We start from the raw sequence: 72,089 nt of genomic DNA, 5'->3' as shown, positions 1-72,089 counted from the left end.
CCTGGTTCGGGGTAAGATTCAAGAAAACCCTGGGAACAGACAGACAACCATCACGGGTTTGGAGCCAGTATATGGCAACCACAAATGTGGGACTTGTCATATCTGCCCACAGGCCATCACTGGCGGGACTGTCAGCACAAACACCCGCACAGTGTCCGTAACACGAAACAAAAACATGACTAATTGTCGGACCAGCAACATCATCTACCTGATACTATGCCCTTGCAATCTCCCTTATGTTGGAGAAACTGGTAGAGAATGTAGGATACGAATTGGTGAGCACAAATCTAATATAAGGAACCAAAAGTTGACCGCCCCATTGGTAACCCATTGGATTGAAAAAAATCACACAGAGTTAGAACTCCGGTGGTTTATCCTGGAAAAAATAAGAACCTGCCCAGGAACCAACACCACAAACCTCCGAAAAAAACGGGAGGTATTCTGGATTTTTTATCTCAATGCGGTGGAAAACGGGTTAAATGAAGAATGTCCGTGGCACCAGGCAATTTTGTAAGGAAACATTGATAAACTGAAGGTGTGCATACTGAAAAGCTGACGGTATTCTGAGATGGGAAATGTGGAAAATCAACTGGACGGAAGATGTAACTCTTACACCTAGAATGATCTTATAGGAATGAACTTGATTTAACCTGTGCTATTATTTTATGTACAGAATAGAAGGGAATGGGTCTCAATGCGAGTATCCTTCCTATTTGAATATAACATCCATAAAAAGTGGCACTATCAGGCCTTGCCATTTAGTCTTTTGAAATTGTAACATCTATCGTTATTAATAATAAAAAAGTTTAGTGAAGAATAGCTAAATAGCTATAATAATTTTGCTCTTCATTGCACCTAGCTAAGTAAGCTTACATAATATGGCGGACTTTGTTTGTTTATTGGCTGTGTAACCACAAACAGCTAATCGATCGCCTGTTGTAGGTTTAACCAAGATGGCGGAGACGTTAAATGTAGAGTGAGAAGTCCTTTTTCAGTGTTTACCAAATACGGGACACAGCTGAGGAGAGTTAAGGATAGCGCGAAATAATCTCTATTTAAACGCAAACACAAAGAGCACAGGCGAGTGTCCTGTATCATGCAGTTGGCCGACCGAGGCAGCCGGCGGAACCCCATTGAACGATAACGACCGACTCTCAAACGGTAAGTACGGAAGAGCGAGCAAATGCGGGTCTTAGCCTGTAAAACTATTTTGTTAAGCCGCTACATAACGGGCGGTATGCATTTTTCTCGCCCCTGTCCAGGGACTCGCGGAAGCGGTGCTCCGCCTTGGTTCCGAACATTGTCGGTGGAATCCCTAACTAAAAGCCCGGCTTGATTTAACCTTAAGGTAAATACTGCTTCTGCGGCCACTACGCGGTAAACTTAAGAGCTATCCCAGTTGTATAGCCCTTGTCTATGCATCCTTGAGCCTGTAAAACTATTTTGTTAAGCCGCTACATAACGGGCGGTATACATTTTTCTCGCCCCTGTCCAGGGACTCGCGGAAGCGGTGCTCCGCCTTGGTTCCGAACATTGTCGGTGGAATCCCTAACTAAAAGCCCGGCTTGATTTAACCTTAAGGTAAATACTGCTTTTGCGGCCACTACACGGTAAACTTAAGAGCTATCCCAGTTGCATAGCCCTTGTTTATGCATCCTTGAACCATTGTTCGATATCTCGAACGGGTTGAACCAAAATTGCAACACAATGGGCCCGTCCCAGTCTGGCTATCTGCCCCCCACTAATTAATCACCGGGGGAAAGTCACACCATGTGAGTTACAAAACGAGTCATTTAAAACTAACTCTGGCAGTAAAGGGGATCACCGATATCTTAAAACGGCAAAAACATACGAGCATGAAAAGTGATGTTTAATTATATCCTTGGCTTCCATCTGTTTCTCTGTGTGTATTAGTTAAAGAAAACCGAAGCGTTATTTTGAACTCGATCTGTGACATCGAAAGCAAAGGATTAGAAAGTGCAGGTAATGAAGCATAGATGAATCTCTGGCTTTAAATTACGGTAATGTAGGCACACCTCGAAAGTAACAAGTACGCGTTATTTTGCTGTGTTATTAATAGGATTACGTACCAATTAACTTCCTTCCTGATGCCCGGCAGCCTTTAATGAAGAAGTTATAAAATAACTAACAGAGCAACAGAACGGAAGGTATAATTTCATGCTAATTTGTTTTTTGACAGTGGGGCATGATTGTCCGGTTAAAGATAAAAGGATGGCAAATTTAATCTCCTTGTCTCCTCTATATTTAGAATATATGACAAAGCTACCGAGGATCTGATATCTCTGTTTGTCCGAATGACAGGACCTATTCGATTGAATAAACTGACCTGTTAACCCTACAGGAGGGATCACGGGTGGATTCCTTTAACCTTGGTAAATGAATATTTCCTTAATGAGTATGTGATAAAGATCAATTAATCTCTGATTGCAAATAGTAACCCAATGTACCTTTTCATTAGGGTAATAAATGGAACTTACTCCCTCCTAAAATGTTGAAGGTGGACCTTACTCCGTAGGCGTCCCCAATAAACTAAACAGGTAACGTCCATGAAAGTAAACTATCTGGCATAATATCATGTTCTAAATAGCTATATTCTGTTCTAGGTAGATAATACGACCTGGTTAACCTTCTGTTGAAAGAAAAAAATTCTCGTCTTTTCCGATTAGCAACCTTCTTTGACTAAAAATATAAATGGAAAACTGTCTTGCTGAAATAAGAGGTCTTAGGTGGATGAAATTGAGTATATGAGATTATAGAAAAAAGGTGTATGATGTTGTATGATGTTGTAATATAAATTCTACTACTCATTTGGCTAAGGCTATCTGTATGCCTTCTTTGGATTCCACGAAATAGGGAATTCTAGCTTGGGGAGTGTCTTCAGGTGGTCTGTTACTGCACAGTGTCAAAAATGTCATCCTGGCATGTATTGAATCAACTCGCCTCATAAGTGTTCAGCAGAGTGATAAAAATTCAAGTAAAATGAAATGATGGAATATGTCTCTTTTTTGTGTGAGTTTATCAAAAATGCAGAACTAAGACATGACTTTTTTACTTCTAGATTTTTACTCCTTACCCCTGCCCAGCATACTACCTTGGCCCTGACGAAGGTGCGGCCATATTGGCTTTCCACCGAAACGCGCGTCGGCACGTTGTCCCAGGAATACGGCAACCCGCTCCAAATACATCAGGACCCGTATTAATACCATCTTCCTGATTGAACCCCCCGTTTTAGGCAACTTATTTAAGATCTACTGTTGTCTACGCCAGGACTATAAGAATGGATGAATGAGAGTTGAATGTTTCTATCGTAGTTAGGAAAATCCCTGTGTGAATGAGTGTGGTAGTTTGTTTGAAGTGTGGGCAGATCTTATTCCTGAAAAGAATTTTGTCTATGTGTTTTGTGAAATATCACTGAATATTTAAATTTATACATGTATGTCTTTTGAATATATTTAAGAAGAGAAAAATAAAAAAATATGTATTTTTTCAAAACATGTTGTTGATTTTGTTTGGAATGACTTAATATTTTGTCCTGTGCAGCCTCAGCCCCTGGGCTAACCACCCCTTCACTTTATCACAGTAGGATCCTCTAGCTGGGACCTCTATAAATAATTGGCAGGGTACCTTCTAATTTTCTCTATACGGTCATCATGGTTGCGCCTAACGGCTTTGAAACCAGAAGCCCAAGTGTGCATATTGAACTTGCCTTTTCAGGTACTTCGTTGTTCGGCAAAAGTGCAGACGAAGAGATGCAGCGCATTAAGCCAGAGCTGGAAACTCTGAAGGCAGTGGGTCTTGATAAGAAGAAGGAGTTCAAGAAGAAATTTCGCTTCTTTAACAAGGGCTCTACAAAGCAGCGGGTTCAAACCCCGAACTGGCAGAAGAGCCACGATCAGCAGGGGCAGCAAAAGTCCCAGTACAAAGGAAGGCGTAATTACAAGGGAGGAGGTAATCAACGCCAAGGCAACAACACCAGCAAGACTCAATCCAAGCAATGAGTCGTTTCTTCCCCCAGCGCCGTGGACTACTCCAGTGGGAGGAAGTCTGGCAAATCATTTAAAAGAGTGGCAAAGCATCACAAAAGACAAATGGGTGTTGTCTACGCTTCAGAATGGGTACTGTCTTCGTTTCAATCATCTGCCTCCACCGGTTCCCCCGATGTCAACATCAAATCATCAGCTGCACCTACTGCAAAGAGAAGTCGCCACTCTACTTGAAAAGTCAGCTATCGAGGGAGTGCCGGTCTCTCAGAGGGGAAAAGGGGTGTACTCCCGTTATTTTCTGGTCAAGAAAAAAGGACATATGGCAGAATACAGACCCATTCTGGACTTGCGAACACTAAATCTGCACGTCAAAAAGGAAAGATTTCGCATGTTGACGCTTCACCAAATATATCCACATCTCATGAAGGGATATTATTGGATGTGTTCGCTGGACCTTCAAGATGCTTATTTTCATGTTCCAATACACCCCAGTCACAGAAGATTTCTTCGGTTCAGGGTGGGGACCTCCCACTATCAGTTCAAAGTCCTACCTTTTGGGTTGAAGTCGGCCCCTCGGGTGTTCACGAAGTGTGTTGCAGTGGTGGCAGCTGCTCTACGCCGCAGAGGGGTCTTCGTGTACCCATACTTGGACGATTGGCTGGTGAAAGGTCCTTCCCCAGTCAGCGTAAGAAATCAGTTCCAGACTTGTATACAGCTCTGCCAGAGACTAGGGCTACATGTCGACTTCGGAAAGTCAGTCATTCAGCCCACCCAGAGGATCCACTTCCTTGGAGCTCTGCTAGACTCCGAAGCAGGAAAAGTGTTTCCTTCGGAGGAGAGACAATCATCAATCACCCAGAAATGTCAACTGATTCTTCGCGGCAAGACTCAGAAAGTGCGCAGGATTGCCTCCCTGCTAGGGTCGATGGCGTCTTGCATCTCCTGGTCCCGAATGCCAGACTTCGAATGCGTCCTCTTCAGCAGGATCTGGAGGACAAGTGGGATCAACAATCAGCTAGCCGGGACGATCACATTACCATCTCAGACGCAGCTCGAGCTTCTATTCCGTGGTGGACAAAAGTTTAGAATATGCAGGTGGGAGTCCTGTTCCACCACCCTCCCCCGTGCAGACACTGATCACGGACGCTTCCCTTCTGGGCTGGGGAGCGCACATGGGCCCACTGCAGGTGCAAGGTCAGTGGTCACACAGAGAAAGCACTTACCATATCAACATGCTGGAGCTGAGAGCAGTCCACCTAGCTCTCAAAGCGTTCCTCCCCTCAATCCAAGAGGTGTAGGAGAGTAGGGTCTGCAATCCTATGATCACCCCAGATTTTTGCTTTTTGCTTCACTGGTTTACGACTTCTCTGGCTGTGGGCCTGCTAATCAGACCCACAGCCTTGCTGTTCTCTCACTAAATTGACACGTGTACCTTAGGTGCATTTACCAATTGGTACTGGGCGACCTTATCAGACCCTGTGACTCAGGGCATAGGTGTACCCAGGGCCTACCAGGGGCTGCAGCATGTATTATGCCACCCCTGGCTGGCCATCTAAATCTGACACAACTGGCTGCACGACAGCTGGGGCAAGGTGGTGTAATCACCCTTTGCTTTGGATATAGTATACCTATATCTAACCCTAAAATGGACACCCGTATTCCTATCAGTCACTCCTATGGCAGGCCTTGACAATCCTGAAGGCAGAGTGCTTGGAATCGTGTGAGATGGTGCTCTGGCATGAGCTGAGCCCGTTTGCAGCTTGCGGAACCAAGTCCTAATAGCTGTTCCATGATAACGCATACCATATACTCTTAAGTGCCTTATAATCCTCGCGGTTATATGCCAACTCTGGTATCGCTTTATCAAAACATGTCGAGTAAGGTGTCATACGAATTGGAATACTAACCCCTTACCAATTCTGGTGACGGGGTTAGCATTCCACCCTTCTAGAGGGACACAACATGTATGTAACTGTGAACCCCGGTTAAAGTTAACTCAAGCCTCAGCATCACAAAATGGATGCTACCACCACAGACACAAGTCTGACCTCCTGCTGCTGGGAGTCCTTCCAGCGAGGGAGGCTTGGACAAAGGGTTTCCTGTCAGGGGCGGTGCTAGCACCATCCCAGACAGGGTTTTGTGTATCCTGGGTAGGCAGGGCTTTAGAGGAAGGTGACTGCAAGTGGCACCCCGGTGCTCACTATGCATAGGCCGGCTAGAACCAGTTCCAGGGGCACACCAGCCCCTGAGCTGGGGAAAGTCCGGCATGGAAGAGGGGTGTAACCACCCCCCTTCCTGGTCCCACCCATGGGCAGGACCTAGTCGCGTGCCAGACCCTTTTCCTAGTATAAAGATAGGAGCGGGCCCCCTTCCAAATTAGATCATCTTTGAATCCTGAAACTACTTTCTACGAAAGGAACTCTCGACTTCTTCTCAAGATTTCTCCCTTGTGGCTAAGGAGTAGTCACCCTGCATCCGCAGGCACCATCCAAGCATCGCGGTCTGCTGTAAGTCTCTCCTCCGGATCAAGACTGCCCAGCTTGACGAGAACCGGCTTCCCTGGCACCTCTGACCTCAACCTCATCATCAGCCCAGCTGAGATTCGTGGGTGTGACGAGACCTCGAGGGACCAGCCATCTTCAGGACTGCACGACGCTTGCCCAGCACGACCGCCGAGGGATCCTCGAGTGAGTGCTTTGGGGTCCGAGAAGCCCCAACCCTGAGCAGCTCCAGCACCGAAGTTCAGCCTCCCAGCCTCCACGAGATCTGTGTGGGGCCCTTCTGCCTGTTTGCTGCTCACCGCGTTGTCTGGCTACTAGCCCGCTGGCTTGTGGCCTTCCCGACGACGAACGATGACATCAACACCACTGGTCTGGTTGCTCCAGACTGGCCCTTGCTCCCCTCCAACAGAGGAGCACCCCGGACCCTCCTGGTCCACTCCAGACGCCATTTTGAGTCCACCGCGTGGGCTTGCATTTGCCAAGACTTGTTGCCCCAATCCTGGGTCCAGCGACGTCGACAGCAGATACCATCGTGGGACAGCTCGCACCTCCATCCTGGTTGCCGACAACGCCTCCTGGTCCGTGAGACTGCAGAGCCCAGCGTCGCCCACTCACCTGGTTGAGGTGACTCCATCCGGTGCCATCCTGGTGCCCATCTAATCACTGGCTAGTGATTCAGAACTTGGTCCCCTCTGCTTACAGGTGTCTTCCATCTTCGATCCAGGCTTGGATCCATCCGAATCTCTTCACTGGTCGCCTGCCAGCAACTTCTTCTTTCAGGCTCCATAGACTGCAACGAGGATTCCTGACGTCTTTCCAGACCTATGCAGCCGCAGCCCCTGGGCTAGGTAACTTCGGCATTTCGGTGCCCCAGCATAGCCTCACTATCTAAGGGTCCAGATCCTTTTTCGTTTTCAGCCTAACTAGTCGGATTCGTCCGATAACACTAATTTTGTAATACCATAGACTTTGTCCCGCATCCCGCGTGAGAGTGCACACTCTGCACCCGATCTCCCTAGGCCTCCTGCTAGTAATCTGAAGGTTCAGTAGTCAAGTCCTAGCGATCCCAAAGCCTATCAGCGTAGTACTTACCTGCTAGTAATTTCGCATTCCACTTTTAGAGTATATGGTTTTTCGTGCCCCTCGGGCATTTGTGTGAATTGTGCAACTCAAAGTATTTTCGTAAGAGTTTTGTTTTGTGCTTAGTACCCTGTCCTCATAAAGAGTACATGGCTGTTGTGATCTAAATAAATACACTGTTTATTTTCATAACACTTGTGTGGTGTCCTTTCACTTGGTGTTCAAGGGGTATATGTGATGGTATAACAGCTGGCTTAACACGCCCTCTAGAGTTTAGCCCGAAGACTGCTCGTATCCATGCTACTAGGATAGCTGGTCTATAAGGTTGACTTACAACCAATCATCAATAAGGGTTGTTTGGACTGATACAAAGTGCTCACTAGAATAGTGAACATTATATATCAGGCCAACTTCTCACATTGGTGAGCAGCGGTTGGGATTTGAGCTTGCTGTTGTTTTACCACACGTATCCTAAGAATATCATTGTGAAAGATCACATGAGTATTAAGGTACATATAACTTAGCTTAGAATACTCTGAGTTCTACTGAACCAGCTGTTGTAGTTCAACAGGGCCTAGCACACCCTGACTACAACTCTTAGCAAGGGATCAGTAGGCAAACATATAGTGTAGGTAGGTGCATCACTTACACCACACTAGAAAAGCATGTCAGACAAAGGAGGAAATTCTGAGTCTCCCCTTGTGTCAGTTGACCCTCCACAGGTCATGTCCAGATATGCAGCTCTTAGCTTCCAGGAGATGAGACAAGTGTGTACCTCCAGGAAGCTAAAACAGGATTCTAACCCTACCATTCCCTTTCTGATTGGTCTCTTAGAGACTTATGATGCCAGGAGAACTGCTAACCCAGATTCTTCTAATCCAGATGGGAATATGCCCCCCTTAGAGGGAACCACTGGTGACCCTGACCGCCACCTCCAGGCAGCAGATGATGCAGAGGAGGAGGAGGAAGAGGAGTTATCAGGGGATGAGGCAGACAAAGGTCAGGTAGAAGTCAGTAGACTCACTAGGACCAACTTAAGTAGGCATGAGAATGGATTTGGGGGACCCCCAGGGCCACTCTCAGGCAGACTTAACATTGGGAATGGACGAGTTAGGTCTCTATCCAGAGGCTCTAACAGATCCATTCGAACCAATGGCTCTCAGACCTCTTCTCATAGAGGGATGTCATCCCCTAAGAGAAGGGAGCATGAAGCTAAGATGAGGGAAGCCAATCTGAGGATTGAAAGGGAAGAACTTGCCCTGGCCAAGAGAGCAAAAGTTAAGTGGGTTAGATCTCACTGGTGGCAGCATTTTACCTAGAGAAAAGGACAGGAGTTTAGACACTAGACACCTGAGTAAGATAGTGCCCCCCTTTAAACAAGGGGATGATATCCACAAATGGATAACTGCTTTGGAGAGGGCCTGCACTGTCCAGTGTGTCCCCCAGAGTCAGTGGGCAGCTGTCTTGTGGCTCTCCTTTGAAGGCAAAGGTAGAGATAAGCTCCTCACTACTAGAGCTGAGGATGCTAACAATGACCAAGTCCTGAAAAGTACACTGATAGATGGGTTTGGCCTAACCACTGAGCAGTACAGGTTGCTGTTCAGGGATACCCAGAAAACTCAGTCTCAGGATTGGTCTGATTTTGTGGATTGTGCCACTAAGGCTTTGGAGGGCTGGTTGCTGGGCAGTAAGGTTACTGATTATACAGGATTGTACAATCTGATCATGAGGGAACAGATTTTAAACAATTGTCAGAACCAGTTGTTGCATCAGCACCTTGTTGACTCAGATCTGACCTCTCCCCAAGAATTGGGAAAGAAGGCAGACAGATGGGTCAGAACAAGGGTTAAGCAGAACCAGGGCCAGAACCAGGGTGGTCAGAAGAAAGCAGACCAGAAGGGTAATAATACCAAAGGTGAACAAAATGACCAGAAGTCTTCAACAGGTCCCCAACAAACCAAAGAGGGTGGGGGTCAGGCTTCCCAGAAGAAGAAGACTCAAGAACGCCAGTCTAAAAGGTGGTGCCAGTACTGTAAATGTAAAACTCACTGGTTTAGTGAGTGCACCAAGAAAGGAGGGCAAACTCCTGCCACTGCAGCCCCTAAGGCACCTGCACCCCCTAGTACAGTCAGCAGTGGTAGTGCTCCTCCCAAGGGATTAGTTGGGTTAACCTTGGGTTCTGAGGGGTATGACAACTTAGTTGGCACACTCACTCAGGCTGTCCTTGCCTGTACAGGGGATGTGGATATATCCCCTGATGCCAGTCCCAATACTTTGGGCAAATACAGACAGACACCTTTTATCAATGGCAAGATGGCTCAGGCCTACAGGGACACTTGTGCCAGTGTCACAATGGTGACACCTAACTTTGTGGACCCTGGACAGATCATGCTAGGTCCAGAGTACCTAGTGACCAATGCCAGCAATGTCACTACCCACCATAGTTTGGCAATTGTTGATTTCTCCTGGGGAGGGGTAAGTGGCCAAAAGAAGGTTGTTGTTAGTTCAGACCTCCCAGTTGAATGTTTGTTGGGCAATGATTTGGAGTCATCCCTATGGTCAGAAGTGGAGCAGAGGACTGACATGGAAATGTTAGGCTTGCCAGCACATGTGCTTGCTGTGACTAGGTCACAGGCCAGAAGATGCCCCACTGAACAGATGCTGGATCCTAGAACAATGGACCAGACACCTTCCAAGAAGAAGAGCAGGAGGGTTAAGGCATTGCCTTCCCCCTTGCCCCAGGTTGAGGATCAAGTCTCAGAGGAGGCTGACCTCAAAGAGCTGAGGGAAACTGAGCCTAAAGAACTTGAACCTGATCAGGTTGAGTTTCTGGGTTCAGGGGGCCCCTCCAGAGAAGACCTGGGGAAGGAACAGTTAGCCTGCCCTTCTCTTGAACCCCTCAGACAGCAGGCTGCTGCTGAGGCTGCAGGGAACGCCACAGGTGCCCACAAGGTATACTGGGAAGATGGACTCCTGTACTCTGAGTCAAGAGACCCCAAACCTGGTGCAACCAGGAGGCTGGTCATCCCCTTGTCTCTGAGAGGTTTCCTTCTCACATTGGCCCATGAGATTCCCCTTGCAGGACACTTAGGCCAGAATAAGACTTGGGACAGAATTGTCTCACACTTTCACTGGCCTCACATGAATGAAGATACCAAGGAGTTTTGTCGCTCCTGTGTCACTTGCCAAGCCAGTGGTAAGTCAGGTGGCACAACAAAGGCCCCCCTTATACCAATGCCTGTGGTGGGGGTGCCCTTTGAAAGAGTGGGGATTGACATTGTTGGTCCAATGGAACCCCAGACAGCATCAGGGCACAAGTTTATACTGGTGGTGGTGGACCATGCCACCAGGTATCCTGAAGCTATTCCCCTTAGGACCACTACAGCACCTGTTGTGGCAAGAGCCCTAGTTGGAGTGTTCTCCAGAGTGGGCTTCCCTAAGGAGGTTGTCTCTGACAGAGGTGCAAACTTCATGTCAGGATATTTGACTGCTATGTGGAAGGAATGTGGTGTCACCTACAAGTTCACTACACCCTATCATCCACAATGCAATGGGCTTGTTGAAAGGTTCAACAGGACCCTAAAAGGGATGATTCATGGACTACCTGAAAAGCTCAGGCGAAGATGGGATGTCCTGATACCCTGCCTTTTGTTTGCTTACAGAGAGGTCCCCTTTTGAACTTCTGTATGGGCATCCTGTGAGAGGACCCCTATGTTTGGTGAAGGAAGGATGGGAGAGACCTCTCAAAAAGCCTGCAACCAACATAGTGGACTATGTACTTGGTCTCCGCTCCAGGATGGCTGAGTATATGGAAAAGGCTTCTAAAAACCTTGAGGCAAGCCAAGAACTCCAAAAAGCTTGGCATGACCAAAAGGCTGTCCTGACTGTGTACAAGCCTGGACAGAAGGTGTGGGTGTTGGAGCCAGTGGCCCCAGCAGCACTCAAAGACAAATGGTCTGGGCCCCACACAATCCTTGAGCAAAAGGGAGAGGTCACCTACCTGGTGGACCTTGGAACTCATAGGAGCCCCCACAGGGTGCTCCATGTGAACAGGCTCAAAGCATATGTTGACAGGAAGGACATGAGCTTGCTCATGGCCACAGGTGAGGGACAGGAGGAAGAGAGTGACCCTCTCCCAGACCTGCTCACTCAGAATCCTGATAATGGATCAGTAGATGGTGTTGTCTTTTGTGGCAGCCTCTCCGACCATCAACAGAAGGATTGCAAACAAGTTCTTCATTCCTTCAGACATATGTTCTCTCTGACACCCAGTCAAACCAATTGGTGTACCCATGAGGTTGACACTGGTGACAGCCTGCCAGTCAAGAGTAAAATCTACAGGCAGCCTGATCATGTTAGAGACTGCATCAAGACAGAAGTGCAGAAAATGTTGGAGCTGGGAGTCATTGAGCCCTCAGATAGCCCTTGGGCTAGTCCAGTAGTTCTAGTGCCAAAGCCTCACACCCAGGGTGGTAAGAAAGAGATGAGGTTTTGCGTAGACTACAGAGGCCTCAATGCAGTCACTAAGACTGATGCCCACCCAATACCAAGGGCAGATGAACTTATAGATAGATTGGCTTCTGCCAACTACTTAAGCACATTTGACCTGACAGCTGGGTATTGGCAAATCAGGTTAGCTGAGGATGCCAAGCCCAAGACAGCATTTTCAACCCCTGGTGGACATTATCAATTCGTGGTAATGCCCTTTGGTCTGAAAAATGCACCTGCCACCTTCCAAAGGCTGGTGAATCAAGTTCTCACTGGGCTGGATGACTTCTGTGCAGCATATCTTGATGATATAGCTGTCTTTAGTTCCACCTGGGAGGATCACCTGGTCCACCTGAGGAAAGTGTTAGAGGCACTGCAAGCAGAAGGTCTCACTATCAAGGCCACAAAGTGCCAGATAGGGCAGACACAGGTTGTATACCTGGGCCACCTTGTAGGTGGAGGCCAGGTTCAGCCACTGGAGAGCAAGATACAGTCCATCCGGGACTGGGCTCCTCCAACCACCTAGACTCAGGTTTGAGCTTTCTTGGGCCTGACTGGTTATTACAGGAAATTTGTCAGGAATTATGGATCAATTGTGACTCCACTTAATGAACTGACAAGTAAAAAGATGCCAAAGAAAGTTCAGTGGACAGCAAGCTGTCAAAAAGCATTTGATGACCTAAAGCAGGCCATGTGCACAGCACCTATCCTAAAGAGTCCAGACTACTCCAAACCATTCATTGTCCAAACAGATGCTTCTGAGTTGGGTGTGGGAGCTGTTCTATCTCAACTGAATTTTGATGGTCATGACCAGGCCATTGCTTTTATAAGCAGAAGGCTGACCCCCAGAGAGAAAAATTGGTCAGCTATTGAGAGGGAGGCCTTTGCTGTGGTTTGGGCCCTGAAGAAACTGAGGCCATACTTGTTTGGCACTCATTTCAAGATTCAGACCGACCATAAGCCCCTCTTGTGGCTAAATCAGATGAAGGGTGAAAACCCCAAACTGCTTAGGTGGTCCATTTCCCTACAGGGGATGGATTTTACAGTGGAGCATAGACCTGGCACTGATCATGGCAATGCAGATGGGCTCTCCAGGTATTTCCACTTAGAGCAAGAAGACTCACCTGGTCAAGGTTAGTTTATTGTCCCAAAGTTGGGGGGGGGGGTCATGTAGGAGAGTAGGGTCTGCAATCCTATGATCACCCCAGATTTTTGCTTTTTGCTTCACTGGTTTACGACTTCTCTGGCTGTGGGCCTGCTAATCAGACCCACAGCCTTGCTGTTCTCTCACTAAATTGACATGTGTACCTTAGGTGCATTTACCAATTGGTACTGGGCCACCTTATCAGACCCTGTAACTCAGGGCATAGGTGTACCCAGGGCCTACCAGGGGCTGCAGCATGTATTATGCCACCCCTGGCTGGCCATCTAAATCTGACACAACTGGCTGCACGACAGCTGGGGCAAGGTGGTGTAATCACCCTTTGCTTTGGATATAGTATACCTATATCTAACCCTAAAATGGACACCCGTATTCCTATCAGTCACTCCTATGGCTGGCCTTGACAATCCTGAAGGCAGAGTGCTTGGAATCGTGTGAGATGGTGCTCTGGCATGAGCTGAGCCCGTTTGCAGCTTGCGGAACCAAGTCCTAATAGCTGTTCCATGATAACGCATACCATATACTCTTAAGTGCCTTATAATCCTCGCGGTTATATGCCAACTCTGGTATCGCTTTATCAAAACATGTCGAGTAAGGTGTCATACGAATTGGAATACTAACCCCTCGCCAATTCTGGCGACGGGGTTAGCATTCCACCCTTCTAGAGGGACACGACATGTATGTAACTGTGAACCCCGGTTAAAGTTAACTCAAGCCTCAGCATCACAAAATGGATGCTGCCACCACATACACAAGTCTGACCTCCTGCTGCTGGGAGTCCTTCCAGCGAGGGAGGCTCGGACAAAGGGTTTCCTGTCAGGGGCGGTGCTAGCACCATCCCAGACAGGGTTTTGTGTATCCTGGGTAGGCAGGACTTTAGAGGAAGGTGACTGCAAGTGGCACCCCGGTGCTCACTATGCATAGGCCGGCTAGAACCAGTTGTAGGGGCACACCAGCCCCTGAGCTGGGGAAAGTCCGGCATGGGAGAGGGGTGTAACCACCCCCCTTCCTGGTCCCACCCATGGGCAGGACCTAGTCGCGTGCCAGCCCCTTTTCCTAGTATAAAGATAGGAGCGGGCCCCCTTCCAAATTAGATCATCTTTGAATCCTGAAACTACTTTCTACGAAAGGAACTCTCGACTTCTTCTCAAGATTTCTCCCTTGTGGCTAAGGAGTAGTCACCCTGCATCCGCAGGCACCATCCAAGCATCGCGGTCTGCTGTAAGTCTCTCCTCCGGATCAAGACTGCCCAGCTCGACGAGAACCAGCTTCCCTGGCACCTCTGACCTCAACCTGCATCATCAGCCCAGCTGAGATTCGTGGGTGTGACGAGAACTCGAGGGACCGGCCATCTTCAGGACTGCACGACGCTTGCCCAGCACGACCGCCGAGGGATCCTCGAGTGAGTGCTTTGGGGTCCGAGAAGCCTCAACCCTGAGCAGCTCCAGCACCGAAGTTCAGCCTCCCAGCCTCCACGAGATCTGCGTGGGGCCCTTCTGCCTGTTTGCTGCTCACCGCGTTGTCTGGCTACTAGCTCGCTGGCTTGTGGCCTTCCCGACGACGAACGACGACATCAACACCATTGGTCTGGTTGCTCCAGACTGGCCCTTGCTCCCCTCCAACAGAGGAGCACCCCGGACCCTCCTGGTCCACTCCAGACGCCATTTTGAGTCCACCGCGTGGGCTGGCATTTGCCAAGACTTGTTGCCCCAATCCTGGGTCCAGCGACGTCGACAGCCGATACCATCGTGGGACAGCTCGCACCTCCATCCTGGTCGCCGACAACGCCTCCTGGTCCGTGAGACTGCAGAGCCCAGCGTCGCCCACTCACCTGGTCGAGGTGACTCCATCCGGTGCCATCCTGGTGCCCATCTAATCACTGGCTAGTGATTCAGAACTTGGTCCCCTCTGCTTACAGGTGTCTTCCATCTTCGATCCAGGCTTGGATCCATCCGAATCTCTTCACTGGTCGCCTGCCAGCAACTTCTTCTTTCAGGCTCCATAGACTGCAACGAGGATTCCCGACGTCTTTCCAGACCTATGCAGCCGCAGCCCCTGGGCTAGGTAACTTCGGCATTTCGGTGCCCCAGCATAGCCTCATTATCCAAGGGTCCAGATCCTTTTTCGTTTTCAGCCTAACTAGTCGGATTCGTCCGATAACACTAACTTTGTAATTCCTAGCAACCATAGACTTTGTCCCGCATCCCGCGTGAGAGTGCACACTCTGCAGCCGATCTCCCTAGGCCTCCTGCTAGTAATCTGAAGGTTCAGTAGTCAAGTCCTAGCGATCCCAAAGCCTATCAGCGTAGTACTTACCTGCTAGTAATTTCGCATTCCACTTTTAGAGTATATGGTTTTTCGTGCCCCTCGGGCATTTGTGTAAATTGTGCAACTTAAAGTATTTTCGTAAGAGTTTTGTTGTGTGCTTAGTACCCTGTCCTCATAAAGAGTACAGGGCTGTTACGATCTAAATAAATACACTGTTTATTTTCATAACACTTGAGTGGTGTCCTTTCACTTGGTGTTCAAGGGGTATATGTGATGGTATAACAGCTGGCTTAACACGCCCTCTAGAGTTTAGCCCGAAGACTGCTCGTATCCATGCTACTAGGATAGCTGGTCTATAAGGTTGACTTACAACCAATCATCAATAAGGGTTGTTTGGACTGATACAAAGTGCTCACTAGAATAGTGAACATTATATATCAGGCCAACTTCTCACAAGAGGCATCCGTGCTAGTACAAACGGACAACACCACAACGATGTACTACTTGAACAAGCAGGGGGGAACGCGCTCCCGGACGTTGTCGTTGGAAGCGCAGAGGATCTGGCATTGACTTCTGGCTCGCAGGCTGTCTATCACGGCGGTTCCCCTTCCAGGAGAGCAAAACGTGAGGGCAGACGCTCTAAGCCGTCATTTCGACGACAAGGAAGACTGGGTTCTTCACGACGAAGTGGTAGAGGAACTTTTTCAATCCTGGGGTCATCCCACCATAGACCTGTTCGCGGACGACCAAAACGCCAAATGCCGAAGCTTCGCCTCCAGGTTCCACCGGCCATGCTCGAGAGGGAATGCTCTTTTGACCACTGGTCAAACGAATTTGTGTACGCCTTTCCACCTCTCCCGTTGATTCCGAGGGTGGTGAGCAAGCTCACACACTCGTGCACAACAATGATTCTGATTGCTCCCGATTGCCCGAGGCAGTGGTGGTATACGGACCCGCTTCACCTGTCAGTGACTCCTCACAAGAGGCTACCATGCAGGCCGGACCTGTTGTCCAAGATGGACTGGAGGATCTACCATCCCAACCTTCCGTCACTGAGCTTGGCAGGATGGCTCCTGAGGTCATCCAATACGGCCATCTATGTTTGCCAGAGGACTGCATGTTCATTCTGAAAGAGGCAAGGCGTCCTTCCACCAGACATTCGTATGCATGCAAGTGGAAGAGATTCTATATGTGGTGTATACAGAATAGTCATGATCCGATCAAATGTCAAGAAGAAGCAGTTGTTCCTTATTTGTTGTATGTGGCTAAAGCAGGTTTAAAATTTAATTCCATCAAGGTGCACCTAGCGGCCATAACGGCTTATAGGCGGTTACCTTCTCAAACCTCTTTTTTCCAGCTAACATCTGTCAAGGACTTCCTGCAAGGGTTGAACAAAGTATACCCTCCAGTGAGTCCTCTTTCTCCACCCTGGGAGTTGAACCTGGTGCTATCAAAGTTAATGAGTCCTCCTTTTGAACCCATTCACAAAGCTACTTTACAACATCTTTCATGGAAAGCGGCTTTTTTGGTGGCTATCACGTCAGCTCGCAGAGTGAGCGAGATTCAAGCGAGATTCAAGCCCTCTGTGCCTCAGAACCCTATACGGTGTTCCATTTGAATAGGGTGGTGCTGCAGACGCATCCATTTTTTCTGCCTAAAGTGGTGTCAGATTTTCATGTAAATCAGACCATTTCCCTGCCCACTTTTTTCCTAACCCCTCTACTCCAGCTGGGAGGGCTCTGCATTCTTTAGACCTGAAAAGGGTTTTAAAATGCTATCTGGACAGGTCTAAAGTGATTAGTCATTCTGATCATCTTTTCGTTAACTATGGATCGATCAGAACAGGCCATGCTGCCTCAAAACGTTCCATTTCCAGATTCATCGTTTTATGTATTAAACTTGCTTACCAGCTAGCGCAAAAGCCCCTGGGGTTTTCTCCCAAGGCGCATTCCACCATGGGAAGAGATGCAACTGCGGCTTTTCTCAATAATGTGCCCATGTCTGAGATCTGTAAGGCGGCGACCTGGCGGTCCGTCCATACATTTACCAGACAATATTTTCTTGATTCTGACACGAGAGCAGATACCCAAGTAGGCCAAGCCTCCTTGCGGAATCTATTTAACAGCCAGTCTGGGCTGTGATGTTGGGTCTTTTACGGTAAAAGATGTACTTCTCATTTACCTGCAGGTGGTTGTTGGGTTTGCTATTCTATTCAGTGTTTATGACTATTGATGAGGATCCCCTGGAAGAGAAGGATAAGTTACTTACCTGTAATCCTAGTTCTCTTCCAGGGGTATCCTCATCAAAGTCATAAGCAACCCACCCGCCTCCCCAGGTAAATGAGAGCTGTACGTTTTTATATTTGTATTTAGCCCTGGCATCAGGGTTATGCAAAGAACAACTGACCTAACTGTCACCCCTGAGGCATGATGGGAAGCCTGGGGTCAGGGCTGCCAAAGGCACAGTGCCAGTTTTTTGTTGAAAATGCTTTCATTTTCTATGTTATTGCTTTTCAATGCAGCCTGAGGCTAACAATGTCTTTTTATGAGCAATTTTCAGGAGTTATGAGTGGTTTTACCCATTAAAACACAAAATTCAAAGGATATTTGATTTAATGTGTTCTTTGTTTCCTTTATAATTGCAGTACATGTACAAGGTTTTACATTGTGTTAGCCTCTTTTTGGAGCTGCATTGGTGTGAGAAAAATAATATATGTACGTACATATATGTGGAGCTAGATATATGTGTTTTTACATATATATTTTTATATTGTTTCCGGGGTCCCGCACATGGGCGGGAATATTCAGTGCTTATGACTTTGATGAGGATACCCCTGGAAGAGAACTAGGATTACAGATAAGTAACTTATCCTTCTTAATGGATAAATATTGACTGTTTAATGACTTGAATGATTTGCAACTAAAACATGTTTGCTGGATTTTACAGAGCTGTGTTTAATTTAGCTTGGCTAAATGAGGCGCAAACACCATCATTAGTACTAAACTTGAGCATGTTTTCGTCTCTCACTAACTCCACACGCAGCAAACTGTGCACTGAAACATTATTACATGTAATACGTTTTGTAGCTCTGTCTGCTCTGCACTAATGAATGTGCAGTTTTAGCAAGAACAGGAGGAAGCCTCCCTATTAAATGTTGCTATTTCTTCCGTTCTTCTTCCTGCCCAACCTCAGTGGACCTATTCATTTCAAGTGTGACGTTGTTTTATTTGTAACGGGATTTGTACTGTCACATCTGACAACAGAAATTTCAAAAGGGAACGAACATTGGGGATGGTGTTAGAATGATGCTAGGTAATGTTCTATTTTTTTCTGAATTGTGATTTGCTGGACCTATGTAACATTTTCCCACCTTGTGCTGACTTTGTGATTTTCAATGTGTATTTTCCTATAAAAAGGGGTTATTTTAAGAAACGAACCGGTGTTGCTTTCCTGAATCTTAGAGAAGACAAGTTGATTTATTGCATACTCTGGGCTTTGAAAAACGTGTGGACTCTACTTGAGAACACCCTAAATCTCATGCTGCATGTATTAGCTTAAAATGCCAGCCCCATCTGGTACAGGCAACTGATCTCTGTAATTTTATTGAGCCCTATGTAAATTTCCTGTGTATGATTTATTATGCATATTTGCCTGATTTTAAGACTAGCCATATTTTGCCTGTAATGAACTTTAATTGTTCAATAAACCTTCATGGTGTCTAAATTATACCTTGCCCTAAGAAGGCATATTTAATTGGTTATGTTACTTAATTTGCTGTCAATCAAATCTACTTAGGGGCACAATTGCTCATATATTCTTGTGAACAAGACCCTCCCGAATCCTTCGCAGATGCTTTATCTCCAGATTATTTGACAAGACTGCATCATCACAAGGCTGCCTGCCCCCTGCTCAGCACCTACCCCAATGTGGGCAGTGGGTGCAGGTACCCGGTCCACTCGACTTTTGTTTGATATCTTCCCTGACAGTTTTCAATTATTACATTCCTGCGTACCTTGATTACTAGAAGCCATCTCATTCTGGAAGATTGTCATTCTTGGTCCTCTTCTTGGCCAGTTTACACACTGGTACTTGTTTATGGTGCACATCTCCCATATCTTATGGGAGCTTTATCACTCCACATGTCTCAATTAATCATTCAGCCATTTCGTTTTTTTTCAGACGCCGGTGCATCGCAAAAGGACTGGCTTTGCTTAACTGTTCCACATTCTTCTCTAGGTTGGGTAATCACACAGTCCAGCTGCTTGGCCCTCTTTGAAAATCTGTACCTGATCAAGGCTGTTTCTTCTTGATGGCTATGCCAATTCATTTAAAGTCCTTATATGCATGCATGTTAAAGCATAGCCTTCCCTGGGCTACATTCTGCGGGACACAGTACACACGGAGGTGCTCGCATTCAACAATTTATTCAGCCTTTACACTTAACATTTTATTTCATGAACCTCCAGGTCCACGTCAACAGATGACTGAGCAGTGCGCACCCTTACAAGCGGCATAATGAAACTTGAGCCCCTCCCCTACAAAGCACATCCAGGAGGCCCCCATGCTCCGAAATCAGTTTGGAGCTCTCAGGACAGGGACCTGCCAGTGCTGGAGGGGGGACCAGGAGCTCAGGGCAGGGCTTTTGTTACTCCACAGGCCCTTACCTTGACCCACATTGTCTCGACTCCCAGATGAAGCCGAACCTTTTAGCGATGAACCTTGGGTTTAATCCGTGAACCGTTTTAATTTCAGCTTGCTATAGAATTGTACTATAAAAATGATATGTATACTCAGGGCACAAGTCGGGGGTACACGCAGGTACACGGCGTTCACCCACTATTTTCACACGGTGGAAGCCGTCCTGCCAAGAACTTGGGCCCCTCAGAAATATGCTGAACCTGTACCGGTGTAAATTTCAGACACCGGGATACATTCAGCAGCTCCTTTACGTTGTCTGCTTTCAATTCCCAGCAACAACGTGCACGCATCGAGGTAGCCTTTTTTTCACCTCCAGCTGGGCCAATGTTTTTTTTTAAATACCCTGACTGGAGGTGGCCTGGAACTTCACACTTAAATGTAAATGCGATAGATGGGAAACAAAAGCACACAGCTTATCTTTTCAAAGGTACTTAAGCTAGCCATGCTTTTGCCATTGATCAGTCCCTCTATGTAAGAGATGAATGCACAGTAAGATTGTCAGATGTGTTGGTCTGTCCCAGTATTTACACAAATAACAATTTCAGTAGCACTGTTTTATTTCTTCTACAGCACTACCCAACCCATTGCAGGGTGTCACAGCTTTTTACGTAACATACACATTATAGATTGACAATAAATCATGTACATGTGTAAATCAATGTACAAGATGTGTTACATGAGGCAGGGTTACAAGGTGTAGGAGTCACATGTCCTTCATAGCTCACTGTGTTATATTACAAGGATTACTATTTATGAACTGCAGGAAACAAAAGTATCTCTGTGTTAAAAACAGTAACCCACTTTACTAACTACATAAAATAAAAATCTGTCATCTGCATGTTACATGATGTGCTTTGCAGGAGACACATTAACCTTATACTACTTCACAAAACACAGATCTCTCTAACAAATGTGCTAAACCCCAGAGTCATCTGACCATTATTACTATTCCCTGAGTATTACTGGCACCTTTACAGAAGATGCCTTAACCCAATCAAATATTTTAAAATGTAGACTTTGCACCCAATTAAGCATAACAGATGTACTGTCATTATTCTCCTTGTTGCCAATTTCTTTGTGGCAGGGCTTAAAAAAATAAATGTATTAGTTAAGACCCAGATATTGCGTCAGGATTGTGCTCCTTTTTCGTTACAACCCTGTCACCAACTCTCATTTGCTCATAATGTGCTTAAATGTACTCATGATATACGAGAGAGCACTGAAACACATTCAGGAGCGAGAATGGTCACAAGAAATTAATATCATGTTTTTTTCTGCTTTTCACTCTCAGCATGGATGAAGTAATGTAGCATTAGCACTTCCTTAATCACAAGCATATCAACTGCAACATACCTATGATGAGCCCCAAACAGTTTTAAAAAAGTCTCTAATTTGTTTTTTTGCTGTTTTATAAAGCGTGAACTCGACCCTGAGGTATTGGAGTGCTTTACACGAGCACCAGTTACATTACACAAGAACACATTCATTTTTTTTAGGCACAGGGAGGTGTAGTGATTTGCATAGTTGCCAACATTTGAACAAAAATTCCAGGGACACTTTGCAGGACAGATATCAATTACTTACTTGTAAATGTACCACACCCACTGCCCCAAAGCTCCGTCCACTCCGCCCAAGCTACATAATTAGCATAATTTAACGTTCACTTTTGGCTCTTGTAATAACAGGATTAAGAAAAGTACAGAAAGATGTTGATAACATTTCAAAACAAATACAGGAGTGCCATCTGCTGGATTCTTGACGAAAATACTCCGCCAGAGATTTTGAATACACACAGGACAGATATCATGTTTTATTTTATGGTATTAATTTGAGCAATCTGCACATCGTGCAAAGCTAAGTGACTCACCAACTATGCCCCAACGCAGGCATGCCGGGACTGTTCCGGAAAGTGAATTACCCAGGACAGCCCCCAACTTGCTGGGACTGTTCTGGCAAAAATGGGACAGTGGTAGCTAAGCCGACGCAGAGACTCGAACCTGGTTACCCAGTTCCAAAGTTGGCAGCTATGCAAGTTGTTACGCAAAGTAGCGATTACCTCAAAAAATTAAAATTTTTGAACTTTTGCTCTGACTCTGAAGCCCAAAAAAAGTGTTTTCAAGTGAAAACTTTAATGCTCACAGGTTTGGGTTTTTGTCAAACCTAACGCAAACTCTTTGAAAATCTGTCCCTATGGGTCTAATTGACTGGAAGGAAGGGGGAGGCAAAACCCTGGAAAGAGGAGACAAGGCTTTAAAAATCAATGGCGAGGAAACCACGTGAGCATTTAAGGCTAGTGAGAGAGTCAGGATAGTTGCTGACTATTAAGAGATGCTTGTTTTTTGTGTGCATATGCAGGCCACCCTATCACCCTATACAGCAGCATTTTAACTTATGTAACACCTATGACTTGTTATTGAAGGGTAGAACTATCTTGGTGTGTGGTACTGGGGGCTTGTTTGAGAAACTGCACTCGGCTGCAGGGCAGCAGTTCAAGGAGTTTCACTTTTTGGTGGACAGTAGCACTTCAAGGCGGTTCACTTTTTGGTGGACAGCAGAGCTATCTTGGAGTACGACACTTATGGCCTGTTAAGAGCGTCCAAAACAAATAGGTGGTAGAATTATGTGTGCTTTTAACACATGTGGCTGGTTGAAAGACCTTCACTTGGTGGGAGACAGCAGAGGTATCACTCCATGTGTTCACATTGTGATTGTTACATAGCACGAACCAATTCCTCCTTCATAAACAGCAGAGAGGCGAAGAGACAAACAGCAGATTGCGCCAACCATTGTGTGCTTTTGTGCTCCGAAGATGAGGGCTGTGGCCTGGAGCTCCATTACTGCCCCGGAAAGGTGGTGAGTTCACAGGGCATTATGGTGTTCTGCCCCTGCATATCTGCCCCCTTCAATATCACATCCACTCCAGTACTTGACAGCCATAAACCAGGAGATTTTGGAAAGATTTCTTGACCTCACATTGGTTGACACTGGTGGATTGTGCAACTGAGTGGAAGGAAAGGACAATTATAACATTTTGGAAGGTTTAGGATGATCCACCCACTGGACTTAATTCCTGGTTCATTTTCAGAGATGTGAATTTGGAGTCCAGCTTTCTAGATCACGCACTGTGTGATTTTTAGCAGATCCGTGCCTCTTCTAGTGCGGAATCTTCCGGGAGCTACACCTCCGAGCACCACAGTTCACTTAGGGGACTATCGTGTGTGTCAGCCCGGGGTGACACAGCTTTGGTGGCTGGGGAGCATCTAATTGCAGCCGCACCCGAGTACTTAACAGGTCTTTAAAAGACCATTTAAATGAGGCTTTTGTTGTATGTTCACCCCTTCTTACAGCCACTCTGTCTTTGGTTAAAAGAATTATCCCCCCCCCGAAATATTTTTCAGTCCCCCCGAAATTCGGTTCTAGTTGCCCGCCTGCTTCTTACTAAGGCATACTTCCTATGCTCACCCTTTTCACAGTGACTCAGTGTTCAAATGCTGCTGTTTTAAGCATGCGCAAGATATAGTCCAGCGGCTACGTTGGCCATTCTGGGGGCACAAGAACAAAGTTCTGATACCAGCTTCTCATCTTTACCATATTGTGAGATCCTGGGAAGGCCGCTTTTGACTCCTAGCTCCGGCGTCTCACTGGGGCTTCGAACCAGGATTTCCAAGCCTTGATTAAAAAGCACAGAAGACATTTAAATAATTTACATTTCGCAAGGGGACAAAGCAGACATTCTCACCTCAGCTAGAGCCAGCTCACTGGAGATTCGGCCTGCTGCCTATGACAGAAAAAAGGCATGGCTTCAGAAAGAAAGCTACACTTTCTTACACAGCACAGGGGACAACCACACATGCACGTCTCTGACTTCTAGCACATAATGTCATTATTCTCTAGGTAGCTATGATTTAGATTAAACAACCACCGAGGTGACCCCTGACCCTGCTTGCAGGGCAGGTCACCCCCCCCCCCCCGCCGAACAGCTCCACCTGCTCGCTGCCTGCTGCTGCCTCAAGCGCAAGTTCGCTCCAGCTGTTCCTCCGCTCGCCGCTGTATTCCTTTGGTTGTACTACTCTCTATGTTATTTTCCCCAGTAAATCAGTGCGTCTAATTTTTAGGTTTCGCCTGGCGTCCACTGCGCAGCAGTGTTCGCACAGGCGAAATCTTTTAAGCTTCAGTAGGGGGCTTTAACCCGCCTCTCTCTTCCACTGGCTAGCTCCATAAATGGAGGCTAGCCATTGAAAGAGATGGTTGTCAATCACTCTTTCCCCTGTCACGACGCGATTCGTGGGCATTTCTGGGTCTTTTTTTAAGTCCCGCCCCTTTTCTCTCCGTCATTGGAGGTAGGTGTTTACTCATTTCCCCCGACCGCCGCCCGCCGGAAGAAATCTGCACCAAGATAGGGGGTATTTTGCTCTGTTTTTTGGAGACGCTAAAGGGAGTAGTTCGCCGGAATGTTTCAGGGGCCAAATAAATGAATTCATCTCATCCTGCCACTCCAGACGCCCACGCCGCATAATTCATGTTGTATCGACGTGTCAGTGACCGTTTGACTTACAGATATAACCAAACAAACTTAAATTGAAGACGGTGCTGTCGTGCATGTCTCTCGGCACAAAGGAGGCGGGGAAACCTACGACACCAAAACATGGACTGCTCTTTCTCTCTTGACACAGGCTTGGCCGGTTTCCATTCAGCGGCCATCTTCAGGTCAGGCCAGATGTCACTCATGCATCAGCAGTCTGTTGGTTCGTGTAAGGGTAGTACCATATAGGCTTGATTAACCTCACTATGGCGACTGCGGCGGACATTCCCACGAGCCAGCGAGCCAGCGCTAGTGTTTCATGTCCCCCGGCAGCAGACTGCGAATGCGCTAGCAGGGGCGGACGCGAGGCTGGAGCGGAGAGTGAACGGGAGCCATTTTGTCCCGAGTGAGCCTGCTGGAGAAAAGGAGGCTGCGACTGCGCCGGGTTGAAGGGGCCGAGAGAGCAGAGCTCAAGCAATGAGGGGGTTTCGCGACCTGTAGCAGTCTCGCTCGCCTGGCCTATGCCAGGCTCCACCGCTGAGTGTGCAGGGAAGGAAGACTGCTGCGCCCCCTGTGGGTGAGAGCCCGCGTCCCCCACCCTCCCTCCCGAGAAGCCCGGCTTCCCACTCCCTGCCTGTGACAGCCTCCGCCTGCCCAGTGACAGGCGCGCTCCAGGTGACAGGCCCGGCTCCCCGCCTCCCCCAGAGCTGACCCTGTGTAGAGCCAAGATCCCCGCCCGCCCCAACCCTTTTAGAGGCTTGCTTCACCCCCCCCCCTCTGTCGGTGACAGGTCTCACGCCCCCCCCCCTGTCCGGTGACAGGCCTTAGCCCCCAGCCACCTCCCCATGGCGAAGAAGATGTATGACCTGCTGTTCAAGCTGCTGCTCATCGGCGAATCGGGGGTGGGCAAGACCTGCGTGCTCTTCCGCTTCTCTGGCGATGACTTCAACACCACCTTCATCTCCACCATAGGTGAGTGTTTGTGGTACCTGAGTGGTGGGGGGGTAACTCTGAAGTATTGGTCCTCGTTCAGTACCAACTGCTTGTGTTGTGTCTTGGGTGGGAATGGAGGCTTGATGGTGGTGATTGCATTAATAACAATCAGAGGGCCATCACCATCGTTTTGGGGCTTGGAGGGTGAATTGAAAAAGTATGCCATGGCTTTAGAACCCCATCTGCTTCATTACGTGTATGCACCAAAAAAATAAAAGATCTCGTATTCAGTATCTGCTGTTGACCCAGATTACATCATTCTCGCGCCCATCCTCTAGCAACTTACAAAATATCACACACGTTTGCCACCACCTTACACCATAGTATAAATCCTACAAGCAGATGTGCTGCTTGCATCAGAGCCTTAGCTGTACTGCGTCCCGGGGAGCCCCTGTGTGTGTGTGTGTGTGGCTCTGTGTGTGGCTGTGTGTGTGTTTTTGTGGCTGTGTGTGCGGCTCTGTGTGTGTGGCTCTATGTGTGTGTGTGTGGCTCTATGTGTGTGTGTGTGTGGCTCTGTGCCTGTGTGTGGCTGTGTGTGTGGTTCTGTGTGTGTGTGTGTGTGGCTCTGTGTGTGTGTGGTGCTGTGTGTGTGTGGCTCTGTGTGTGTGTGTCTCTGTGTGTGTGTGTCTCTGTGTGTGTGTGTGGCTCTGTGTGTGTGTGTCTCTGTGTGTGTGTGTGACTCTGTGTGTGTGTGGCTCTGTGTGTGTGTGGCTCTGTGTGTGTGGCTCTATGTGTGTGTGTGTGGCTCTGTGTGTGTGTGTGTGTGGCTCTGTGTGTGTGTGTGGCTCTGTGTGTGTGTGTGGCTCTGTGTGTGCAAATGCAGTAGGTCTCTCATTTGCGAGAGATTAAGCTATTGGCATTGTAAATGACAATGCCATTTTTTATCTGTTTTCAAACACAACACATAAATACATTTTTTGTAATTTACAATGCCAATAGCTCTAACTTTTGCAAAGGCGAGACCGTTGCATTGTAAATGCTTGTTTGTACTGTCTTTGACTCTTGTTGTGTTTGTACACCTCCCCCCACCTCTTTTTGTGTTTTGTGCCCCCCGCTTTCCCTCTGCTGACCCCTGTGGCCACGCCCCCTCGCTGCCCCGCTCCCGCCTCCCAGCGGCTCCTCCCTCCCTCCCAGCCTTAAATGGCGGCCGCTGCCCGATGGTGGGAGTGACCCCTGACCCTGCTTGCAGGACATGTCACCCCCCCACCGCTGAACAGCTCCACCTGCTCACTGCCCGCTGCTGCCTCGAGCGCAAGTTTGCTCCTGCTGGTCCTACGCTCGTCGCTGTGCTCCTTTGGTTGTACTACTCTCTATGTTATTTTCCCCTGTAAATCAGTGCCTCTGATTTTTTGTACTGTCCCCCCAACCCCTTTTGTGTTTTGTGCCCCCCGCTTTCCTGCCGCTGACCCCTGCAGCCACGCCCCCTCGCTGCCCCGCTCCCGCCTCCCAGCTGCTCCTCCCTCCTTCCCAGCCTTAAATGACGGCCGCTGCGCGGCTGCGCGAGCGGGCGTGCCAAAGGCAAGCCCATCTGCGCCCGTCCGTGCCTGGACTGCGTCCAGGGCCAGAACCCCTGAACCCCGCACCCACCACGACGCCAGACCCGATACGACGCCAACACCCTCCACGCTCTCAACACCGGCCGAGACCACCACCGCTTCCAGGCCGCCCCGAAACGCACCCACGGACCCTTTCCTGCCACACCTGCAACTTCACATGTGACAGAACCACCAAACCTCCAAGGATCGGACCCAACTACCTCCGCTGCATACTCCTCAACACCCGTTCCGCACGCAAACACGCCGCCGAGCTGTGGGACCTGCTCGACACCTCCGCCCCAGATGTTGCCTTCCTGACCGAGACCTGGTGGAACGACTCCTTGGCACCTGACATCGCCATAGCCATCCTGGACGGCTACAAGATCTCCCGCAGAGACCGCACCAATGGAACTGGAGGAGGATTAGCCATCGTCCACAAGTCCATCCTCTAGGTCCACACCCTCGCATACGACCCTCTCAAGACCGCCGAGCACCTTCACTTCCGGATCCACATCGACCTCAACACCACCCTCAGAGGGACACTCGTCTACAGACCCCCCGGAACCCGGGCACTCTTCAGCGACTCCATCGCCGACCTCGCCAGCACCCACGCACTCACCTCCATGGACTACATCCTCCTCGGGGACTTAAACCTCCACCTGGAGAACAACAACAATGCCAACTCCGCCACCCTGACCGACAACCTCGCCAATTTCGGTCTCCGACAACTCATCACTGAACCCACCCACGCCGCCGGCCACACGCTCGACCCCGTCTTCTCCACCAGCAGCCACATCGCCTTCAACCACACCACCGAACTCCACTGGACTGACCACCGCTGCATCCACTTCACCTTCAAGAAACCAACCACACACCACCGCACCCAACAACTGCCTCACCACTGCTGGAGCAAAGTCACCGAACCAGCTGACCTCCACCCTCACCCAGAACCACCCACCGACCCCACCGACACAGACACCGCCGCCCGAAACTTCAGACGGTGGATCGACAACTTCGCCAACACCCTTGCCCCGCTCAAGAACCCTCCATCAACCACTCCAGCAAGAAAGCTGCCTGGTTCACCCAAGAACTCCGGACCTCCAAATGTACATGCCGGAAGCTGGAGAAGAAATGGCTCCACGACCACACACCAGACAGCCACACAGCCCACAAGGACCCCATTCGCAGACATCACCACCTCATCAGAACAGCCAAGAGATCCTCCTTCAAAGCCCGCCTGGACAACAACGCACACGACAGCAAAGAGCTTTTCAACATAGTGAAGGAACTCTCCAACCCCAGCGCCAACACCAACGACATCCCGCCATGTCAAGAACTGTGCGACTCACTGACTGGCCACCTTCTTCCATCGCAAGATCGCAGACATCTACGACAGCTTCAACATCTCACCCGCCCCGACAGCAACAGACCCCACCCCGAACGCCACCTACACCAACCAGCTGACCTCCTGGTCCCACGTCAATAACGACGAGACAAGCAAAATCATGAACTCCATCCACTCTGGATCTCCGTCAGACCCCTGCCCACACCACGTTTTCAACAAAGCTGACGCAACCATCGCACCTCAACTATGGAAGATCATCAACATCTCCTTCGACACAGCGACATTCCCGGAAAGCTAGAAGCACGCCAAAATCAACGCCCTCCTCAAGAAGCCCAAGGTGGACCCCAAAGACCTCAAGAACTTCTGTCCCATCTCTCTGCTCCCCTTCCCGGCGAAGGTCATCGAGAAAATCGCCAACATACAGCTGACCCGTCACCTCGAGGATAACAACATTCTAGACCCATCCCAGTCCGGATTCAGATGAAACCACAGCACCGAGACAGCCCTCATCGCAGCCACAGACGACATCAGGTGCCAACTAGACAACGGCGAAACCTCCTAGACCTATCAGCCGCTTTCGGCACGGTCTGCCACCGCATACTAAGAGCACGCCTCCAAGAAGCCGGAATCCAGACGAAGGCCCTGGACTGGACCACGTCCTTTCTCTCCGGCAGAACCCAACGAGTTCGCCTCCCACTCTTCCGATCCGAAGCCACTGACATCATCTGCGGCGTACCCCATGGCTCATCCCTCAGCCCGACCCTGTTCAACGTCTACATGGCCCCCCTCACACAAGTAGCCCGCCATCACGACCTCAACATCATCTCCTACGCCGACGACACCCAGCTCATCCTCTCCCTCGACAAGGACCCACACACTGCCAAAACCAACCTCCACGAGGGAATGAAGGCCGTTGCCGAGTGGATGAGGAACAGCCGCCTGAAGCTGAACTCAAACAAGATCGAAGTCCTCATTCTCGGCCCTCCCCCCCTCGGATTGGGATGACTCCTGGTGGCCGACCACACTGGGAACAGCTCCAACACCCACGGACCACGCACGCAACCTAGGATTCATCCTCAACTCCTCCCTCTCCATGTCTAAACAGGTCAGCACCATCTCCTCCTCCTACTACAACACCCTCTGCATGCTTCGCAGGATCTACAAGTGGATCCCAACCGAAACCAGAAGAACGGTGACCCAAGCCCTCGTCAGCAGCAGGCTGGACTACGACAACGTATTCTACGCAGGAATCCTGGCCGAACACCTGCAACAACTACAACGCATCCAAAACGCCTCCGCCCGACTGATCCTTAATGTCCCCCGCAGCAGCCACATCACCTCCCACCTAAGAGACCTGCACTGGCTCCCCGTCAACAAGAGGATCATCTTCAAGCTCCTCACCCATGCACATAGAGCGCTCCACAAGACAGGACCAGCCTACCTGGACAACAGACTCAACTTCTACACCCCAGCCCGCCAGCTCCGCTCCGCCAACCTCACCCTTGCCACCGTCCCGCGCATCCAACGAACAACCTCCGGAGGCAGATCCTTCTCCTTCCTCACCGTCAAGACCTGGAACACCCTCCCCAGCCATCTGTGGAAGACCCAAGACCTGCTCACCTTCAGAAGGCTCCTCAAGACCTGGCTCTTCGAGCAATAGCAGCACCCCCCCTCCTCAGCGCCTTGAGACCCTCACGGGTAAGTAGCGCTCTTTACAAGTTCACTGATTGATTGATTGATTGATTGATTGATAGTGTCTTTAAGTGTTAAATAATGGTGTCTCCCACACAAGCACTACTTTACATAGCTTCCCTCGTGACTCACAATACCCTCACTCTACACAGAGGTGACAAGGAGTTTATCGTGTATACAGCGCTTCACACCTCACATCTATGAAATTGCTAAGCTTTTGTTGTTGTGCAGTTTAAGAATAATCAGTTAACTTACCTCGGAAGGATGAAAAACGGAGCAGCCTTGCCGGGGTTCGAACTTGTGGTGTGCAGCTCACCAAATGTTTCAGCAGTAAGCCTTTAACTCACTGGAGTGCCTTAATCTACGTGTTAAGCATAGTGGTCTTTTATGTTAGATGGACCAAGTGTTAAAATATAATCGACAGAGGTGAACATCGGCGGCGCCATCTTGCTTAACAAGAACCATCGTATGCACGTAAGCGGCACCCATTTTAGATACCGCGGTCATTTCGTGCGTTGCCGATCACCAGCGTGTCACCCTGACCTCGCTATCATCCCCCGCGCTCCGACAACCCCCAAGCACATGTGCTAAAGTCATAAAGCATCCTCAGCGCGACCCAGCCCCGGAGCCACTTCCTGTACCAAACGCCTATGCCCTTTCATCCCCCTCGCACAAACAGGCTCATCGATATCTTCCTCCCCTGCACCTGGCTGTTCGATCTGGTCCCAGGCAATAACCAGCCCCTGCAGATACAGTTTATTGCCCTCATACAGTAGGAACTCACTCCCCATCAAAAAGGTCGGAATTAATCAATGACACAACCCTCTTAGATCCGACTGATTCCGCATACTTCAGACCCTGCCGGAATGCCCAGCTGCGCGATACCAATCACCTGCTGAGACCGGGGTGGGGGACATTTGCTGTTGGGTATGTGTGGGAACAAGTTGGAAGCGGGGATTCCGGGGATGTAATAAACTACTGTCAGGAATGTGTTACCCTGCAATAAAGAGTTGAGAATGTGTATAAAAGGCTATGCCACAGAGATGCAGTTAGAGCACCTCGAGAAGACATTTCGTTTGTCCGAATTGACGTGTTCTCCTCCGGAGAAATAAACCTGTTCATCGCTTTACAGTTTCCAGCGCCTGCCTCTTTATTTGATTAGCTAATAATCGAGTGGATTAGAGGTGATAAACGCCAAGCAGTGATTGATGATAATTAGAGAAAATCTGCTTTTCTACAATTGGCGTCCCAACGCGGGGCCCATCAGCGACACGCGGGTCCGGTAGAGAGGTCCTAACGACGGAGTGAACGACTGCAACGATCGGGAAAGTGCACCTGCCTGAAAGAGACCCTCGTCTGGCAGCCGATCATCCAAACTTCACCGGTTCCGAACGGACCTCTCTCGAGTGATCTATGGTCCTGACTGGGATCCCACAGGAGTGCCGCGTCAAAAACGGAGAACAGAGGGCGATCGGGTGCTGGAAGTGGAAGACGAAGAACTTTCCATACGGTCCAGGTAAGGTCGAGTAGGACGTTTATATGTCTGATTGGTAGGATGGTTTATCCATCTGATTGATTGATTGTATTGGAATTGTTTGGATTGAAAATACTAGTATTACGCTCTTTGGTTCTTTGGTTCTTAGGATATTTGGTTCTTTTTGAGATATTCCCTGCTTGCAAACAAAGAAGAATAGGAGTATTCCCTCTCTTTGCAGACAGCAAAGGATAGGTAGTGCGGACCTTTGTCCACAATTATTTGAGATCTTCATTTGTCCGATTATACGTCATGCCTATCTTCTCCCCAATGATTGGTAATTGGTTCTGCCCGGACCGCTTATTAGAGGTCAGTCATCCGCTCCACCGGAAGGCACCCCTAATAAGGACATGTATGTAAAATATGGATTAGTCACTGTAGCTTACAGTAAACTATGGCATAAAAGCACTAAAAAAGATCGAGAAAATCAGTGGCCACTGATGGGATCTTTTGACCTCGATAAAATCGAAACACTAGAGAAAGCTCTACGCAAAAAGAAAACCACGCCAACTATGCTTGACAGTCTAGGCCTGTGGCGAAAAGAAACGATTCAGCGAAAGAAGAAAGATGAAGCAAGAATAGATAAGGAACTACGGAAATCAGCTCACCTAGCTGGTATTAAGTTAGAAGAGGAGATTAAGAAAAGAGAAAACGCTAGGAAGGAGCGAGAATCAGAGATCTCAGGACAATGCCCTGTCAGAGTGCCCTCGGCTCTTTACCCTGAGTTACCATCGAAACAAAAGATAGACGACGATTTACTCCTAGGTCCACCAATTATCTACATGCCACCTCCTTATGCCCCTACTGATCCTCTAATGCAACACCAAGATTCACAGTTTGTAACCGAGAGTAGCGCCAGGGCCTCGGTACCCACGGGCTCTGCGCCGACCGAGCCTCTTGTGCCTGATACCTCGTCAAACGACACACCGGTAAGAACCGAAGAAAAAGAGAGAGGGCCGATAAGAATCCCACGCTTGAGTAAGAGTGAGCGAGCAGGTATTGAGAAAATCGTTAAAACCCTAGTAGACAGGAAGAAAACAGAAGAATATATAACAGATATATGTAACTCCTACGTCGACAATCACAAGCGACACTTTGTCGTGCGTTGTTGTTATTACACCCTCACGGCTTATGAGGAAAAATACAAGAAAATAGGGCCTGACCGACAAATGACTCTATACAGGAAGGTAGATACGGGAGACGAGAATGACTGTGATGTGGCGGAACTTTTCTCCTATACCCTAGAAGTCTTCCGCCACCTCATAGAACAAGGACGGGTAGTCAAAAACACGACATCGGAAATGACGGAGCCTCCGATGGAGAGGCTAGATAATATGATGCCCATAAAAGAAGCTGCCCCCTATTGGGTCCCCCCTATGGGACAGGGAACTCATGATGACATAAATCACCAGGATGCCAAAGGAAGAGTGGTTTATAATTGGGTGTATCAGCCTTGGGATAGACAGGACATCCTGACGTTCCACAAACCCTTGCCGGATTTGCGAAAGAATCCCACCGCGTTTTACACAGAATTAGGTACCGCTCTAGGATTGACAATTATGACGCTTGCCGACATCGACTTGTTCTTTGGGCTATGCCTACCAGCTGATGGGTGGAAACAGATCAGGAAAATAGAACACTCTGACCTGTTCGGTCATACCTGGGAACAACTCGATGTACTAGACAAACAACGAAACCCTGGACAGAAACCTGTAAAAGCCATATTAGACCTCCCGGACAAGATAGTACAAAAGGTAAAATCCCTGATTCCTGAGAAAAAGATAGATTGGTCCATAGTAACCGCTTGCCGTCAGAAACCCCAAGAAGATGTCTCAGAATACTTCTCCCAGTTCGAAACAGTGTTCTCCGATTATAGTGGACAAGACATGTCCACTGCGACCGGACATCGCTTGTTTTTACAGAACTATGTTAAGGGTCTGTCGCCGGAGGTATCGCAGAAGCTGCAGACCAGCGAAAGCAGTTGGGCGGCCTCTAAACTAGCGGCCATCCTCCAGATGGCCCAGTACTATGAGCACCAGGAAAACAATAGGGCCACCGAAATGAAAAAGAAGGATTTAAAAGAGCGAGTTATGATAGCGCAGTTACAAGGGGTGAATATAGGGAAAGAACAGTACAAGGGAGGATACCAGCAAAGTACCCGTCGAACACCGCCACCCAGAAATAATGTCTCTGCACCCTACGCTGGACGTCGGGACTTAGGAGAGGATCAGTGCGCATTTTGTAGAGGGTAAGAACACTGGAAGTCCCAATACCCGATCCTGTTAGGAGTGAATAAGGAAAAAGGGGCGAGAGAATTGACAAATGGACAGAGAGGTAGAGGACGTGGGAGAGGGTACGCAAACAACGCCAGTGAAGAGAGGCCAGGTAGGGCAAAGGCATGTGACCGTCCCCGACAGAATCAGTACCAACAATCTGACTACGACAACACGTACGACTTTGCATAGGACTGCCTAGGGCAAGGGAGGGATCCAGTCGAGCTCTATGTTGACCAGCAAGGCCCTTATGTTACCGCAAAGGTCCTGGGCACGAAGTCACCATTTCTGGTAGACACGGGAGCAACACGTAGTGCATTATCTAAGTGACTGAATCCAAGGGCACCCTTGTCTGGCCATTGTCCAAACCAATCCCTTTTGATATTGGAGATAATATCATTGACACCACATTTCTCCTCTCCTCCAATACCCCAGACGCCATTATGGGTCTCGATCTGCTGAAACATTTACGAGCGACCATCAGATGCTCGCCCGATGGAGTCCGAGGCATCTTATATGACAACCACCACAATCTAAGACCTCACCCATCCCAACACATGTATCCCATTACCAAAACAGACGTGTCCCTACTGGACACTTTGCCATCGCACTTGTGGGCCAAGGCTGACTCAGACGTAGGACGAATGATGATAGACCCAGTGCATGTGACAATACGACAGGACGCAACCTTACCGAAAGTACCCCAGTACAAGATATCGCCAGAGGGTGAGAAAGTATTGGTCAAAATTATACAGTCACTAGTAGAAGCAGGAGTGGTAGAGGAGGTAGTGAGCAATGTCTGTAACAGTCCGATCTTACCGATCATCAAGAGACAAGGAGAGGGAGATGGGAAAGCATACCACTTCATCATTGACCTACGAGAGATCAACAAGATAGTTGTGCCACAGTACCCTGTAGTCTCCGACATCACCACCATCCTGACCCTAATTCCGTCCACTGCCACCACGTTTACCGTAATTGACCTCAAGAATGCCTTCTTCTCCATACCCATTCACCAAGACAGCCGCTCTCTTTGGATTTACCATAAGATCCCGCTCGTATAGATTTTGACGAGCACCCCAAGGGTACACCGAGAGCCCGAGCATCTACAGCCAGGCGCTCAAAAGATAGTTAGATGAAGTACAGTTACCAGATGGGGTGGCGTTGATACAGTATGTAGACGATATCCTTTTAGCAGCAGACACCACTCCACTAGCAGTCACTAACACCATCCAGCTCCTACACTTACTTGCAGAGAATGGCCACAAAGTTTCCCGAAAGAAGTTACAGTTTTGCAAACCCCAAGTAACATATCTAGGACACCTCTTATCAAAGGAAGGGAGGAAGCTCACGCCTGACAGAATCCAGACTATTCTAGACACTTCCGTCCCCAAGACCCAGAAGCAAGTCCGCTCTTAGGTAGGCCTCACCTCATTCTGTCGGCAGTGGTTGCTGAACTTTAGTCTCATAGTCAAACTCCTACTTTCCCTTCTAGCCAAAGACATTCCATTACCACTCCCTTGGACTCCCGAATGCCAGACAGCATTCAAAGAATTACGAGACGCCCTTTGTTCAGCACCCGTTCTAGGAACCCCAGACTACTCCAAGCCATTTTCCCTCTACACACACGAAAGAGAGGGATTTGCCTTATCTGTCCTAATTCAATCGATTGGTCCCAAGCAGCGCCCTTGCGCTTATTTCTCAGCCACCCTCGACCCAGTAGCCAGAGCACTACAGGCGTGCTTATGCGCCGTAGCAGCTGTAGCAGTTTCGATCCGCCAGAGTGAGGGAATAGTACTCTCCAACTCCCATGCAGTTGACACGCTTCTGAATCAGACCAAAACCCAACACCTGACTAGTGCATGACTGACAGGATACGAATTGACTCTGCTAGCGCCACACATTACTCTGAAGCGATGCACCACCCTAAATCCAGCTACGTTGTTACCTCTGCCAGAAAACGACCCCAGCGTGACTCCCCTACATGACTGTGTGACCCTCACTGACGAACAGACAAGGAGCAGGGTAGATCTCCGAGACACTGCTTTCCCAGAACCTGACGGGGAACTATGGGTAGATGGCTCGTGCATCAAACTCCCGGATGGCACAACCTCAGCTGCATACGCTGCCACCACTGCCCAAACCATTATAGAAACAGCCCGCATTGCCCAACGATCCGCACAGGTGGCAGAACTAATTGCCCTCACACGAGCATGCATCTTAGCAGCAGGGAAGACAGTAAACATATACACGGACAGCCAGTACGCTTTCGGGGTGGTTCATCATTTTGATCTCCTGTGGAGGGAAAGGGGATTCCTGACCTCGCACGGCACACCCATCCTACACGGAGATCTAGTCTCCACCTTGACTGAAGCAGTCCTCCTCCCCAAGCAGCTAGCAGTAATTAAATGCCTGGCACATAAGAAAGTAACGGACATTATTGGACACGGAAATGCACTAGCTGACGTTACTGCCCGAGCCACAGCCGAATACAGAACTGCAACACGAATGTATGTGACTAGGTCACAAGCTGAGAAATGGACAGATGCTAGGGCCACTATAAGAGACATCCAACTGACGAGTACACCACACGAACTGACTGAATGGGCTTGGGTGGGACTGAAAGACGATGAAGGCTGCTAGAGGACAAAAGACAGAGACAAATGGCTGCTACCTAACGCCTATCTGATCCCCATATTGACCATGGCACACCTACCCGCTCCCGTGACCGAACTGATTGCTAGGGTATGGAATAACGCCAAATAGCAGACTCAGCAAAATGCCTAGTACAACATTGCATGGTATGCCTGCAACGCAACCCAGGGAAAAGGACAGTAGTACCACAGGGAGGGTTTGGAGTCCTCGACCATCCCTTTGAAATCCTCCAAATGGATTACATTCAACTAGAAAGGTGCCATGGTATGAAATATGTTCTAGTTATTGTGTGCGCCTTCAGCAAATGGGTGGAAGCATACCCCACTCGTGACAATACCGCCACTGCCACTGCAAAGGTATTGCTGAAGGAATTCTTCCCTCGATATGGTCTTTGTAAAGTTTTATGGAGCGACAATGGCCCCCATTTCATAGCTGAGGTCATCCAACACATACTGAAGGGGCTGGGAGTAAAACAAAAGTTCCATGCCATTTTCCACCCCCAGTCAGCGGGCCTGGTAGAAATTGAAACTAGCCAAAATAGTCGCCACCACTGGGGTGAAATGGCCCGATGCCCTTCCACTGGCATTGCTATCCATGCGCTCCACCCCAGACACCAATTGACCGCGTACGAGGTTGTTTTCGGCAGGCCGATGAATATTTGGGCGGCCCCGAAACCAACAACCATTAACAATGTCCCGGACATACTCATGTCCGACTATTTGCATAAATTGATGAACGAACTAACTGCTATCCACCAACAGGTGCAGCAACCCATACCAGATGTATCCAGGGGCCCCGGACACAATATCAAACTTGGGGATTTTGTCCTGAATCAGAACTTCCAGAGGTCAAAGAGTTTGGAACCCCGGTGGACGGGCCCCTGGCAAGTCTTGATCACCACCCGAACTGCACTTCGAGTGGAAGGAAAGAAAAACTAGCTGCACGCACACCTCTGCAAACGAATAGCACCGACACTGGCAACGAAAGAAGATGTGAACACCCCAGAAGAGCTCCTGACCAAAGATCGACCAGCCCTGAGTTGTTACCCTGAAACAGAGACACTCGAACTAGCAGAGTTTCTAGACCCCACAGTGCCGTCCAAAGAAGGGTACAACTTACGACGAAAGGAGAGTGCTCCGACGAAGCAAGCCACTAACTAAGTCAAAAGTCTGAGAGCGGTAGCTAACACTACAAACGCTACCAGGAGAAACGCTAGACGAAATTATGTGGTCCTGCCAGTCACCAAGCCTCTTGAAGGTGATGGAAGCTCCCGGACCGCCGCAACGACACCAAGACTGCTAAAATCCACAGCATAAAGACAATCATACTCCTAACAGCATCTCTTGCCAGTCTCTTGCTAATGGTCACAGTCTGGATCATTGAAGAGAGTGCTCCTGCTTACCGAACACTGATACCAACTGTGCAACCCACCACTGAAAAAGAACACTATCTGGTTTCACTGGGACCATGACTCCGAGAACGGCGCAAAGAGTTCTGGAACAATTCTTTTGTATAGTTGTTGCACCAACACAATCTTGCCGCAAATGCCACCAACTGTTGGATCTGTGGGCTGCTACCACATGCCAGTGAACATTCCATTCCTTTCATCCCTTCACCCTTCTCTGTTCATGGGTCCTGCCTCGCCTGTTTGATGCTCTTACAAGAGAGCTACAAAGACAATGCCACATCCGATGGGATTATGAAACAATTCTATAACGAGTTCTGGCTGAACAAAACTGGAATAACGACTGCTCCCTTTTGTCCCCTCACTTCAAACGCAACTTTCCCAATGAACATTCCTGCAAAAGAACGAGTGGAAATGCAAATATTGAAAAATCCGGCCAGACCAACCTTCTCCTTTCTAAAGAAGAGAACAGCTGCAACCACAACTGTGGCCCTTTCTGTAGTGAGCGTCCCAGGTCTTGTCTGCATCGAAGGCCATGGGACTGAAATTGTGGGCCACAGCACTTGCCAGATAACCAGAACACTGAACACTGCCTACCCCCCTTCATTTGTTGCATCACCCAACATGTACTTCATCTGTGGTACAAAGGCCTACACCTGGCTCACAAAAGGCTGGGGGGGCCCATGCTACATCGCTTTTGTTCTGCCTCCAACCTACACTGCACCTGCTGGACACCACCGAGAAAGGCGATCCAGAGACACGGACCAAGCGGACTCTGCTGCATCCCAGTTTCTTGATGCAGCCAAAAGCCTTGTCCCGCTTTGGGGTCCGATGACAAACAGCCGGGCCATTCGACACCTGACTCAAGCAGTAGAGACAGCTTTGAACGTCACAGCCGGCATCCTCACCAACAACACCACCGAGCTTCAAGTGGTCCGCCTGTTGGCTTTACAAAATCGCCTTCTTTTAGATGTAGTACTGGCAGATCGTGGAGGAGTATGCCGCATCATCGGTGCCAGCTGTTGTACTTTTGTCCCTGATGGCTCGCCTTCTGTCTATAAGGCAATTGAACACCTTCACAGGCTGGCATCAGAGATCCATCAAGAACAAGAGACTTGGACACTTGGAAGCTGGTTTTGGGGCATATTAAAGGATTGGGGTTGGAAACTGTTGATGATCATCTTAGTGCCAATTTTCATAATATTGGCTGCTGTTTGGGGATACAATGCATACCGCCCTTGTGTTCTCTATGTCTGAACTCTTTGTGACCTAAGAATGTAGATACTCGCATAGAACGAATTAATGCAATGTATGACACAGAGATACAAAATATCATGGGGATTGAAATAGACTAGCAAGATGTCTTGGAATGTTCAAAGGGGCGATTGTTAAAATATAATTGACAGACGCGAACATCGCCGGGGCCATCTTGCTTAACAAGAACCATCATATGCACGTAAGCGGCACCCATTTTAGATACTGCGGCCATTTCGTGCGTTGCCGATCACCAGCGCGTCACCCTAACCTCGCTATCATCCCCCGCGCTCTGACAACCCCCAAGCACACATGCTAGAGTCATAAAGAATCTTCAGCGCGACCCAGCCCCGGAGCCACTTCCCCTACCAAACGCCCATGCCCTTTCATCCCCCTCGCACGAACAGGCCCATCGATAACCTACTCCCCTGCACCTGGCTGTTCGATCCGGTCCCAGGCAATAACCAGCCCCTGCGGATACAGTTTATTGCCCCCATACAGTAGGAACTCGCTCCCCATCAAAGGGGTCAGAATTAATCAATGACACAACCCTCTTAGATCTGACCGATTCCGCATACTTCAGACCCTGCCGGAATGCCCAGCTGCGCGATACCAATCACCTGCTGAGACCAGGGTGGGGGACATTTGCTGTTGGGTATGTGTGGGAACAAGTTGGAAGTGGGGATTCCGGGGATGTAATAAACTACTGTCAGGAATGTGTTACCCTGCAATAAAGAGTTGAGAATGTGTATAAAAGGCTATGCCACAGAGATGCAGTTAGAGCACCTCGAGAAGACATTTCGTTTGTCCGAATTGACGTGTTCTTCTCCGGAGAAATAAACCTGTTCATCGCTTTCCAGTTCCTAGCGCCTGCCTCTTTATCTGATCTATACTAATATAATTAAGAGAGAGCCCAAACCTTTGAGGCAGGTAATCTCATGAACCACAGCACCAATCACAACACCCAATACAGCGTTGGAAAGGGCAGTTGCAGCAGAAGGACATAGGCTATGCAGACGCCCACCATATACATTTAAAAGGTAAAAGAACCGTGCCAGCAAAGTAGTCCCTTGTGGGCGTGTCTGCGTTGTGCTGTGGGGGTGTGCTGGGGGCGTGACAAACGCGGGGGGCGTGTGGTACGTTCCGCCCTTCATGCCATGTCTCATATCGTGTGCTGTGGGCGTCTGCTGGGGGCGTGTGCGGGGCGCGGGATTACGGGGAAAAAAAGCGAGCATTGTGCCCAATATTTCATTATTTTTTCTTGACAGGTTCTGTACGTTCCAGCTCCAGGTGTGCTTGCCCTGCGCTCCCAGTGACGTGCACCTGTTTTACTGTATGGAGGTCACGCATGGCGCTATTCCCAAGGGCCGGAAGGAGCGCAAACAGGGGCCATTGTGCAGGAAATGTAATCTCGCCTTAATTTCCGGTGATGCCTGAAGCGCACACTAGAGATTTTCCACTTCTGTTGCGCACAGGCCTCGCGCCACGCACATCGGGACACAAGGCCCGCCTCCACGGAAATAGCAAGAAAGGGACTATCCCTCCCCCGGGAATATGTGATGATATTCCGCAAACCAACATCCCGCACACCATCACTCCACAATTTTTATAACGCAGGACTATTACTCCGCAAAGACATCAATTCTAAAACGTTTACAACGCATATGACTATCACGCATGCCATTATAACGCAAATGCATGTGTGGTAAAGTCATATACATTGTAAAAGTACATTATTAAAACATCAAATATATGTTTGTATATATGTGTGTATATATATATATATATATATATATATATATATATATATATACACATTTTTTAATTCAATTAAAACATTTATTCTTTTAAATTGCATTATTTATATTATTTGTATTTATTATTTTATTTTATTACCCTTTACACCCTAAAACTAATCCCACCCTGCTCCCTTTAAATACCCCTGCACCCCATAATCATAAGTCATAACCCACCCTTACTCCTTAAAATACCCCAACACCCTTAAACACTAACCCATCCTTACCATGCGCTTAACAAATGTCAAAATAATAATAAAATAATAACCCATAAATATACTCTGTACCCCAAAACCCAAACCTATCCCTAAACCCTAAAAATACCCCTGTACCCCAAAACTCAAACCTACCCCATATCCCTTAAAGTACCCCTGTACCCCAAAATCCAAACCTACCCCTGAACCCTAAAAGTACCCCTGTACCCCAAAACCCAAACCTAGCCCTGAACCCTAAAAATAACCCTGTACCCCAAAACCCAAACCTACCCATGAACCCTAAAATACCCCTGTACACCAAAACCCAAACCTAGCCCTAAACCCTAAAAATACCCATGTACCCCAAAACCCAAACCTAGCCCCGAACCCTTAAAATACCCCTGTACCCCAAAACCCAAGCCTACCCCTGAACCCTAAAAATACACCTATACCCCAAAACCCAAACCTAGCCCTGAACTCTAAAAATACCCCTGTACCCCAAAACCCATACCTAAACCCTAAAACTACCCCTGTACCCCATAACCCAAAACTATATCTGAACCCTTAAAATACCCAAACACCCCAAAACATATACCTCAGTACCCCAAAACATATACCCCTATACCCATACTTACCATATCCAAACATTACAAAAAAAACATGCTTTTACCATTCATGCATTTACAACGAATTTTGTTGTAAATGTATGCGTGGTTAGAGCATATAAAATGTAATGCCATGCGTTATAATGGCATTGCGGAGTCATGGTACTTTCGTAATGAAAGTATGCGGAGTAATGGTATGCGGAAAGAAAGTTGCAGAATAAGGGGTTTTTACCCTCCCCCGGGAAGTACATTGGTGGCACGGCGGCCCAAATCTCCAGCAACATACTCAGATTTTTTCACCACCCATTTGAAAAATGCACAGGTCTCTCTCATTGATGGCCAGCACCGACATACACTTTTAGACACACCTCCCACCACAAGTTCTAGAATTGCGAACTTCAGAGCTGGGGAGCTACGTTCGAATCTCGGCATCAGCTCAACATCCTGTGATTCCAGGCAAATCACTTTGTCTCCCCGTGCCTACCACAAATTAATGTGTTCTTCTGTAATGTAAATTGTGCTCATGCCATATTGTCGCGTTCGCGCTATATAATATTGCAAGGAAAAATAAAGTAGGGAAACTCGAGTTCACACACTACTGAACGTGCACTCTTAAGTGCATCAGCAGTGCACTGTGAATCAGAGCGTTTCACAGGCCTGTCATAGATAAGAAATGCTATCAAAACGAAATCCTACAAAACAATATACTACTGGCCGGCAGCAATTCATACCCGGCCAACGTCGGGACGGGCTGCTAGTTAGTTAATAATCGAGTGGATTAGAGGCGATTAACGCCAAGCAGTGATTGATGATAACTAGAGAAAATCTTTTCTACACAAGTGTGCATACTTTTAATTTTGTGTTCTTAAGTATCAATCAGCCATCATGGAAATGTAAATAAATGTTTTCAAATAATATGCCAAAATGGCAGCTACTGCATAACAATGTAGGTGCACACAAGGTCTCACTTCATCAGTTATATTTACATTTGATTTCTTAGAAAATGTCTGGAGCTTAAATTGTTGACTATGGAACCAGTAGACTTGGGTTTTAATACCAACTCTCTCACTTCACTACATTGCGTAATCTTTGGAAAATCTGGTAAACTTCATGAATGAATCCTATCTCAATAGTCTGAAGAAGATGCAGAATAAAGAGAATCCCTTCACTCGCCTGGGTACCTTGTGGCATACCTGGATGTTTAGGGTCACATACATCACTAAACAATTCCATACCACACAATTCACCAATACATAGTTCAACAAAACCCAACACCATTACACTCCACATAATACCACTCAACGCAACAAGTTTCAACTCCACAGAATTACACTCTACTCAATATCACATAAATACACACCACATAAAACCACTGTATGTCACATAGCAACAATCCCCATAAATACACTCCACACCATACCACATAATTCCAATCAGCATGGTTTCACTCAATAGTTCCACCCCACACAATTCAACTCCACACATTCCCATTCCACAACACAAAATTCAACAACAAACCACATAATTCAACTCTACAACACAATTACATAACACACCACATACATCCAATCCACACCACATAATTCCACATTATACCACAATCTTCAACAGTACCCCCACATAATTAAACTCCACCACATACCACACCACAACAAAAAATACCAATCCACATAATTACACTCCATAACACACAATCCCACTCTCATAATTCCAGTAAACTCAATACCACATAATTACTATCCACATAATTCCACTGCACACCATGCCACATAATTTCACGACACAAATCCACTCCACACCACCCTATTCAATGCCACACAATTTTACAAATAACTATTCCAACCCAACCCACTTAATTTCACTCCATCCCATGAAACATGGGTAAAAAAGACATTGTCATTTACAGCACCAATAGCTCTAACTCTAAAAAAAAAGTGAGAGCTATTGGCTTTGCCAGTGTTTGTTTCATATTCAAATTGATTTTCTTGCCCCCATTCTCCTTGATTTCTTCCAGGTAGGCCTTACCTTCTTTTGGAGTGCAATGTTTATCTAGAGATAACAAGAAAGGAGTATCACCATAAAAATCTTAAAGAATATTCTGAACGGGATGTGCTTAGAACAAAAATGGGTATTAACCTTTTGTTAAAAAGCCCCTCACTCACGACCTGGTCGGTTACCTGCTTCATCATTGTGGTCCACCCTGACGACCGAGTGCCATCAGGTTGTGCTACGATACCTGAACTACAGTGGAGCTGGTTTTTTGAGTGATTAGTGCAAAAAAAGTGGTGTTAAAAATTGTCCTGGTATAACTTTTTTGAAAAAAACTTTATTCATAAGCAACTGGACAACAATAAAAACAGTGAGAAGATACTGATGGGTGATTATGACCGTAAGTATCTATGTGAATGGTCTACATGTTTCAACCTTTACGAGGTAAATCCCATTTTTGTTCTAAGCACATCCCATTCAGAATATTCTTTAAGATTTTTATGGTGATACTCCTTTCTTGTTATCTCTATATTTAAGTCCAGAGGACTGGGAGTACGTTCCTTTCACGTATGTGAAAAATCCATCACTCTCTCCTTTTGTTTATACACACAGTGCAAAGTTTCTCTCCATTATTTTCTTCTTGATCTTGTAGTATTGCAGATAATATTTTGCCTTGCTCTCCACAATTTTTATTTTCTTATTTTTTTAACTCTGTAGTGATGCAGATACCACCTGTGCTCAATTACATTTCCTCATCCTGTTGATAAACCTTCAAACAATTGAACGGGTTGATATCCATACATATGGCCACAAAGAAATTTTGGAATGTTTCCTACTTCGGAGTCCACGTGGAGTGTAAAGCAATTGAATGCTCTGCAATTATTGTATATATAGTCTGTCGCCTTATCATTTGATAATATTTTGAGCTGTACTCGTTCTTTACCTGCATACTGTCAACTCTCTCACTGAGCATATATGTTTAATTAATAATTATTTGATATTTGTCTATGTCTGGTTTTAACAAATGTTTCCAAAAAGTTTTTTGTCTACATGGTCATTTCTAATCATCCAGTGCTTTACGATGTGTCAATTGCATACCTTAAATTACGAAATATTCAGAAAAATTATACTTTAATGCACACTTTTGCTACATTCACACAATATTAGGGGCCACAATGAAAGCCACCCATAGATGTAAGTGTGCTGGTGGCACTCCCTGACTCCGACCACAGTCCATTGAGAGACCAATGGGATCATAAATTCTTAAAAACACTCTTATGATTTGTCCCCCAAAAATGATTTACATTGGAAATTGAGAGAGGTCGTGGGGCACAGATACCACAATTTTAAAGACATGTTTATCTTTAGTGATGCATATGTGGTGACAAACAGCGAAGAGGTCACAGTTCAAAAGGCAAACAGTTGGGTACTAGAACCGTAATGCAGCCAGTAGCATTGGCTTTAGAGCGGTAAGGTCAACAACTAGTTGGTTCCTCACTTTAATTAGCAGTGTAATTTCGAAAGGAAATCTAAATCCACAGACATCAGGGAATTGTCGCACATAAAGAGTGACAGCTTACCTGTTATGGTGTTAAATTGTTGCCTCCTACCATTGGCGAGGTGTGGCTCACTGGTTAGAGGCGGCAGACCCGTAGGCTGAGAACGGCCCGGGACCAGGGTTCGATTCCCGACGCGGCAGGGTTGAGGACCAGGGTCAGCGGACTGATAATTCTCGCCTCGGTGCCCACTTTGGGCAGTGATCACACTCGGTAACTCTGGGCATTAAGCTTGCCTCATCGCTACAACGGCCCCCCACAGACGCCGGGGATGCCTGGCTTCACCTTGGAGATACCCAGCATGCGACCATCTCACAGGGAAAGCCAGGACGGGTTCCCCAGCGGTCATTCGCGCCAGGATACTCCGGTAGTAATTGAGCGCGCTACAAAACACCTTACATTACATTACATTACATTACATTTTTAGATCTCGCCTAGGCAGCGCTTGCACTGTTTCTTCGAGACATGCTGTCTTCAGGTATAGACTAGAACCACGGTACTCATAGTACGGCCCGGCAAGCCTTCCGTGGCGGCCCGCGGACCTTGAGACATACCCGTGTTTTAATTTTTTTTTTAAAGAGTGTCTGCAGGAGCGCGAGAGACTCTGCTGCTCTGTGGGGGCGATCCTAGCGATAGCCAGAGTAAAGCTGCAGCCAGGGGCCTAAGAAGAGGTGCACTACATCAAGGCCTCATTAACATGAAAATGGTCTTTTAAAGACCTGTTAAGTGGTCGGGTGCGGCTGTGAGAGTGTGTGTGCCCCGGCTGACACACAGGTAGAGTGAGATGAGAGGGAGGGGGACGGAGAGGGAGGGAGAGTGAGAGGGAGGAAAAGGGAGGGAAAGGGAGAGGGAGTGAGAGGGAGGAAAAGGGAGGGAGATGGAGAGGGAGTGAGTGAGATAAAGAGACTGGGAATGTTGGGTGGTGGAAGAAAAAGACGTAACATTGGATCAAAACTACACAGACTTGTATTCAGCATCTTCGGCTGTCGGCAGTGCCGATGCCCGAACCCCAAGAAAAACTTTAAGCCACTGAAGTTGTTTTGTTTGTTTTTACAAATTAATCACTAATAGCTTGAGTATTTTTGCCTTGTGCTTACAAACTTACCGTGGTCTTATGCGTCACGCATACCCCATTTGTATTTGGTAATTATTCAATCCTCAGGTGAAATTAGCAAAAACAGTTCCCAACCACTCACCAGCCAACTATTTTCAAAGTATTAGGCAGTCAGTATTTTAAGACGCTTTTTTTATTAATTTTGACGCACACTGAATTTCTTCTCCGGAAAGCTGCCAAGCACTCGTTAGCTAGTATGAATATCTGAGCAGCTTCCTTAGGCACTGTAGCCCTGATAACTGTCTCGAAGTTGGCAGGCGAATTCCCACTTGGGAGTGCTGTTCTCCATTTTTCTTATAAACACAGGCACACCTCCAAAGAAAAGCGCATTCTTTAGCTGGAAAACCACCTACTTAATCGGCACTTCTCGCTCGCTTAGTCTATTGCCCAACAATCAGGGTCTACCACGGAATGCAAGACCACCCAAGAGAAAATTACGATTTACATTTTTGTCCAAAAATAATCCGCGCTAACAAATGCTACTGCAGCTTTGAGTAACCTTCTTACATGTAATCGTTTTTAAACCCAAACAAGGTAATTTAGCACTTTCGCTATCCTGGATACCTGTAAGAATTCGAATACTCTTTCATATTCAGCAACACATTTATAGCACAGGTCAGGTTTTACTAAGAGGGATTGCCCAGCGTTTATTTGGTTAAAGTAGTGTATTTACTATTGATTCAGCGCCGACTTTTAGTTCTATATTTGACCCTATGGCTTCCGGAAATTATGCGCTACATTTGTTTTAAAAAATATTATGTTTTTGTAGGTGTTATCTATTAACAACCCTGTTTGCGGCTGTGAGTGTGTGTGTGCCCCGGCTGACACACAGGCAGAGTGAGATGAGAGGGAGGGGGACGGAGAGGGAGGGAGAGTGAGAGGGAGGGAAAGGGAGGAAGAGGGAGTGAGAGGGAGGGAGAGGGAGTGAGAGGGAGGAAAAGGGAGGGAAAGTGATAGGAAGTGAGAGGGAGGCAAAGGGAGGGAGATGGAGAGGGAGTGAGAGGGAGGGAGAGGGAGTGGGAGGGAGGGAAAGTGAGGGAGACGGAGAGGGAGTGAGAGGGAGGGAAAGGGAGGGAGACGGAGGGAGAGAAAGGGAGGGAAAGGGAGTGAGAGGGAGGGAAAGGGAGTGAGACAGAGAGGGAGGGAAAGGGAGGGAGAGGGAGGAAAAGGGATTGAGACGGAGAGGGAGTGAGAGGGAGGGAAAGGGAGGGAGAGGGGGTGAGTGGGAGGGAAAGGGAGGGAGAGGGAGGAAAAGGGAGGGAAAGTGAGAAGGAGTGAGAGGGAGGAAAAGGGAGGGAGATGGAGAGGGAGGGAGAGGGAGGGACGGAGAGGGAGGGAAAGTGAGGGACATGGAGAGGGAGTGAGAGGGAGGGAAGCTGAGGGAGATGGAGGGAGGGAAAGGGAGTGAGAGGGAGGGAAAGGGAGGGAGACGGAGAGAGAGGGAAAGGGAGGGAGACGGAGAGGGACGGAAAGCGAGGGAGACGGAGTGAAAGGGAGAGAGACAGAGATGGAGGGAGGGAAAGGGAGTGAGAGGGAGGGAAAGGGAGGGAGACGGAGAGGGAGGGAAAGGGAGGGAGACGGAGAGGGACGGAAAGTGAGTGAGAGGGAGTGAAAGGGAGGGAGACAGAGATGGAGGGAGGGAAAGGGAGTGAGACGGTGGGGGAGGGAAAGGGAGGGAGAGGGAGTGAGAGGGAGGGAATGGAAGGGAGACGGGGAGGGAGTGAGAGGGAGGGAAAGGGAGAGAGAGGGAGAGGGAGAGAGAGAGAGAGGGAGGGAGAGAGAGAGAGGGAGTGAGACAGAGTGAGTGAGACAGAGGGAGAGAGGGAGTGAGAGGGAGGATAGGGAGTGAGAGAGAGTGAGAGGGAGTGAGAGAGAGTGAGAGGGAGTGAGACAGAGGGAGACAGGGAGAGAGGGAGGGAGAGAGGGAGAGAGAGAGCTAGAGCGAGAGAGGGAGACCAAGAGAGAAAGAGAGAGAGAGATGTGTGTATGCCGGTTCTGGTGGCTCAGTGGACGAAGGCGTCCGCTACAGGGACCTGTGATCAACCTCATGGTCAGTTTTTTTTTTTGCTCTAACCCCGCCCCCACCGGTGCGCCCCTCGGACACAAACCAAACTGTAAATTTGGCCCCGAGAGAAAAATTAGTGAGTACCCATGGACTAGAAGTTACGCCCATTTCCCACCCACCTTTTTAAATTGGCTTATGGCACTATCCTTTCTAAATGGTTGCTCTTGATTAGTGAATAGGCTTAGTAATCCTTCCTTAGTACTGCCTTTTCTCCTTTTGCAACCTCCCATGAGGACTGGCCCTATTACTTGGGTTGTTACTTGGTATGTTTTATTACAGTCTGCACCACTTAGCTTCATGATGAAATTGATTAAATAAATGCCAGTTGCCCACTGCTTCTATGCCATGCTGTTGTTAGGCTTTTGTATGCCTGCATGCCCTCAATGTTAAAAAAAAAAGATATATACACAACAAAGGCGGCCTCAGGCTTAACATAATTGTGGGCATTACCTTTTAATATGGTGGCCACACCCGCCTTTAATTTCTATTTATTGACTACTGACTGGCATGGCGCACTTTTACTTTAAACCTCTAAAGTTAACTCGCGGCACACCGCAAAGGCTGCAAAAGCCTAAAAACAAAATGCTTGCAAATGCTCACGTTTGTTCCGTAAGACACTGGGTAATAGAATTTAAATATTATGTCTTAAGGAAAGAGTGCAGTACCACAGCCTGTTACTTTTTTTAAAACATATTTTTATTGATTTTGAATTACTGTACATAGTCACATGTCTTGGTCACATTATTGTAACAATCTGATAGGTCCATAATCTTTGTTGCATTGTCCATCGACAAAACACATAATTAACATTGTATGGCGGATATTCTCCAAATCTCCTTCATAACTCCCCTCCCCCCCCTGAAACTGTGGTCATATCCCTTACGCAGCAGCATCATCAATACATGTACACCCCATTTCCATCTTATCCAAGTGGTCGTGGTAGAACACAACTTTTACATACATTCTATAACAAGGTGTGGACCGTTGGTGGTATGGTCCCTTCAGACATAGATATCTTCTTAATCTGACATATCAATCTCTGTGGATTTAAGCTCTTCCAACATAGTCGCCCATTCCAGTGCTATTGGTGTCTTTCGTAGCCCCCGCGCCTCTTCTCTACGGAGCGCTGTGCCCTCTGCAGTGCCCCACTTCAACATTTCCGTATGCCAGGTGTGCATCTCCGGAGCCTTACTAGACTTCCAACGCATCGTGATATTCCTAATAGCTAGGAGCAGTGCCAGGTCTATGAATCGGTATTGTACCTTGTGTTTTGACCTGTGCTTGTGTAATCCTAGCAGACATTCCTCCACTGTATCTCGTAGCGTAAGATGAGCCGCCAGCCCTGTAATTTCTCTTATCCTGACCCAATAGGCTATCAGTTTAGTACACGTCCACAACATATGCAGGAGTCCCACCCCCTCCATGCGGCATCTAGAGCAGGAGTGTTGTGTTCCTGGGAACATCTTATCCAGCTTTTCTGGAGTCAGATAAGCTCGGTGTAGTACCATGGTTTGAATAAATTTGAACCTCGAGTTCCGGGACACCTTCCTGGGGTGTTCCAGGATCACTGCCCATTCTTTATCCGACAGGTGCCTACCTATCTCCTCTACCCAGGTCGCATGCAGGGGATCTAAAAGTATCCTAGAATGTGCGCTGATCCCATGATATATCCAGCGGACCAGGTGCCTTACCCTCCCCATGTAGTGTACCATCTTTACCAACTCATTTTGGTCTGGTTCCTGGCCCTGTGGCGCCCAATGTTTCTTAACATATTGTAGCAATGCGGCATGTGTCAAAAATAAGGTATGGGGTGCACCCGTCTCATGTACAAACGTGTCATGGTCCAGTAGGACCCCGTTACTGAAAAGGTCCACCACTGTAGCGACGCCAGCCTCTGTCCAGGGTGTTATCCTATGTTTAGTGAGTGTACCAGCGGCAAGCGGAATGCCCATCAGTGGGATGTTACCTGCATACACTGAGGCCGCCTTGGTGTATTTTAGTGCCGCCTTCCAGCACTTAAGCACGGTATCTAACAATGAAGGCAAATCCCTCGGTAGCTTTTGTCCAGGCAGCAAAAGAGTGTGCAGTGTACCTTTATGCACGTCTGCATCAGTGTATCCTATTTCATGTAGGTTACGCCCTGCCACCCAGTACGATAACCATTGTAACTGGCAAGCATAATAATACGCCCGGAAATCCAGTATTCCTAGCCCTCCCCCGCTAGTTCCCACCTGCAGTTTTTTCAGGCTAATGTGTCTCCGTCCCGTACCCCATATTAGTTTCACGAACATCGTGTTCAGTGTTCTGAAAGTGGATAGTGGCACCATGATAGGCAAATTCGTAAAATAGTAGAGCAGGTGTGGCAGCACGACCATCTTTGTTATTGCAACTCTCCCCATAATGGATAAGGGCAGTGACGTCCAAAAAACAACGCTGGATCGCAGGGAGCGCACCGTCCTATCGAGATTGCCCTCCAACATATCAACTGGGGCCCTATATATTTGAATACCTAAGTATTTAAATGTAGTTGGAGTGACCTGCAGAGTAGTATCCCCAGACTCCACTTCCGCGGCATCATTGTTATTTACAAAAAAGAATGCATGCGATTTGGCAATATTAACCGCTAGACCGGACATTGTCGCAAAGCGTCTGAGCAGATCTTAAATTGGAGCTAAGGGTTGGCATAGGTCCCGAAGACAAACAATTATATCGTCTGCATATGCCGAGAAAAGGTGTGTGGTGTGTTTGAGTGTTATTCCCATATGCGGGAGGGTCTGCCTCATTGCTATCGCAAGGGGCTCCAGAGCCAGTATAAAAATCAGGGGTGACAACGGGCAGCCCTGTCTCGTCCCCCTGTGTATCAAATATTCACTCGAGATGTGCCTGCCCGTCCTCGCCCTCGCAGTCGAGGCTGTGTATAGCAACCGTAGCCATTTCATAAACCCCTCAAGTATCCCAAAACGTGGTAACACCCTGAACATATATTCCCAGTGTAGCGAGTCCAATGCTTGCTTGAGGTCTAGGGAGAGGCAGCCTGCATGGGGGGAAGTGCTTCGGCGCTTCCATCATCAAGTGATGTAGTTTCCTGATATTTAGGGATGTTCTACGTGCCGGCAGGAACCCTGTCTGGTCCACGTGTATCAAGCGTGAGAGGAATGGTAGCAATCTGTTGGCGAGCACTTTACTTAGTATTTTATACTCGGTGGGGAGTAGTGATAGCGGGCGATAATTAGCCATGTCCGTATGGTCTCTGCCTGGCTTAGGCAGCGAGACGACCAGTGCCTGAGCGGTAGTGAGGGGCAGTTCGCCCGTATCCCAAACTGTTTTATACAAGTCTGCTAACTTGGGCACCAGCGCGTCCGCATATATTTTATAAAATTCAATGGGGAGACCATCCATACCAGGGGTCTTATTACGGGGAAGTCCATTCATAGCAATCCTGATTTCATGTGGGGTGATGGGCCCTGTCAATTCTTTCTGAGCTGGTGGCAGTAGCGTTGGAAATGGCAATGTGGATAAGAAAACGTCCATTTGTTCTGTGGGTACCCCCCCCAGGCGCACTGTACAAGGAGGCATAGTACGTCTTAAAGGCCTCGTTAATCTCTCCCTGTGTGCAGACTCTTGTACCATCTTCCTGCCTGATTTCATTAATCATGATTGTGGGAGGGGCATCTCGTAGTAATCTGGCTAGCAAAGTACCCACCTTATCTGCTTCTACATGTGTCCTTCGAGTGTATTCCTGATAGTCTATGTTTCTAAGGGATTCCAATAGTTCAGCGTGTTTAATCCTTATGTCCCGGAGCGCCTCTGAGTATATGTCGTCAGTCGCCGCCAGCTGTTCTAAACTCCCCATTTGCGCTTCAGTGTCCACCAGAGATCTGTGTAGCTCCTGTCGTGCACCGACGTTACACTAATTGCCCTACCTCTCAATACCGCCTTAAACGCATCCCACTCTATTAATCTGCTTGTCGCTGTGTTACTATTTTCTGTAAAATATCGGTCTATTGTGCGTAGTATGTCTGCACGGAACACCGGGTCTTCCAATAATTGCGGCCTGAGTCGCCATGTGGGAACCGGCGTGGGTATCCTACCCCATGTAATATTTATCTCCTGTGGATTGTGGTCGGAGATTGTCTTAGATAAGTACGTAGTGTGAAGTACCTGTACTGCTATATCAGTAGAGCAAAGGATCCTATCTATTCCGGTATGTAAGGCATGAACCGCCGAGTAAAATGAGTATTCCCGGTGGCTTCGGTGTCGCATCCTCCACACATCACGAAGTCTCCACTCCGCCACCCAGCGTTCCAGAGCCTCTGCTTGTCTGAAGACCCCTGCACCGCGCAGTGCGATCTATCTAAGGAGACATCTAACACCGCATTATAGTCCCCTCCCAGTATCCATGGGCATGTATCCCATCCAGTCAGTGCTCCGCTGAGTAAGTCCCAATATTTGTCCTGATCATAGTTAGGGGCGTACACAGAGCCCAGTACCACCAGTTGTCCGTCCAGTGACCCCCTCACAAAAACGTATCTGCCTTCCTTATCTATTTTTTGATCATGTGCAATAAAGGGCACCCCATGACGGACCCATATCGTGGACCCCCGAGCATAACCCGAGTAAGAGGTGGAGAAAACCTTCCTCCTCCATTTCTCACTGTTTATCATGTGCGATTCCTGCAGACATGCTATCTGTACCTTGCGGCGCATCAAGTATGCGTGTATCCTATGTCTCTTGTGGGAGGTACCCATACCCCATACATTTTATGGTATTTATGGTGTAGTTACCCAACCCATGCATTGTGATGTTCTGAATATCCTATGGGGTATAAACAGGGTGCGTAGAAGAACAAATTTAATGTCAGCTGCATCATAAAGATGACCAACCCTCCCCCCAACAAACCCAATACACGGTCTGGTCCTAGAACCATACCAGACCACAACATAATATTGCAACAAGCAAATTAGTAAAAGCAAAACAAGGGCTTTCGCCATATGGGGGGCGGCGCTTGCACCTCGCATGCGTTCGTGTAGCACCTTCACATAACACTCTAGAGCTACAACGGTACCCGGGCCCAACAGTAGTTATCAGCATGTATCACCCGTACAGTAATAATATATTATCAACAGTGTATACTAGTTGCACATCGTTAACCAAAGGCTAAAGGTATACTTGCGTGGGTGCATCAACCAAATAAGTCTGATATTAGTTGCGGTGTAACCGAGGGGAACAGGGCTACACTGCCCTCAGAGTCCGATCCGTGGGATGTCTCTCCATCTGTAGAGGATTTTGTTCAAGCACCAATACGAGGGGCACCGGTGAAGGTCGCTGTTGCTATAATCGCTTGTTGTTTGGATTGTTGCAGCCGCTGCGTCGTGACATGTTTATTCATGTTGCTTCTCCGATGGCGGCCACTCCTGCGGCTCAACGGATCAGTTTGCTGAGGCCCTTTCTCAAATTCCCTGCGCGTGGTGTTGTCCGCAGCGCTAGTCAGTTCCATCACCTCAATCCAGTCCTCCACGTCACCAGGACTCTCAAAGAAGTAGTGTTAGAACTGGCTATTTCTGGTAGGCTAAGGCTGACGCCAAAGCCAGGCAGAAACCACCATTCTAGTCCGGGCAAGGAAGTCACACGCCAAGATAACCTCTGCTCACCCCCTTGGTAGCTTGGCTCAAGCAGTAAGGCTAAACTCGGAGGCAATGTGTAAAGCATTTGCGCCAGCGCACAACAGCAACAACATACTAGGCACACCACAAAAGAGACTCCACACAAGGTTATTATAAAAAGAACTTTTGTATTCTAAAAACACATCAGGTAAAAACACACATATACATTGTGCCAACTGGCACGGGCAATATTCACATGGGATTATTCACAAGACAGGGCCACATGGGCCACTGTCATAATCAGATATAGCACTTTTAGAATAAGAAATAATAAACATAAAATGGTAATCACAAAGATCACAACCAGTATCCACTGGTAACAGGAACCAGGACCTTACTAGGACCACCTGTACTAAAAAGGAAAGAAGAACCACCTAAGTATCACACAGCATTTAGGGGTCTAAGAAAGAACACATTACCCATGATGCAATAACCTACATTCAGAGGAGTAATAAAGAGAAACACATGATGCCTAAAGCATTCAGAGGTGTTAAGAATAAAGCACGTGATGCAATAAAATACATTCAGGGGTGCAGCGCAAAAAGACACATGATGACTAAACCTTCAGAGGTGCAGCGTATGGAAAGAAAGACACATAATGCATAAACCTACACATTCAGAGGTGCCAGAACATAAGTCAATAGCGCAAAAACACACAGTGGGCAATTACTATTAAAAACATAGGAATCACATTGCGCATAACTTACATAAGCCACCACCTGTGGCAGTCCCTAGGCCAACTGGCCTTGTTGGGGCTAAGATGCCCTGGGCCCAAATGTCAGGGCGCGCTGCCATGCAGCGCCAGTCCAAAAGTACCAAAACCTAAACGTGGCAGCCGCCCACAAAGTGCTGGGCAGCTGGGATCAAAAAGCTGTGGCAGCGCTCTCAGTAGCCCCTAGAACAAATCTGCGCCACCTGAGCCACACAGGCTCTAACTACTGTGCACCCAGCGTTGGAGCCTATCAGGGCTCTAAATACAATGGTGCCCCCATGAGCATCTCCTGGGCTCTCTATCGCGTTGAGGCGGCCCACTGGCAAACGGGACCGCCCTGACTCTCTCTTCACGGTGGAGTCCCCTACGGGGGACTCTAACTTCTCAAAATGCCCCCAGAGCCTCTCAGGGCTCTAAATACAACATGGGGCGGGGAGCCTCTCCGGGCTCCGTGCACGTTGGGGCGACCCACTGCCAACCGGGGCCGCCCTTGAAGCCTTCATGGCTTCCTACTGGCACTAGGCGCGAGCTCGCGCTTCGGGAGGGGCGGACACCGACAACGTGTCCCAGCGCCCCTCCTCTCTTCTGCCCCAATCACCGGTTGCCGGCGAGCGGGGGCTCTCCGCACTCGAGGCTCTCCCTCCATTCGGGGAGCCTTGCGCTGGCCTTCCTCTCTCTCGCCGGGGCTCCCTCGACACCCGGGAGCCCCCAGCAGCGGCCACGCGACTTCTCCTCTTCCCGGGCCCGGCGGTGTTCACGGCCATCCTCAAAACACGCCCGGGAGCCAGCCAATGACAGCGCGGCTCCCGGGACCAGCCCCTGGAAGATGCTGAGCCGTCAGCCAATCAGGGCGCGGCCTCGGCGATGACGCGGCGGCGCTGGGCCAATCCCAGCGCGGCGTTACTGGAGGGGCTCGTCTCGCTGGGCCAAAAGGAGCGCGGCGGCTTCGATCTTCGCTACCACAGCTCCTGGTCACGGACAGCAGCTTCTCGGCATCTTCCTGGCCCCGGGCAACGGCAATCACGGCGTGGGCAGCCAAAGTTAAATAAAATTAACAATAAGTGAGGTGGGCACTCGCCAGGGCGGCCAAAGCGCTCCTCAGCGCTATAATCCAAATAAAGCGCTCTACAGCGCTAGAAAACAGGCAGAGCGCTTCCAGGCGCTCAGGGGGAAGCACAGCGCTTCCTGCAGGCAAATGCAGCTCCTCCAGGCTGCAACAAGGTCCCAGAGATTCCAAGGGGGCAAGCAAAGTCCCCCCCACAGCCCAGCAAGGCAGAGGGGTCCCCCAGGAGTCCAGGAACGTCCATCAGAGGTCCAGGAGCTGGGCAGGGCCCAGGGATTCCCCTGAGCCCCAGCAGCAGCATGCCCCTGGCAGATTCAAGTTAGAAACAAGAACCTTTTAGAAGGGGACACAGCCCCTTCTTATACAGTGAAAAGTCTTTGAAGCCTTTGAAGTCTCAGTGTGAGAACCAGCTGGACTGGTTTAGAGGGAAGTCCCCTTCAGTATCAGGGACAGAGGTGACAGTCGCCCAGGGGGAGGTGGAGCCAGCTTTGTAGTTAATTATAATAGAAAATGGCCAGCAAGGGGTTTTGTTTGTTCTGTGAATTTTCAGCACTGTTAGGACTTGTTTAAGAACAATCAAAGTACCTAAACCTGAAATTAATCAGTGGCTGTGGGTGAATGTTCACTTTTTTGTACATAAATTTATATCTTTTGCCTTGAACTTAAATAATAATTTTCAGACAAACAAAAATCCTGGTTTCATGTTTTATTAATCATTCATTGTACATATGATGTTAGTGTGGTAACATCTTGTGTTCCTTTTCTAGGAACTTCTTTCTTTTGAATTAAATAGAACAGCCACTGATTAATTTCAGGTTTAGGTACTTTGATTGTTCTTAAACAAGTCCTAACAGTGCTGAAAATTCACAAAACAAACAAAACCCCTTGCTGGCCATTTTCTATTATAATAAACTCTGCCCGAGCCCGCAAGGGTATATTGGGTTGCTCACCTTCCTACACATAGCTTTGTAGTTAGGCAGGCACAGCCCTTCACTATCAGGTGCCATCTCCTCCCACTTCCCTGGCAGCAGATGCTGCCTTTCATCCATGGGCTGACTCAGACAACCTCCTGGGCTCTCCAGCCCCTGTCATCCTCAAACCAGACAGTCAATCCACAAGCAGGCCCAGGCACTCTGGGCCAGGCTCACCAGCCAATCACACGTTAGCACCAACTTACACAAATATGCCAACCTCCAAAAGTAGTACTTCTAGACTAGACACAGTCATGCCGCATACATCATTTTGCAGCATTCACTCTCACGAGTTCATACATACCAAACTCGCCCCTGCACTCCCCACACATCAGGAACTACCATGGGCATACATATTCCCCATTCATTCCTATGGGAGGGCAGGTCACTCACCACTCATTCACAGAGAGCTCAAGCACTTTACACTGTACCACAGTGAAAAAGTGCGCAGAGGCCTAAAATCACCAACACCAGGTTCCATAAACAGGCTAGGAAAAAGCAAAAAGTCTAGGGGTGAACCTGTCCAACGGGCCAGGTCCAACACAACCCCCTTCCAGCCAAAACGCAGGGTAGACCAATCACTCCACTGATGGGCTTCCTTGCTTTGGGCGACAAAACACGGACCCGCACAGCAGGGACACCTTCCGGTTTTACGCCACTCTGAACCCACCTGGTTACCTCCAAACAATAACTCTCTGACACAACTAGGATACCCCACTGGTACTCACTAGTCATCCACAGCCAGGACCAGGCCATAGGCCATCCAAATCACAGGTCTGGAGTTCTGGACTTTTAATTAATGTCCAGAGGTGTCAGGGACAACACCCGAAGACCCCTGAGTTCTACCTGTCTCGGTGCACAAATAAACAGAAACACGGGCTTCTCGATGGTGGCGTCAAAGACCAAAGGTTTATTACTGCAGGGACACAGAAATCACAGAAACTACACACGGGCAGATTCTAGGAGCCTGTTCGATTTGCACTAAGTTGGGTGCTCCTTAAATACAAGTTTTTTAGCTGGGGGCCACATTCTCCACATACACAACGGCCCCTCGCGGCGGGATGCCTGGCTTTCACCTTGTGGATACCCTGCCGGGGTTATCTCACAGGGGAATACCAGGACGGGTTCCCTAAGCAAGCGCCGGGAAACCCTTTGTGGGTAGCTGTGCGCTATATAAGCTCAAATACATTTACATTTACATTTACACTAGTGCGTTTCTTAAACTTTATGTCCTAAACAATAAATATTTGGCGTTAAACAGGAATCGTCGACAATTTCTGATGTCAAAACATTACGAATGAGAGGTTCCCACTGTTCGATCATAATCCCATGTCAACTTTTCATTCAAGAGCCGGACCGCCTCATCGTAAATTTCGTTAACTCCCCCTAATAAAGGCCCAGAAGGAAAGGAGCAGAGCCAGGTGCAGAAGATAGAAAAACAGGATAGGAGATGTTTGTGGGTCGTAAATGGGCAAGGCTACCAGCTTCGGCCGCCTAATCATGATCAGGCCAACAAGCACGAGAACCAGTATAGCAGGACTGGCCTCAGGCAGAGGAGGCAGCTTTTGCCGAGTCATGCGGCTACAGCGTTTCTGTCCTAAGGGGCACGTGTCACTAGCAAGGTGAATCGCCGGCTAAAGCTTACGTGTCCTTAAGTGAAATGAATTGATCAGAGGTCACTGTGTGTCCATTGACTATGTGAGGGCAAGAATACAAGATGGATGCCATAATCTAAAATGGATGCCATCGGTGTATCGGAAATGTGTTTATAACAAGAGTGCTCTTGCTCGTAGCATAGCGAAAACACCAGGATATACTCAATGGATCATTTGCGGTTCACTTGTACCGAAATTATGGGTTTACGACGATGTCGAAAACACGGGTTCAAATCGTCACGGAACCTCAGACCCTCCTTTTGCCCTTACATAGGCAATTACTCAGTCTATGTCAGAGTCTATCTCGATGTTCATTAGGTCAGTGATATGTTGTTGCAGCATCATCCTTTCTCGCACCTTGTCTCCAAACATAGGTGGTTTTCTAAAACAGGTTGCAGCACAGAGGCTACACAAAGCAGGACCACATTGGATAATAAGGCAGCACGAGAATAGGAATACTAAGATAATACCAATGACCATTAGAACCTTCCATCCCCACGCTGATAGTAAATTCCAAAGCCATTCCATTAATGACCAGTTTCCCTTGTCTACATGAATAGAGTCGGAAATCTTGTGTAGCTTAGAGATCGCTTCGTATACGGTCGGAGCATTATTTGGGATATAAACACAGCAGCTCGATTGGATCATTCTGCATACCCCACCTCGATCTGCAAGTATTACGTCAAGAACCATACGGTTCTGTAACGTCATGAGACGATCCGCCTGGATCTCAGTTGTTAGATTACTAAGGGCACCAGCAGTTTCTGTAATAGTAGACTCAACTACCCGTGTTAGCTGACGTAGATTTCTACTATTGGCCATAGGCCCCCAGAACGGAAGGAAACCTTTGAAAAAGTCTCCGGCTTCCTGACCAGCGGTATCTTCTTTGCTGAAAACACCTCTTACTACTCTGGTCTTGTAATAATTTGGGGAAGCAGTGTATGTCGGAGGCAACAGTCGAGCAATATAGCATGAACCTGAAAAGTCAGCAGGCAACCATGTATATGCCCTATCTCGGCAGATGAAGTAGGTACCCTTAGCAGTTAAGAAGGCAGGGGAAGAGTTTGACGGATACACGTAAGTTTCAACACAGTCACTCTTCCCTAGCCGAGCTCTTAGATTTCTCCCATTACCTTGCAAGCAGAATTGACCTCGGTGAGGTACGACCCAAACTGGAGTGGAGCTCTTACGCTTGCTTTCACCCAAACTAATGCTATACTCCGTAGAATTCCAACTCAGATAAACTCGTAGTTCATCTCTAGGGACAGATGGGGAGTTATTGACGTCTTTAATCATGTCAGTTATTCCCTTTATCGAGGCTTTATTAACGGAGTTATATTTAGTGGAACGTGGAGGACGCGGGGGATAGGTCTCGAGAGCATAGACAAATACAGTCTGGAAGGCCCGACATGATCCATTATAGCTAAAAGGCAAGACCAGGTAGGGAATGCCTTTATCCATAGTGTGTGGTATCAAGCCACATACCCAGCAGTCTGTTGTGTTAACTACCAGTTGGTGTTGATGCAAGAGCTGTACAAAAGTGTTATTTATGAATTCTGAGCGTCGAGCTTGCTCATGTTCGGGAAACGGGTGAAAGGAATGAAAAGAAGCATCAGTAGGAGAAACAAGATCAAGGGGAGGTACTGTAGTTGTTATTGGTGCAAAAATTAAATGGATACCAAAAACTATTCCACCCACCAACGTTATTAAAAATAATCAAAAACGTAATTGCACATTGCATCAGAAAACATTTGTTATGAAGAATTTTGTATAGTCTATTTCTGCGAACATAAATTACATTCTCTCGGTGCAGCCCAGGAAGCTCCATCTTCTACAACCGCTCGTGACCACTGATGATATGTACGTAGTTGAAAATGCCTCTATCAGCCCTGGGAGTTCCCAGAACTAACAGAAAGACCGACCTTGTGTCTGGCCCCCGCAGATTCAACTAGGCACAAAGCCACGACCCTACGGCGACCCAGACGGCCAGGTAATAAGAAAAACAGAAATACACAGAGAAATACAAAATATTCAGCAAGCTTCCTGGCTGGAGGCAATGTATTAGATCAAAATATGAAAATAGGCAGTTTCCTGCTTTATTTGTCCTTAGAATGAGAACGTAGATTGTATCTCAGTTTTCCTGGAGTAGTTTGATCCGGGAATAGTCTGTTTTCAGCAGGAGCAACAATGTTCGAGTTCGCAGAGGACAAATGTTCGTTTGATGCAATGTTCTGTTCAGTAATCAAAGGAGCAGCTTCAGATGAAGAGTCAGAGTTCGGTGAATCAGTTATCAGTTCTGCATCACTGAAAGGAATATATCTAGGAACCGGTTCTGTATCAGAGGCACCAATTCCTCGCCTAACCCAGTTGTCATAAGGGAGTGGAAGGGGTACACGCTTAGGTGTGTAGCGTGTACCCAGTTTTTCCGTCCAGCCACACGTACAGCAGTCCTTGTTGCCAGGAGCACTTGGAAGGGGCCCACGAACTTGGGCTGGAGATTCCTGGTCCGTCCAAAATTCCTGATGACAGTATAATCACCGGGTTTCAGCTGATGACCTGGACTTTCCGGAGGCTTTGGCAATGCATCGAAAACCTGTTGGTGAATGAGACTCAATTTAGCAGTCAAGTCAAAAAGGTAATCAATTAGCATTGGGTATTCCAGTTGTTTAAGCTCCCTAGGTCTTGGTACCCCCCAAACATTAGCAGGGCGACCAAACACAATCTCATAGGGACTAAGCCCTACTCGGGAATGCACAGTCGCTCTTGTGGATAACAGGGCCAAAGGTAGTGCGTCTGGCCAGGACAAGCCCGTAGAGGCTTGTATCTTGGCTAGTTTCAGTTTGAGGGTACCATTGTACCCTTCAACTAAACCTGCTGACTGGGGGTGGTTCGCACTGTGGAATTTTTGCTTGATTCCTAAGCCTGCACACACACTCTGCATAACTTTCCCTACGAATTCACTCCCGTTGTCCGACCATACAATCCGTGGCATACCATACCTAGGGAAGTATTCTTTTAGGAGGATTTTGGCAGTGGACAAGGCAGTATTATCTTTTAGTGGATATGCTTCGATCCACCTTGAAAAAGCACAGACTACCACTAGGACGTATTTAAGGTTGTTACATCGATCCATGTGAACGAAATCCAACTGAATCACTTCGAAGGGACAAGAAGGAGGAGCGAAGTGACCAGTGGGTGTGGGGATTCCCTTGCCAGGATTATGCATCAGGCATATCATGCAGTTCCTCACCACTCTTTCTGCACATTTACTAATTCCATCATTCTTCCAGACTGGAGCCAACATCTTACAAATCCCTTTAGAACTGATGTGCGCTGCTCCATGCGCCATCGTTACCACTGCAAGCACATACGCATCAGGCAACATCCAACGCTGCTGCTCCGACAAATCAATCCAACATCCACTCGAGTCTAATTTACCCGTTTTCTCTTTCCATGCAAGCTTTTCCTCTTCAGTCGCTTCTTCCTGAATCGCTTTCACACTTTCCACTGTGTCCTCACACATTCCCGATTCAGCAACCCATCTTGCAGACGTTGCAACATACATCCCACTCATCGTATTCCTAGCTGTCTGTTTAGCTGTCTCATCAGCAAAGGCATTTCCACGACCAACATCATCCGTGATTGCTCGATGAGCACTGCACTTCACAATCGCAACTTCCATTGGTAAGGTTAGAGATTCCAACAAGTCATTGACTAGCTGACCATGCTGGATCTTAGTCCCATGGGACGTAATAAAACCTCTTTCCTTCCACAATCGGCCAAAACTATGCGCTACGCCGAACGCGTACTGACTATCTGTGAACACATTCACTCTCTTTCCCTTAGCTAAAACACACGCTCTAGTCAATGCAATTAATTCTGCAGATTGGGCAGAATTCTGACTCACTCTTGCAGTCTCCACAATCGTACTCAAAGTCGTTACTGCATAGGCAGCTGTTACATCACCATTCTCCAGTTTAAAACAAGACCCGTCGACATATAACGTGCCATCTGGGTCTGATAACGGAGTGTCTTTAAGATCAATCCGTCCTTTTGTCTCCTCCTCGGTTCTAAAACAACAGTCATGGGGTTCAGAATCACTCGACTCCTGGCTAGTCGGCAACAGTGTTGCTGGATTCAATACATTGCATCTTTTAATCTGAATATGACTCGCTAGCAGTGTCAACTCATAGCCTGATAATCTAGCACTAGTGAGGTGCTGAGTCTTTGTTCGATTCATGAGTGTGTCCACGGCATGTGGAACCATGACCACTAGCATGTTGTTCATGACCAAACCAGCAGATTGTCGAATGGACGCTGCAGCTGCTACTGTAGCTCTCAAGCAACTTGGCAACGCTCTGGCTACCGGATCTAATGTTGATGAAAAATACGCACAAGGACGTTGTTTATCACCAAATCGTTGCGTCAGAACACTCAATGCACAACCTTCTCTCTCGTGAACATAGAGTGTAAATGGCTTACTGTAGTCGGGTGTTCCCAACACCGGAGCTGAACACAGTGCATTTAGTAACTCAGAAAAGCTTTGCTGGCATTCGGCAGACCATGGCACCGGACTCGGAACACCTTTTCCAGTCAAGGCCACCAATGTTTTTGCCAAAAGTGAAAAATTTGGGATCCATTGCCTGCAGTATGAGGTAATACCTAAAAACGCACGCACCTCTCTCTGTGTGTTAGGAACATTCATTTGCGTAATTGCTTTTATTCTCTCTGGGGTCAACCTTCTTCCCTCCTTTGACAAGAGATGACCTAGGTAGGTCACTTCTTGACAACAATATTGCATTTTGGAAGGTGACACCTTGTGATTTAAATCAGACAAATGATGCAGTAGGGAAATTGTAGCTGCTTTGCAAGTTTCCTTGTCATCAGCAGCCACTAGAAGATCGTCAACATATTGCACCAAAGCAGAACCAGGAGGAAGTACAAAAGAATCTAATTGACCTTTTAATGCCTGACTGTAGATGGATGGGCTTTCACAATAGCCTTGTGGAGCACGTTTAAACCTGAAGCTTCGGCCTCCTAGAGAGAAGCCGAAAATATCTCTGCTTTCTTCGGCTATCGGAATGCTGAAAAAGGCATTCTTCAAGTCGATCACTGAGAACCATGTGGCTGTAGCAGGAATCAACGTTAACAAAGCAGTAATGTCGGGAACCACAGGAAACTGTGGAATCACAATTTTGTTAACCTCTCTAAGGTCAATTACAAATCTATAGACTGGAGGCTTTGAAGGATCAGTGCGTTTTAGAATTGGCAGTACAGGGCTGTTACAGACATTTCCTCTAGTTTCCTCTATTACATCTTTCTGGATCAAATCTTGCACTATCAATAAGAGCGCACGTTCGCCTTCACTAGAGATCTTGTATTATGGGATTCGTGGAAATTTGACATTTGCTTTCAAAGTTACTACATAGGGTGGAATTTCCAAAAGACCTACATCGTTAGGACCAGTCGCCCAAAGAGTATCAGGGAGAGAACGCAGCTCCAGTGGGAGCGCATCCATTGACAAGTACATCGGGGAGATGATTCTCTTACCCAATGTAAGCTGTACTCCTGACGGAGAACAGTACAAAGTCGCGTATAGGCGTTTTAACAAGTCTAAACCAAGCAGATTTTCATTACAACCTGTCGTCAAAATCAGGGGTGCTTTCAATTGACGAGGCCCAACAGAAATAGACAAAGGACCAGAAACAGGGTTGTGAACAGGGGCGCCTGAAAAACCTACTGAAACATTTGTTAAGCAAGACAAAGGTGCGCCAGGGAGTTTCGCATGTATGATAGAACTTTTTGCAGCACCAGTATCCAACAGAAACGGTTCGACTACACCTGATGTGGCTACTGCGACATAAGGCCCACTCTGATCTACTGGAACTGATACTACTCCCTCTCTTTGTCCAAGGCTGTCCTAGTACTCATTTTGCTGAAATTCCTCACTAACTTCGCAGTAATCCTCAACGTGATACTGTTGAGATCTAGTTGGCTGTACAGATTGTCCGTTTCGCTGATCAAAATAATTAGAAGAACGATCATTCGTTTGTGGAGGCATAGCACCTCGTCCTCGACCTCTAGAAGTTTGCGTAGGACCACCATGACCTCTCTGAGCTGCAGCAGCATTATTTTGTGCTAGTACTGGACACTCATTCTTATAATGACCTTCCTTTTTGCAGTAAGCTCACTGATTCCATTGGTATTGTGGTCTTTGAGAACCATAGTCGGTCCTCTGATATGGCCCTTGCTGTGTGTTTGTCTGATTCGTGCGAGGCGGATATGCCTGCTGCAAAAGGACTTTAGTTTTTAAATCTTTTGTTTTCTTTTCTGACTTTTCTTTCTCTTCTTTATCCCTATTTTCATAGTACTGGGCAGTTGCAAGTATTTGCGCAGTCGTAGAGACAGCCCACGCACTTTCAGAATCCTTTAACTTATTACTGAGCTCTGGTATCAGATTGTGCACAAATATATCAACAAATAATCTCTGGCCTCCCTCCGTGCTCATATCCTGACCACTGTGATCTACGAAAGTTTCTTCAAATCTAGTGAAAAAGTCAGAGACGCTTTTGTCCTTCTTCTGCCTGCATGCGGATAATTTGTCCCAGTTAACGCGCAATGCTGGCATCAGAGTTTTCATTAAATCGATTATTCTACCGGGCAAATTAGCAATTAGAGGTTCTGGTTTAGAACCACCAATTTGCTGACCATCTGCCGCTATTATAGCCTGCCAATCACCACCTAGGGCAACTGGATGATTTTCTTTACGAATTTTAGCCCAGATTGGTTGCGGTACTACATTGCCAAATAGCATGTCAATGTCCGCTAAATTCATTACGCAAGCTTCAACTGTCTGGGTCAGCTCTTTGTAATATCCAGCGGGATTTTTACGCGGATCTGGCAAGGCCTGTTTTACTGCCAACACTTCAGCTCGTTTCCACGGAATGTGTATCCACACTCTCTGGAATTGGGCCGGAGCGGCTGCAATACCATGGGCCGCATCAGCTTGAATAGCTTCGCGCCATATTGGCGGAACTTCTCTCATAGGATATTGGCGACCTTGTTTTGTGCTACGTTTCTCTAATTCCCTTGGTGGACGGAGGGTAGGATCAAATCTAAAACTTAAAATTAGTTCCATTGCTTCTTTTATCTCCTGACCGACTATCATACCTGCAGCAAATTTTTGTTGAACATGAATTAATTCATCCGGAACGTGTTCAGATTCGTTCTCCTCACACTCCTCACGTAAAAGGGAACACATGACATCGAACACATGGCGCTGTGTCGGTTCATTCCATTGCATAAATGTATCTAATACATCTCGTACATCATACCTCCCAACTTTCGAAATCCACCTAAGGGCTGTGGAATCTAATATCCCTCGTTCTTCAACACTAGGAAGCTGACTACGTCTCTGAACTGATTCAGAGGCAGGACTCCTAATCAGAGTTTTGTAAAAGGGAGATAGAATATTAGAAACAGATTCAGTGAGTCTCCGACGAACAGAAAGCGGAGTCACATAGCTTGCAGAAGTTTGAAGTAGAGTAGTAGTTGGGACAGAAGAAACAGCAATAGTAGGGGTAGTAGGCAAAGTAATTTGCGGAACAACAGGTGTCGGCGGTACAGGCATAGGCAAAGGAGCTGGCAACCCTGGAAGAGGGGGTGCCGGAGGAATATTGTTAGTTACAGGAAGTGCAGGAGCTTGATTCAGGGGAGCAGGAGCAGGTATACCAGGCTGTCCAGCAACCGGTAACAAAGCATTCGGCAAAGGTGGAGCTGTAGCACCCTGTGCATACGGTGGAGGTGACCTCAGCAAGTAAGACAACAGGGGATCCTTTTCAGGGTCTTCTACTGTCTTAGCAGTACTCGATGGCAAGGCAGGGTAGCACTTGTCTATCGCTAAATTACGTTCTCTATTGGCTACCTCTATCGCTTTCTCAGATTCATTGAGTTGCAGCTGCTTAGCAGACTGTTCTAAAGTCAACTCTTGCTCTTTTTGCTCTTTCTTCAATTTTTTAGTCTCTCTCTGTTTGGATTCTTTTCCCCAACAACGGAAAGAATCAAACATTGCCGGCCGGGCTTTCTTCTTAAACAACTTTGGGCCCGATGTAGGTAGGGCGTTACCGATCGGTATCGGCCGAAAATACCGATTTTTGGCCCTTACCGATCGGTAAACAGCCATCGAGATGTAGGGAACGAAAAACATAAAGAATCGGAGTGAAAACCGATTCGGAATGAGTAGCGAATGGGAAATAATCCGATACGTACATACCGAAAATCGGATATGTAACGAATCGGAAAAACACCGATTCGGATGCAAAGACCGATTCGGTCCATGTACCGAATCGTTAGTGACACCGAATCGGAAAATCACCGATTCGGTCCATGTACCGAATCGTTAGTGACACCGAATCGGAAAATCACCGATTCGGTCCATTGACCGATTCGTTAGTGACACCGAATCGGAAAATCACCGAATCGGTAGAAAGACCGATTCGGGCATGAGCCGAATCGGAAAACATGCCGATTCGTATGAATCGCCGATCGGGAAATTCCCCGATTCCGACAGTTGGGGAGATGTAGGGAGGCACAGAAACACCGAAATCGGCTCAAAATCGGTAGAATTCACTCGGTATTTACCATGGATTGCAATCAGGTGGTAACCAACTCCAACCCATATAAACAGTCCCAAAATGCATTGCAACTTGCAGGATGGCAGCTTTCTATGTCATTGCGAGGCGGCTACGGCTACAGCAGGAAGGACAGAGGGAATGGCTAAGAAATGAACAGGTCTACAGACAGAGGATAACCCTGTTCATGCTCACAGAGGCAGAGATACTACAGAGATACAGGCTGGACTCTGACACCATACTTGAGCTCATCAGGGATCTCAAGCCATTCTTGGACCACCACACCCCAAGGGCACACGCCATCCCTGCGCACATCCAGGTGCTATGCAGCCTACACCTGCTAGCGTCTGGCAGCTATCAAAGTGGTGTAGCAGCAGCAGGAGGGGTGAGCCAGAGCAGCCTGTCAAGGTTCTTCCACACATTCCTTGACGCCATGATACACAGGATGGACCAATACATCTCTTTCCCTGCAACCCACGCAGAACTGCTACAAACCAAAGCTGACTTCTACCAGATGGCACAATTTCCCCAAATCATCGGTTGCATAGATGGCACGCACATTCCGATTTGCCCACCAGCGGACACCGAATACATATACCGCAATCGCAAGTCTACACACACCATCAACGTGCAGGTGATCTGCAATGCAAAGTGCACCATCACAGACCTGGTAGCAAAATTTCCAGGGAGTACCCATGACTCCTATATTTTCCAACAGAGCGGCATATATGCACGGCTGATGGCTGGCGAATTTGGAGAAGGATACCTCCTAGGTGAGACACATCATCAGACCCCCATGACACATAGTAGGTAGGTGGAATACATGTATGCATGTGTCTAATGTGACCCCTTTCTCTTCCAGGCGACAGTGCATATGCCCTCCGCTCATTCATACTCACCCCCTACCTCAACCCCTCCACACCCAGCCAAAGGAGGTATAACCGGGCCCACATACGCACAAGGAATGTTGTCGAACGGACCTTTGGCATCTGGAAAAGTAGATTCAGATGCCTGCACAAGAGTGGAGGTGCAAGGCAGTATACCCCCATCACCTGCTGCAAGATCATAGCTGTATGTGCAATGTTACACAACCTTGCGGTGAAGAAGGGCACTGAGGTGGAGTTGTCTGACTACGAGGACCATGACGACGACGAAGCTGTGCCACTGACACAGCCAGCTGGGGTGTGTACGCCAAGTGATGGCAGATACAGACGTGAGGAGATCACTGAGAACTATTTCTGACTGAGTACAGATGCAAAGACAGCTAAATGTTGCTTGGAAAAAACAAATTTTAATAGTGTTGCACCACAGTTACAGCACTGATGTCCAACAAAAAATGGAGTATGGTAAATGAAATAAAGTCCAAGGTTCTGGTTGCCTCACCCGCCCTTGCCAGGCTATTTCTTTGCCCGCTTGCCAGACCCACTGGGGTGTCCCTCAGCCCCCTCTGAATGCCCAGCAGCATCAGCGGAGCGCCTGGTGCTCCTCCGTGGCTCAGACGCAGCGCTGGCCGGGCTGCTGCGGCTGCTGCTGTCCCCAGCATCACCCAGGTCCAGGGCCGGATTGGAGGCGGTGTTTGAAATTATCATGGCCTCCATAGCAGTGGTGATCCTGGCCATCCCCCTAGTGAGCTCAGCCGTATGCTGACTAAGGACAGATTCCTGGTTGGCGCTGCGATGGCACAGTTGTGCCGTCGCCGCTGCAAGGCGGCCCATGGCGCGGTTCAGCACCCGCGCATCCCGCCTGCGCACCAGCTCATGCTCCTCCTGTCTGGTAGATGAGTGGGTGATGGCAGTGGTTAGCCTGCCTAACCCTGCTGCCACCTCCTTGTTCGATTCCACGACGGCCTGGAATCCCTTGACCAACTCTCCCATCTGCATGTTGTGCTGCAGGAGCTGGCGTTGGCAGGCCATAGTGGATCTTGCCTGTTGCCTCTGAATTTTCACCATCTGTCCCTCCAGGCCCAGGAATACACTGCCCTCCCGTGCTGGTGCAGCAGTGGTGGTGATGGTACGGCGCCGGGCACTGCTGCTTCCGGCCTGCTGAGTGGGCTGGGGTGCCACTGGTGGGGGTGTGAAGCTGGCCGGTCCCTGAGCCCCTGCTCCCAGGACAGGTTGAACAGGTGGCATGGCCACGGTTGTGGCAGGAGCTGGTGTAGGCGGAATGGTGTCCCTTGCAGGGGAGTTCTCTGGGGAGAACTGCAAGGGGGGTGTGGTGGCCATTACTGGGGAGTGCAGTGCATCGAAGTCAATGACCAGGACTCCCTCCATACCGAGCCCTGGGGTGTCTCCTTCCTCCTCCTCCTCCTGGCCAGCCTGGCTGGTGCTCGGCCCTGCGACTGCAGTGTCGGACGGTGCTGCTCCCTCTGATGTGACTGTTGTTCCGCCTGGTGGGGCCCCTAGGTACAAAGAAGCATTTGTAAACTGAGTGCCGATGTATTACAGTCAGTACAATTATAGCATTCCACATGTCCTTGCATCTCCTTACACTGTGTCACACTGTTTCCTGTCTTGTGATTCTGCACTGCCATATTTAGCTAACTTCTGCTGACTACATGTACCATGATGCTTGTCTCTTGTATGTTGGTGGCAGTACTGTGCTGGGGTTTGCCTATGCATTGTGTCTAATGGGGAGGTGTCTGGTAGGGTGTGTCATGATGCGCATGCTTCTTACCTGTAGCTTTAACTCTCGCAGAGCTGTCCAGGGTCCCGATTCCACTGACACTCTCCCTCTCAATGGTGCTGGAGACCAGGTCCTCCAGCTCGGTGAGGGGTGGCGCCGGGTTCGTGCCTCCTCCAGTGAGTCCAGCCTGCCTCTGTATCTCCGCCATCTTCCTCTTGGTGAGGCTGCGGATGTCATAGAATCTCTTTTTCAGTTCTTCTACAGACCTGGGGGTGACACCCGCAGCATTCACCTTCTGGGCGATGTCGGCCCAGATTCTCCTCTTGGTGCTGTCTGGCACGTTGAGGGACAGCTTGCCAAACAGCTGGCGGTGCACCCTCACCACCTCCTCGACCAGCACCTGAAGTTCGGTGGTGGTGAACTTCGGCTTCCTCTTCTGGGAGGACTTCTGGCTTTCTGACTGCTCTGCCATGTTCTCCAGTTCAGTTGGAAACCTCCTACTCCCACTGCTGCTAACTGTGAGTGTTGAGCTCAGGCTGGCTCTCCAGAAACTTCTTAATTAGCTGCACCTGCCAGTGTTGCCACTCCCTGTTTGGGTGGGGGAGGGGGAGCCACCTCATTGGCTGAATCGGCTTTTGCCGAATCGGCTTTTACCGATTCGGTATTATCCGATTCGGTAAAATCTGATTCGGTATTATCCGATTCCGTAAAATCCGATTCGGTTCTTTCAATGCATTCCTATGGGCTTTTTCGCCATGGGTGTGTTTTCATGGCTACGAATCTATGATTGCCGAATCGGATTTTACCGAATCGGCTTTTACCGAATCGGTATTCGCCGATTCGGCATTATCCGATTCGGTGGTAGCCGAATCGCTAATTTCCGATTCGTTGTTAGCCGATTCGGTACTTTCCAATTCGGACCAAGCCGATTCGGAACGTACCGATTCTCATTACCGATGCCGACCGATTCGGTATTCATTCGCTTTTTTTTCCCTACATCTCGTTTTCCGATTTCAGAATACCGATTCGGCCCGCCTCGGTATTTTGAAATCGGAAAATCGCGTTTACCTACATCGGGCCCTTTATTTCTAAATTATCGAGAATTTCGGGTTCAAAACTACCATGTAGTGGCCAACTAAGGACACCATCTTTCTCCGTGTAACGGATCCATACCTCATTATAAGATATAGGACCCACACCGTGCTTGCAATAAAGATCATAAAGAGGAGTTCCAATCGGAGGAACCAGACACGAGTCCTCCAACCGGGAATCCCTGTTGCAACCAAAACATGAAAACATACAGTCTTTCCGACTTACCATTTTATAAACCGGAACACAGAACAAACACAAACAAAGGTGCGCACTCGAACTAAGAACTTAGGCCTACCAAAGTGAACAAATGTATCGATACCTAAACCAAACCAAAAGATTATCGAAACTAGAACAACCAGTGATAATCTTACGAAACCAAACCAAACCAAGGAACTAAAAGGATTTATCCAAACAGGAGCAAACCCTTACGAAGTAACCAAACAACTAGCAACTACTTAATACTTAACTGAGGCACTGAAGACGTCACCAAGGAGAAACCCGTCACGTCTCGCCGTACTAAGGTCTGCACCTTGGGTCCAAGACAGGGCGACAGTCAAGGCAGCGGACCACTGCAGCCGTCCGAACGGGAACCCTCGTGGAAGAGAACATCGGGCCACTTTTGCGATATGCCGGGATCGATGAAGTGGGGCGCCTCCCTCTGGAATCTTCACACGAAGCTTCTCGAACTCTTCAGGCTTTTGGACCGGTACCGAATGACGGCGCCAATTGGAGTTCTGGACTTTTAATTAATGTCCAGAGGTGTCAGGGACAACACCCGAAGACCCCTGAGTTCTACCTGTCTCGGTGCACAAATAAACAGAAACACGGGCTTCTCGATGGTGGCGTCAAAGACCAAAGGTTTATTACTGCAGGGACACAGAAGTCACAGAAACTACACACGGGCAGATTCTAGGAGCCTGTTCGATTTGCACTAAGTTGGGTGCTCCTTAAAT

This window comes from Lissotriton vulgaris, chromosome 7, assembly GCF_964263255.1.
Source record: "Lissotriton vulgaris chromosome 7, aLisVul1.2, whole genome shotgun sequence".
Classification (NCBI taxonomy): domain Eukaryota; kingdom Metazoa; phylum Chordata; class Amphibia; order Caudata; family Salamandridae; genus Lissotriton; species Lissotriton vulgaris.
This window is presented reverse-complemented; position numbering follows the sequence as displayed.